At 38.8% G+C, this 51,184-nt stretch overlaps 2 protein-coding genes across 8 annotated transcripts; both read left to right on the forward strand.

Moving 5' to 3' along the window:
* The first annotated feature begins 683 nt into the window (after positions 1-683).
* LOC131243326 (HMG1/2-like protein) lies at positions 684-2,249 on the forward strand. 4 transcript variants are annotated; one of them, XM_058242587.1, is made up of 8 exons: positions 684-787; positions 884-941; positions 1,075-1,191; positions 1,272-1,329; positions 1,510-1,554; positions 1,655-1,735; positions 1,819-1,923; positions 1,990-2,249. In XM_058242587.1, exons 2-8 carry the CDS (start codon positions 892-894, stop codon positions 2,005-2,007), a joined length of 474 nt encoding a protein of 157 aa, XP_058098570.1. In that variant the 5' UTR covers positions 684-787; positions 884-891; the 3' UTR covers positions 2,008-2,249. The 4 variants fall into 4 exon arrangements, with proteins under 4 accessions (XP_058098570.1, XP_058098571.1, XP_058098569.1 ...); XM_058242588.1 differs by having other exon boundaries at positions 692-787; positions 881-941; XM_058242586.1 differs by lacking the exon at positions 684-787 and having other exon boundaries at positions 794-941.
* A 6,318-nt stretch (positions 2,250-8,567) lies between these two features.
* LOC131243329 (uncharacterized) lies at positions 8,568-44,304 on the forward strand. 4 transcript variants are annotated; one of them, XM_058242600.1, is made up of 6 exons: positions 8,568-8,713; positions 8,833-8,920; positions 10,472-10,565; positions 18,456-18,540; positions 19,229-19,385; positions 43,945-44,304. In XM_058242600.1, the coding sequence occupies exons 1-6, from the start codon at positions 8,672-8,674 to the stop codon at positions 44,058-44,060; spliced, it is 582 nt and encodes a 193-aa protein (XP_058098583.1). In that variant the 5' UTR covers positions 8,568-8,671; the 3' UTR covers positions 44,061-44,304. The 4 variants fall into 4 exon arrangements, with proteins under 4 accessions (XP_058098583.1, XP_058098584.1, XP_058098585.1 ...); XM_058242601.1 differs by lacking the exon at positions 8,568-8,713 and having other exon boundaries at positions 18,461-18,540; XM_058242602.1 differs by lacking the exons at positions 8,568-8,713; positions 8,833-8,920 and adding an exon at positions 17,018-17,142 and having other exon boundaries at positions 10,475-10,565.
* Positions 44,305-51,184: the final 6,880 nt, after the last annotated feature.

Raw genomic sequence — 51,184 nt, forward strand, 5'->3', positions numbered from 1 at the left:
GTAACAGGATGAGAGGGTGTTACCTTTACTGTGGGGCCCACCTTGACGATGTTTTGTATATCTATACCGTCCATGCATTTCTTAAGCGCATTTTAGAGCGTGGGTAAAAAACTTTAGAAGATTGAAATCTCATGTAGACCACACCAGAGGAAACAGTGGTGTTTTAATGCCTTACCATTAAAGTTTCGGAAGGGCTCATAGTAAGGTTTTCAAAATTTACTTAAGTTTTACTTGCCATCCAACCTGTTAATAGTGTTAAGAAAACTTGGACGAAGGATAAATAAAAAGACGAGCTTCATCCAAAACTTCTGTAGCCCACCAAAAGTTTTCAACGGTGGTGCCTTCCACATGAGAATTGGATCTTGTGTACTAAAAGGATATAAAAAAATTGATGGACGGCACCCACGAGCTCCAATTGCGTACTAACTCTGTGGGGCCCACCATCATGTACTTGTCTTTTCCAGCCGTCCATCCGTTTGAACTGCTCGAAAAACGGACGGACGGCGTGGACAAAACACATACATTAGGGTGGGCCCCGCAGTTTGGAAATCAAACAGCCCCTAAGCAATCGGCGTCCGATAAAAGTGGGAGGAGGGAGATCTGATTACACGGATCACAGACGTGGCGACAGGATATCGAATCCCGCCCAAACGCTTTCTTCCGTCGCGATTGAAATTTTAATTCTCACTCACTCACTCGCCACCGCTTATCTCTCTCGCTCTTTTCCCCACACGACAGCACAACAGCTCTGTCTCTCTCTCTCTCGAAACCCTAACCCCACCCCAAGGTAACCTTCCATCGACATTTCCAATCGTTTCCTTTCGATTTCCTTCGTTTCCAACCGATTTTTACCGATTCTCACCGATTAGGTCGTTTCCAGCAGGTACTGCGATGAAAGGAGCGAAATCGAAGGCCGACACGTCGAAGAAAGCAGACAGCAAGTGAGTTTTCAGCATTTCTCCCCGATCTGTTCATTTTTTCAGCTATTTTTCCTCAATCCCGAATGATTTCGTTTGGATCTCCATATTCTTCTGTGAAATGATGGAAAAAATCGTTTTTTCCGCCTACCCATAGGCTTTCTGTGAAGAGGAAAGGAAGCGATCGAGCCAGCAAAAAGCCGTTGAAGAAGGAGAAGACTGGGAAGGACCCGAACAAGCCGAAAAGGCCAGCGAGCGCCTTTTTCATCTTCATGTATGCTTTTTATTTTATTTTATTTTATTTTTATTCATTTTTTCGGATTTTATCTGATTTTTCTTTGATTTTCTTTGAAGGGAGGAGTTTCGGAAGCAGTTCAAGGAGAAAAACCCTAACAACAAATCCGTATCTGCTGTAAGCTTGATTCTATTTCCGTCATCAGATCTACCTAAGGCGGCGTTTGGTTTCACCAAATATCATGAAATTCATGATTAATCAGTCTAGTTAGGTGCAGAATATCATGATATTTGGTGCAGCCAAACACAGCGTAATTTTTTTTTTCGATTTTCATCCTTTTTATTTTTCTGAAATCAGGTCGGCAAAGCAGCTGGGGATAAATGGAAATCAATGTCGCAAGATGTGAGTTTTTTTGTTCCTCCCCTCTTATAAAAGCACAAAAAAAGTGAGAGTTGTTTTTTCTATTATCTATTTTTGAGAGTATATTTACTTAAATTTACAGGAAAAAGCTCCTTATATCGCCAAGCAAGAGAAGAGGAAGACCGAGTACAAGAAGGTCATGGCTTCCTATAACAAGAAGCAGGTATGTCCCCTCATTTTTTTATTTCATTTTATTTGTGTTTTAATATATTTTTATTAATATTTGTTATTAATATTTATTATCAGGCAGAGGCGCAAAACGAACCTGAAGACGAAGAGGAAGAAGAGGAGTCTGACAAGTCGAAATCTGAGGTGAATGATGAGGACGATGAGGAGGAGGAGAGTGGAGAGGTAAAAATATATAATTATTTTTAGAAATTACAAACCCAAGAATTAATTTAATTTTATTTTTTGTAGGAAGAGGATGATGAGTAGGAAGGCAGGCGATGGAAGAAACCTTGGAAAATGTAAGTTTTTTTTAGCCTTTTGGAAGATTCAGACATGGAGGTTTCTGAGGTCTACCGGTTCATGTGATCATGCAAAAAAAGATGAAGGATGATTTGAATAGTTCTTTTTTGCACAGTCTAGTGAAGAATTTCACGGTTATATCTTGGCTGCACATCGCCTTTACCTGTACTTAACTTTTGCTTCAAAGTTTAACTTCTCAGTTGTAGTTATTTTTGCTTGTTACCAGTTTCTCTCTTTTGTGTATGGCTTCACGTGATTTTTTTTTCCTGCCACCCTTCATCTGCCCACAGTAAAAGCAACCATGTCTGAGGCATGTATACCAGTTCAGGTGGAAAAAAAAAAAAAAAAAAAAGAAAAGAAAAAAAAAGAAAAAGAAAAAAGAGAAGAAGAAGAAGATCCACGGTCCATATTCAGTAAAGACTTCTAGCCCATATTACTAAAACTCTCACCGATTCAATTCGAAACTTGGCTGAGTCTACTCAGTAGGATTTCGAGTTGAGACAATAAGAACTTACTAACGTGGTTGATTTGATGAACGGTGACTTGTGCTGAGGCAGTCGCCTTGTCAAGATTGTTTTTAGTAAAATATAAAAGGAGAAGAGTAGGAGCTGAACTTGCAACCAGCATGCTCTGCTATTGCTGCTTGTTTTCTTATTTTATAATGCTCATAAGAGACCAAATTATGTTAATTTTTTACTATTCGTATACCTTTTTAATTTATAATTAACAATTGGTCGAGCCTTCCTACTCGATGAACATCGAGTTGAGTTTTTAAACAATGTTCTAACCTATGTTGTGATTGGGGTGACTTAATTCTTGGGTCTGGCATGAGTGGCACTGTGGAATTGCTTCTATTTCCTCTTATCCAGCCAATTGATTTGAGAAATGGTCAGCTACAGCGGTTATATCATCATTTATGCTGGGCAGCATTTCCCATATATAGCTATTTGTATGAAAGATGGGCCACATGGAGATGATTGCCTGATATGAAAACCAGTTGAAACTGCTCATTGTGATTTTTAATTATTTATTTAAATGTTGGCTGTTTAAAGTCCATCTGTTTGATGGTTAAGATGTCTTTGATTATTTTAGGTCCTGTTTGGATGCACCATTCTAAGGGGCATTTGATGCCTAAATGCTGTCTTGATCTAAATGGCAGTTGATGTTGTGTTTGGACGCACTTTGCAAACCCCTGTCTGATCTGGCGCTTGCCAAAATAGGTGCTAAAACACCAGCCAGTCATTAATGATCACCTGGTATGAAAAGTGGGCTTCTTCAAACGTCCCTTGACAAAAATTACATGTCACATGTGGAATATCCTATCCATACAAAAATTGCTTCTTCAAACGGCCCCCTTAAAATGTGGCCATGATGGCTATTAAAAATCATTGAACTTGTTACTTGCACCATAATCTTGATGTGACCATGCTACAATTGTTTATTTATTTATTATTGGTAACCATGCTACAATGTTTATCCCCTTAGTTTTATTCTGTACAAGTGTGGCCAATGTTGTGGTTTGTTGGGGCTGTTGATCTGCTAGGCCACACAGTGGGTGGAACATCTCTAAAATCTCCTAGATTCTTGCCTTTTAGTTTTTCCTTTTTCCTTTTGTTGAATATGGATGTTAATATTGTTTTGTGGTGTGCTTACCAAATATCATGAAATTTCATGATTAGTCAGTCTAATTTTTAGGTGATTGGTTGCACCTAATTTCATGAAATTTGGTGCAACAAAAAGCATCCTTATTGTGCTCTTGCTTATATGCACCGATACATTAGTGCCCTCCTAAAATGTCCGCTAGCTGTTTCAAAAACCTGAATGGCTAAAGCGATACCTGCAAACTCTGTTTCTAATATTATGCACGGGCGTATGTAAGAACATAAGAACATAACCATTTGTTCTTCCACAGTGGCCGTATGCATAACTGAAAGAAGGTATTTTTGTTCATCATCAATTAATTTAAGCAACTGATTTTTCTTGTGTGGATGATGCCATCAATGTGATTTGGTCTATATAAATATATCTGTATTGTCTCTCAACATGTCATATTAGCATGTGGCAATAATGGATGTAACAGTTGCTATGTAGCCAAAATCATAGTAAGAATCTATCTTTGCGTGAATGCCAGTCTGCCATTTGCCTTGAACTAATTCGGACTAATAACTCTTGCCTAAAGAACAAAAGTACAAAAAAGTTTCATCTGGTTTATCTTCTACTAGTCAAGATAACCAGGCTGGTGAGCCCTACTTTGGATGGGCAGATTGACACATGGTTTCCAAAAACGGCTATTGTGTGATAGTAATGGTGGGTAAGTTTGCTTAATGGGGCTGTAATGGCCGCTTTGAAATTAAAAAGAGGCCGTAAAAGCCATTACAATCCTGTAGCGGGGCATAATTGCCAAATGTGTCAAGTCTATATGACATCCAACCCATCCAAAAGGTATTTCACATGATGAAGATCACTGACTATGAAAACCAGTTTGATCCACTCAATAGGTGGGTCAGAATTTAACTTTTCATCAGATCCCCCGACCCTCTTGGTTTCCTATCGTGTGGCCCACCTAATGCGTGGATCAGCCTATATATTTGCTTCTGATGTTCTTCACGTGTGCCCTTTTGACACGTGCTGTGCAAACTGGTTTTTTTACACGTGCGTAGACATTTTTACCCTCACAATTAATCTCAAAACGGTAGTTAAGAGAATAAATTTGATACCACGAGAGGAATATTTTGATAGAATATGCTTCTTTTTACTTCTCTTTATGCATGCAGTTGGCATTGACTTTTCTTATTCTCTGTGTGTAGCATGTACAAGAGCTTTTGTGGGTTCACTACCTTTTATATCTAAAATTTACTCCATCTATCAGATGAGAACCATTACTTGAACCATAGAAAAGATAAGCCTATTTAAAACTCACATGAGTCATACCATTGAGAGCAATTTTACCATTTAGTCCATGTGGTATAGCCCACCTAAGTTTTGTGGGTTTTTTTTTTTTTATTTATATAATCAAGATGAACTTTTGTATATTTTCTTCACCTCGGTGAAGAAAATCTAATCAATGGATGTGCTGAGCGATGGCCCAAATACCGCCCGACACACAAACCTATGGTTGGCTTCCCATACCTATAGTTCCACGTGGTGTGCACCATGAATCATACTATCCAAGTCATGCTATAATATCAAGAATCGAACCCAGTGTATGGAGTAAATTTTAACGTTGTAACATGGTGGCCCCACAAAGTTGGGTGTTTTATTCAGTGCCTAAAATGAATGGTGTAGAGAATTTTGGTCACTTTGCCTCTCCCTCTTTCTTTCATTCTACCTTCCAATTTCTCCTCCTGTTCTCTCCACATATGTGCATGTTGCCGTGCACCTTAGTATATTTAAGGGCTTTGGTACCCCATACATGTGTACAAGTTAGTTAATGCATACACCACCACATATGCCGGCATGGCATAGAGATGAAATATCAAAGCCATCCACTATGTGGACCTAATTGTGTAGGCGCTACAAATGAAAAATAAAGGTGGTCCACTTAGTAGCAGTGTTGTGATATTAGAAATAAGGGGGTGGGCTAGAAAAGTTTTTCATAATGGTACATTTGTGTAGATATCCATGGGCAATCTAATCATCAAATAGAGTGGTATACAAAATCTACATGGTGTTGAAACTAAAGCAATGAAAATAGGAAAATGCGAGTATAACGAAACAAATTTAATGGAACTCCACAACTGTTGGGAGATTTGGGAGGCGATAATTGTTCAACCGATGATAATTTTGAGTCGCCACTAGTTCAAGGCATGCACTTAGTTGTTGTCTTTGAGATAGTTCATGTCCCTCGGTATGTTGAACTGGTGCAGAAGGATGTTGACGTGCTATTTTCAAAGATACGGCACCTTGACAGATGGATACATGAAGCGTGCGTATCCTTTTTTAATGCCTTAAAAGGAAAAACAACAAGGTAGGAAATATAAAAAATTGGAGGAGATTTAGAATTTTTAGAAATTGAAAAGGCCCCGACCATTAGTCCATTTAAAAAAAAATAAAACTTCGTATTCCCTTTTTCCGAAAAAAAACACCAATGCAACATTAGACAGGCGCTATGAGTTAAGGATCACATTTCATACATTTCAACTCAGAGAGATCCATAAAAATGGTTGTAATGGTCTCCAACAGCCTTGTAATTGCTTGTAAGAGTCTCATAATAGTGTCATAGCCGTTTGTGTTTCTTTTTTTTTTTTTTTTCCTGAAAGGAGCCGTAACAGCTATTACAATCAGTATTATTACGGTGATGGCTGTTATGTTCGCTGTTACCATTGTGGGAAACCTTGTTGCCATACCCTAGGCTATGCATAATATTCTTGATAAAATTAGATAGACTCGCTGCAAGCCAAACCAAAGCTCCTAGATCTAAATTTTAACCAGGTTCAAAATGAGCGACTGAAGCCAACTTAGCTTCTAGATGGGCCACAAAATTTAGATTGGGGCGAGTCCGATAACCCATGATAGACCTATTTACCCATTCGGGACCCAAGCCTCTCACCCAATGTGCCGTTCTAATTACCTAACGGTGTGCCTTCCCACTAATGCTATCTCGAAAAAGAAAGGGAAGTTAACAATAAACAACCTAATTAATATGAAATTTACATTCTAGAACTTTTTTCAATAAGTTTATCAAAAAGGTTTTCAAAAAGCTCTACCATTAATCCATATAATTATTATTCTGCTGCCTTTCATTACATTTCTTTAACGGTTGATTGGGTATGCGTCAAACAGGTTGGCTGTTTGGATGGGCCACACTATGCTGTTTAAGTAAAAATCCACCACAACCACCAAGTGTGCCATATCATGTTAAGCTCAAGGCCCAAAATTCACCGCATCCATAATTCAAGTGGACCACGAGATTAAAAATAGTCTACAGGGTGACAATTGCCAAACTGTTTTCCTTGTTATGGTCCACCTAAATCACAGATAGGCCTGAATTTTAGGCCATAGACATACATTTTGGCATAGCACTAATGGTTGGAACCGATTTCTTATAATCATTACAATGGGCTTAGTAAAAATCAAAGGTGAATGTCTCTCTCAACTTATCATTTGGTGTGGCCCACTTGAATCATAAGTCAGCTTTATTTTTTGCTTGAACCAACTTGAATTATATATCTAATGGTCAGAGTAGATTTTGGCGTATACATCAGAATGGCCCCTCAAAAATTGTCTTCTCTTTATAAAGAGGCATTATTTATATATAAAAAAAGGAATTATATGGAGGCGGGTCTTGATTTTGATGGGCTCACCGTTATGTTTATATAAGATCCACTCAAACCATTAGATATTGAGTTTCATATCAGGCCGAAAGAGAAGAAAATCAGGTTGACTTGTGATTCCGGTAGGTCAGACCAAAACAAACGGTTAGAAGACAGAAGTTCCTTTATAAAGCCCACTGTGATAATTGTATAAAATCCACTCCAGTTATTGTATTACAAGAAAAATCATTTAGGCTAGTGTCCAAAAAATTATATATCCATCCTTGATTTACATGGGCCACACTAATGAAAATGGTTTAGAGGGTAGGCGTTGCCTTGTACTTTGTTTCCAATCACTTGGTCTGTTCCAATCACAGTCACAGATAGAGCTGATGTTGGGGCTCTTGGCTTATCTGACACACGTTATGGTCAGAGTGGATTTTAGGCCTACCTGAGTGACCACACATTTGGGCAGTCAGAATGAGAAATATATGTAATAATGAGGCGGCTTTTTGGAAAACCTGTTTCTAAAAAAGGCACGGTAACGTATATTAGATATGGTTCTTTAACAGAGAGCGGATTAGATAAGACCCCGATCCACGAGGCGAGTGGGACCCCTGACTGTGGGGGCCACTGATGTATATGACTAAATCCAGGCCGTCCATCCGTATTGAAAATCTCATTCTACGAAATGATTCAAAAAATAAAGCAGATCAAAATCTCAGGTGGACCCTAATCTCAGGTGACCGTTGGACGCGGTTTGCCTACTGACGCTAGCAGCCATTCGTTACTGGACGGTGCTCTGTGGGCCCACTATGATATATACGTTTTATCCACTCCGTAAATCCATTTTTACACATCATTTTAGGATATAGTACCAGAAATGAGGGAGATCAAAATCTTAAGTGGACCACACTAATGGAAACAGTGTTGATTGAACGCTCACCATTACAAACTTCTTGGGGCCACAAGTTTTAGATCAAGCTGATATTTGTTTTTTTCCTTTCATTCAGGTATTTTTGACCTAATCAACAGGTTGGATGTCAAATAAATATTGCAGTGGGACAGGAAATTTTCAATGGTAAGCATTCATTCACCGCTGTTTTCCCATAGTTTCGTCCACCTGAGATCTGGATCTGCCTCATTTTTGGTCTGATGACCTAAAATAATGACCCAAAATGGATGGACGGCGTGGATAAAATAATACATCATTTTGGGGCCCACATAGAACAGTCCAGTACCCACGTCGATACTGACAGTGTCAGTACGCAATCCCCGTCCATGCCCGTTAGACTGCTTGTATACACCGCACCTCTGTGTATAAGAGAGCAAAACCAAGGCCAGCAGGCGAAAAAAACAGAAGAAAGAAAGGAAAGAAAATGGCCACTCCAGGGAAGTGCTTCCTCGTCACTGGTCCTCCTGTATATATATCCCCATCTCTCTCTGTCTATCTGTCTGTCTGTCTGTCTCTCTGTTCTAATATTAAAAATAAATAAATAAATGAAAATAATTTTTTATTTTGTTTTATTTAAAATAAAAGGGGATAGGAAAGACGACGTTGGTGATGAAGGTGTTGGAGAGTCTGAAAATCTCAAATCCTACTCTCAACGTTCAAGGCTTTTACACGCGTAAGGATGCCTCTCCCTTTCCCCCCCTTTCTTTTTTGTCACAGTTTAGCTGCGTTTGGATGACACTATTGAATTGGATTGCAATCACTATTTCAGTTAAGTAGAAATGACCAAATTGTTGTTACTGAAAAGTACTTTGTACTTGCGTGGAGGGATTTGGCTTCGGATAGCGATTGAATTGCTTTCGAGTTGGGATTGAGAGGAATGCAATTGCAATTTTGGGGCTGCTTCTTCTTTGTGAGCAATGCCATAGGAGTTGGTTGATTGCTTACCGAATGCGGAATCAAGCAGGTTGAATTGGGTGCTTCCAACCTGGAACTAGGGGATTCCTAGTTCACTTGGGAGTGGCTGCTCGTGTCTGAGTGTTGTGTATGCATGCACGCGCATGCTTAGATTATGTATCATGCACTACTAGTTGTGTGTGGAGCCCACCATGGTGTTTTGTAACTTTCTATAGCATTCAACCCATCCAGCAGGGTCACCACACCATGAAAGTGGGACGCCCCAAAAATTAGGCCAATCCAACCATTAAGTTGGGCCCCACGTGAATGTGGAGGTTTCTGGTGTTGTCCAATGTTTTCCGTGGTGTGCCCCGCCTAATAGTTGGATTGGACTGATTTTATGCGTGACCCATTTCTACTATGGAGCAGAGCGACCCTATTGGGGTGGGTTGGATGCCATAGACACGCCATCCCCCTCACCACACACGCACACACGCAACTAGTTGCATGAAAAAACTCATCTACAACTATTTGTGCATGAGATGTTGTCATTTTGATAACTAAAACTTATTTAAGGCTTCATTTGGCTCGGGTTTGGGGTAAAGTAATTCTCTATTTTTGGGATTTTTTTCTCTTAATTGAATTTCCAGAAGTCATGAAATGATGCTTGTCTGGATTCCTTTCCGATACAGGACAAAAGAACCCCACTTCGGGAATTTTTTTTTTTCCTGGAAGTTCTAAGAGTAGAAATTCCAAAATTCCAAAATATTTTTCTATGCTTCTTTAATTGCCACATGCCAAACATGGCCTAAAATATGTTTCAAGTTCCAGAATAAGAAGAAAAACTACAAAATGAGAATATATAATAAGCTTTGACCTACAATGAGTTGATCCACGAGTTGTTGGCTGGTCTGCTTCAATTAAAGTGTAAAGTGCTTTGGAAATGATGCCATCTGTTAGGATGTTGGGCCTCTGGAAAGAAAGAGGTTGTAGAATCTTTGAGAAAAAGTTGCTGTGGTAGGCTTGATTAAGAGAATGGCACAAGTCAGTCAAATTCACCGAATAGGACTGATTCACTAATTCACAACGTGAATAAGCTGATTACAACCGATTCATGGGTAAACAGATTTAGTCCAAAGTTCGGTTCAACCCGTGGCTGTTCTGCATTGAATTGGCTGATTTCAGTGCAGACATGAATGAATTTGCAAACTATGTTTAGCTGTAATTTGGTCATTTCCAATTAATTGAACTTATTTTGTCAATTCAATAGTGACCATTCATAGCCTTAAGTCTCCTTCATGGGTGCTGATGATATATGTAACTATACTAGGTGAGATTAGAGAGGGAAACAATGAAAGGGTGGGATTTGAGGTGGTGACGTTAGATGGTAGAAGGGGACCCCTTGCTTCCACGACTATTTCCAGGTATCTTCTATACTCCATTCATGTCTGTAACTTTTATAGTTGCTTTCTGAGAGCAGTGATTTTTGCCTCCCTTTTTTAATGCACATGCCCCCTTTACCATTGATGACCTATGGTTTAACTGAGGATATGGTCCTTGATAGAGTTGAATGGCGGAAACGTACTTGCGTAGCCGACTCAATTAGTTGGCATAAGCTTAGGTGTTGACGATGATGATTTTGGAAAACACAAGGACTTGTCTAATATCCTTTCTCTTCATCGAAGGGAAGCTCAACAAACTGCATGTTCTTCGATGAGCTTGTGTGAATCCTTTGATGATCTTTAGCGGGCCACAATTATCCCCTGAAAGGTCCTAATTTGGTTTAAATATAGTGCTATAGGTGTTGTGGAAGGATTTCATCAATCTTGTGGCTGCTTTTGGACCTCTTTAGGGCCAGTGGAGTTTGGCCCATTTGGGTGTTGATATCGAAAGTCTCATTGTTTGGAGTATGAAGGCTTACAATGCATCCAACCGAAGAGTTTGGATTTGCTATTTGGAGAAGAGAGAATTGCATCCCCAGGATCCACATGAAGTTGAAGATGAGAATAGCAAAATGAAGAATGTAAACTGAGAGGTGAAGCCCTTATGACGTGTTCTTGGTAGGTTTTGGCCTTGCATGGGGTGCAATGATTTAACACTAGCATTTGAAGAGTTTGGTAAACTTACTAAGATTGTGGTATTCACCATCAATGGAGAGTAGGAGATTAAATTCCCCTTCCCCAGACAAGAAACTTTATGGAAGCATGTGTCGGATCATTGGCCCATTCTCTTTAGAACCAAAGTGGTTAGAGATGGTCTGGTTCCATTCAAATTCAAGAATGAATGGTTGAGATACAAGAATTTTAGATTTATGGTGAAAGAGTGATGGACGAATTGCCAAGTTCAACGATGGGCATGCTTTAAGCTTTCAAAGAAACTCTAATTTATTAAAGTTAAATTAAAAGAATGGAGGGCGGTAATGGAAGTAGTAGGAATGAGGAGAAGTGGGGCAAAATGAAGTAAAAGTGATGCAGGACAGTTAACCACTTGCTTTAGAACAAGGGCTAACATGATAATTAAAGAAAGATTTTCGCTAACATCATTCATCAAACTTAAGGTGCTTTGAAAAGAGGAACTTGAGTTTGGAGAGACTCATAAAACATTTATTTAAAAGCAGAAAAAAGTAACATAGCCGTGGAGATGAATAACATTGGTTGTGACAAGAGGTGAGTGAGCGAATGAAATATAGGTGATGAGACGACCAATAACTTTATGCAAATAGGCATTTCTGCAACTTCATTGACATGAGCCACTAGAACAGCTATCATACAACTAGATGGGTGAGATTTTGGGTATTGCTTGGGGTGGATGCATTCTGTGCGATATTTAACATCTCAAATACAATTTTTTCTTGGGAAAAATGACAATGAGGTATCTATTCGATTGGAATAGGATTGGAAGTAGTTAGGATACGATTGGAATAGGCAAGATGGGGTAAAAAGATTGGCGCCTTTCTCTAGTAGCGGGAATCTGGTTCCTTTGGCTGGAAAGGAATAATCGATGCTTCAGGAATTGGGAGGGGTGATTTTTGGAGATCTTTAGTAGGGCTAAAGTACATATATTGGATTGGGCGATTTAAGGCTATTGCTCAGTTCCTGATAGCTGGCTAGAGTTGTAGTTTTCCTTTTCCTTTTTACCTTTTTTTCTTTCTTTATATTTTTTAGGCTTTGGTCTCTTTTAATAAAATTATCAATGTTAAAAAAAGAAGAAGAATTCCGCGATAGCTCGATTTGGAACAAAAGCATGAATTCCACTTTCATTACATTATATCCCCATGGTTGGAATGCCAATGGTTTTTAGGGATTTCCAACCAATTAGCTTAGATGGAAGTGTATACAAAATCCTTGCCAAATGTTTGCCTATTTGTCGGACTTGGAGAAGCTAGGAGCTCTGTTATCTCATAGTCCTTAGGGGTGTTTATGAAGGATATTCAGGTTTTATACAGCATCCTTAATCTAATGAGCGCATTGACTTGAGGAAGAAATAAGTAAAGCTGGCAGCCTATGTAAGATTGATATGGAAAAGGCTTAAGAACACGTGAATTGGGATTTTATGGAAAAGGCTTATGAACATGTGAATTGGGATTTCTTGTTGTATTCTTTTCAGAGAATGGGATTTGACTTCATATGGATCAAATGGATCACTGACAGTAAATTTTTTTTAATCTATGGATTAATGGATGTATTTCGTAAGCTTTGTTCTCAATCCTGAGTAATGGTTCATTGATTGGCTTCTTTCCTAGTTGAAAGGCCTTTCAACAAGAGACCCACTTTCTCCCTTACTTTTCTCTATACTTATAGAGAGTTCGGGCCTTCTTTTGGTGAGTGCCTCTAATTTTGTTCTCATGAAAGGTTTCCACGTGGGTTTGCTTGAATTATCTATTGCCATTTCCAATTTGCGGATGACACTCTTATGATATGCAATGCCTCTTGGGATCAAACAAAAACTCTTAAAGATGTCCTCCTTTGCCTCGAAGTAGTGTCGGGTCTGAAAGGAAAATTGTGCTGGTTGGAGTAATTGTAAATGAGGAAGCTTTGGTGGATTAGATGGTGCATAGCAAATTGAGCCTCTTGATCAAAGACCTAGGTCTCCTGCTTTGTGGAAATCTTAGAGCGTCCTCCTTTTGGTTTCCCATTATTGAGAAAATTGAGAAATCATTGGTAGGTTGGAAAAGATTCTACTTGCCCGTGTAAGAAGAATCACACACTTATCAAAGTCCATTCTCCCTTATCATTAAGATTTTGGCTGGATTGGCCAAAATAATTGAAAATTTATTAAGAGGTTTTCTTTTGGAAGGGACATTTGAGAGTCACAAATGTGCAGTAGGAGAAAATGTGAGAATTGAGAGAGAAGGTGACATCGGTCTAGGGAGGATTAGGAAAAGGAAACCCGAGCCTTTCTTGGAAGATGGCGGTGGAGGTTTGGTGAAGAGTGAATGTGATGTGGCGAGACAATCGTTGTAGGAAATAAGGCGACTTGAAGGAGGATGTTCCTAAAGATGAGGATATTCCCAAACATCCCTACTAGGAAGGGGGGCTCGGAGGTTTGTAAAGTGATTATTGCAGTGGGTAGAGTCTCTAATGAAGGCAATAGGATCTTCCAATTGCTCAAATTTGGGATTCATGTCATCATTGGCCTAGGCAGTAAGGTGAGCTTTGGTGGGATGTTTGGCTTCATTTCGTTCCTCTGGTGGAAAATTTTCCTTCTTGCTTTGAGCTCTTTGTTGATAGAGATGGTGAAGGTTTCAGAAAGCTACCATTGGATTGGAGAATCGGTTATTTGGAATGTTGCTTCACAAAGATCTGTGCAATGATGAGATGAACTCCTTTGGTAGGCTTATGAGAAAGTTGTGCGAGGTGCAATGTGATGCCTTGATTGAAGATGGGAAGTCTGGAAAGGGTCGAAGACTAGTTTCTTCTCTTCTAAGTCCTTTTCTTCCAACTCTTTTTGATAGTGATGGCACCTCCCCCCCAACTCTAGGGTGATGGAAGATTTGGGCTCCACCTAGAGTCAAAGTGTTTGCATGGATTTCCTTGGTCCATAAAATCCTCACCATTGATAATATCAAAAAGAGGGACTTTGCGATGTGCAATATGTGTATCATGTGCAGAGAGAATAATGAAGCAGGGGAACCGTTTTTCTTCACAGCAAATTTGTTGGTGTGTCGAATTTCTCTGTCATTTTTTTGAGTTCTCGGACCCTCAATGGCTCTCTTCTAGATCTTATAGGCGATGGGTGACAGGACCATTTCCCACTTATGGGAACATTTTTTGGAAGATGGTGCCTCTCAGTATAATTTGGGGGATTTGGAAAAGGATAATTCCAGAATTTTTTAGGATAGAATGTCTTCAATGGATTCACTTAAGTTGAAAATCAGCTTATGGTTGCTAGCTGGGCTACATGGGCTTCTCGATCAGATCTTGTTATGGATTTATGCTTGTCTAATAGGCCCTTATTAGGAATGGCTATTTTGGATTCCTTGAGTTGAAAGGGCCTAGATGGGTGGGGTCACAAGATCCAATTTATGCATTGTTAGGGACCTTCATAAAGCCAAAGATGCATGGTCCTCATTCAGCAATCTACCTAACTACTATGGGATTGGAAAGGATATAATCACCAATGTTTTAAATATCGACGATATCAGCCGATATATCCCACAATATATCTTGTATGTTGTATCCCAACTATGCGATACGAAATGCACAGACAGGTAATGCCTACATATCCCACCTATTCGATCCAGTGTGCATTTTCAATTTCCGATTTATGTTTTTGTTTTAAATCACGGTAAACTAGTGTCAAATGGTTACAAATATATGATTCTTTATGTTTTCCATGAAAAATTATGGATTTGGAACTTTAATTTCGAGATTTGGGGTAGATGGGTCAAGTTGCTGAAAATTGAGAAAAATAAAAATTTCTCAATTTCTCATAAATCAGTTGCAATCTTTGTATCCAAAAACAAAATTAAACGTATATGTAATTTGATCTGGTTATTCTTCTCTTGCTTTTGAATGTATTGCTTGTGTTTCCATACACGTCTTCTTATGTTTATAAGTTATATGAATATACTTTGAATATACTTGCATCAGTTCAGTTGGAAAGCACATATATTAGGACCCCATACAAAGGAAACCCCTATTATGTGCACTTTTTTTTTTTTTTTGTAATGTTTTGATTTCGAAGTGTGTATTGATGTCTTTTTCAACAATCCCTGAAGTTTCATTGACAAATTCGACCAATTTCCCAATGTTCCCATGTTTCCAATGATACATTATGCAATACAACCGATATATCCCATGTTGTAACTGATATTTATCCGTATTTCAAGGGTGCGATACATTACGCGATAACGATATTTAAAACATTGACAATGTTTTAAATATCGATGATATCGGCTGATATATCCCACGATATATCTGGTACCCACCTATGCGATACGAAATGTGTAGGTAGTGCCGATATGTCCCACCTATTCGATCCGGTGAGTATTTTTTATTTTCGATCCTTTCTTTCTTTCTTTCTTCTTCTTCTTCTTCTTCTTCCTTTTTTTTTGTGTGTGCGCACGCGCGCGCACTGTAAATCACGTTAAATCAGTGTCAAATGGTTACAAATCTATGATTCTTTATGTCTTCCATGGAAAATCAGGGATTTGGAGCTTTGATTTTGAGATTTGAGGGAGATGGGGCAAGTTGCGGAAATTTGGGAAAAATCAAAATTTCTAAATTTCTCGCAAATCAGTTGCAATCTTTGTATCCAAACACAAAATCAAACATGTAATCTTTTGCTTTTAAATGTATTGCTTGTGTTTCCATACATGTATTCTTACATTTATAAATTAAATGAATAGACTTTAAATATACTTGCATCAATTCAGTTGGACAATGCATGCATTAGGACCCCATACAAAGGAAACCCCAATCATGTGCACTTTTTTTCTTTTTTTTTTTGGTAATGTTTAGATTTTTAATTGTGTATTGATGTCTTTTTCAACAATCCTTGAAGTTTCCTTAAAAAATCTGACCAATTTCCCAATGTTCCCATGTTTCCTAACAACAAGGATACATTATGCGATGTGACCAATATATCCCATGCGATAACCGATATGTATCCGTATCCCAAGGGTGCAATACATTACGCAATAACGATATTTAAAACATTGACTCTAATAATGTTTTTATTCTTGAAAAACATGAACTTGGTCTTACTTGAAAGTCGACTAAAAATGGGGTTCGTGTCATCATACACACGGACTTACTGATACTAAACAGAGACTTGTTCAACAAGTCATGACTAACTATAAGTAATTAAATAGTAGATACTTTGGACTTTGATGACTCCACAGTGCAATTGTACCATTGATCTGATCTGGACTATTTGACTGTTAATACTTAATATTGTCCTAACCATCAGACAATCTGGGCCTTCAGTGTGGTCCAGATCATCAGTCTGAACAGTTTGATGTTTAATCAGGATTCTTGGATGGGCCTGACAATTCTTGGGAACCATTTGATCATATGTGGCCGGTATTCATCATATGTCAGTCTAGTTCAAGAGTTTCTTGTTAGAGTGCGTCTTGTTCAACTTTGTACTCTTTTATTGATGAAGATGATGTTAGCACCAGCTCCTTGAACCTCAATCTTAAGGCACATGAACCAGCTAAGAGGAGCCATATGGTGTACCCTTTAAGGGTCTGTAGAATGAATCACGACTTAGTTCTGCAACGGTTGCGATCGTAACTTACAAATTGAATTCTAGGCAATAATGCTTTTATGTTACAGTCTTGTTCCAGCTTTATCTAAATGTTTCATTTTGCCAATTGAAAAAAAAAAAAGAATCTGCTTATTCCCTTCGATAAAATGCATGTCTGTTTCAGGCAAGCTGCGCTCTACTGTTTCTTTGACATCGCATATTGCTGACATCGAAAGCAATCGAGTATTCTGAATATAAAACCTTGCATGCGGTTTGCTATTCTCCTTTCATGAAACATGATGTGCATAGGTAGGCGATTGTTCTCCATCATTTGAGTATTGGAATATTGAGAGGTTGGATTTTCAGTCAGACTGGACTTGCACACTTAGGGCCTGTTTGGACAGGTGCAGATCCTATTGAATTGGGTAGGATAGCTCCCATTCAGTTGTTGTGACTCCTGTATGAATTTGAAAAGGGTGCTTTCAACGTCACCCCCAGCTAACGGTGAGATTTTGAATAAATCGAACACTTGAAAACTTGAATTCCTATCCTCTTGAATGAAAAATCCCAAAAGATGGGATTTTACTCATTCTATAGACAGGTCCTTATCCATTTGGTTTGGCTCATGAATCAATTTAAAGGCTCTTGCTACTTTCAGTAATTTCAAGTTGTTGCCCTAATCGTGAGAAACTGTAGCAGCGTGAGGCTGTTTCTTGCTCTCAATATATCTTTTTCATCATTTAAGGCTTGGTTGGCTGTATCAACCTGGGGTTGATTCCTCTTTCCCAGAGGAATCAATCTGTTGTGTGTTCGGGGAGTGGTTGAGGAAACAGGAACTTATCTGCCGGGTTCCCTCTTTCCTGCCTTTTCACCCCAAATCATAGTTCTAAAACTTGGTGGGTCTAAACACAGCTGAGTCATTTTTTATTTTATTTTTTTTAATTTTTTATTTTTGAATTTATAGCTGAGTCAACTTGACTTGGCAAGATTTTGAGCGGAGTTTGTAAGAAACTCAGTCACAAGCATGATGCAGTTGAGGCACGACTCGACTCGACTCGACTTGTTGATAGACTTGGCATGATTCAAAGCAAGTTGATCACCGGGTCAACTGCTGTTGGCCAGCAAAGGCAAATTGATGCCAATGAAATTCGAACTCACAACTTCAACTCTCCAAACACAAACCAGCAACTGGACTCCAACAAATTTTATGTTGACTTTTACTATATTTTGTATTTGAACACTGCCAATTATTTTAAGTATTTTTTGCACTCCAAATGTTTTTAATTTATGTTAAATATGGAGTCCAGTCATCTTAAGACTCATTTGAGTCTTTGAGTCGACCTGATCCGATTGGACATCAAGTCAACTTTCTGGGTTTTTAAGCTATGGCCCAGATAGCAATTGAGCTCATTCATACCTCAATTGTGGACTGCATCCAATCTGGCCCCCAAAAGGCGGTTCTCCAAATGAACTCTTAGAACATTTAATGTTTCTTGATATCTTTTTCCTTTTCTCTTTCTTTGTTTCTTTCTTTTTTAGTTTTTATTTTGAGTTGTCGCTGTTCTGGTTGAAATCTGTCAGCTCGCTTTTATCTTCAGCTAATGCATATTTCACAATGACAGTGCAGAGTCTCTCAGATGGCCAACTGTTGGGAAGTATAAAGTAGATGTTGCATCATTTGAATCACTGGCACAGCCCGAGTTGCAGGTAGGCTGGTGGTTTGTAAAACTTTGAATGGCCAAAAATATTTGGTAATTAAAATCGTAGGGTCCTGAGCCTTGACATATGTATGGTTTTCTGAGGTTCCCAGTTCTAGACATGCAATGCTATTTGTTTGCTGATCCAGATTGCCGATCTGATTGACCCCGCCATAAATTGGGGTGCCACGGAAGTATCCCAGATTTGAAGATCCTAACTATTTCACCATTTCACTGCTTTCTTACAAATATGTGGTTAAGATAGTTCCATCAATGGTGCACATTTAGTGGAGAAAATTCCAAATCTTGATGGGTTGGATCTAACAATCTGGTAAGTTTTTGGGGTATCGCCCATCCAGGATGGGGTCTACTTAGATCAACTGTCCGGATCACCGAGCATGGGCCTCATATGAATAGAGTTGAACAGCTAAGTATATATTTACGATAGTCTGTTGTATCGCCCAAAACTGGTACGTATTGCTCGGTATGTACTGGTGTTGCCCATGAATGATACAGCTACCTTGTCCAAGGGGTGAGATGAGACCCCAAATCGGTGGTGAGCAATATGCTAACCGGGACCAATTTGAAAGCATGATATTTACTGAGGCTAAGAACCCTAGAATTTTTTTTAAAAAATATTTAATTGTAGTGGTGGTAGGTTCTGCACCTTACATCCATGAATCATGTTCTTATGTCAGATTAAAGAAGACACTGATCTCTTCATCATTGATGAAGTGGGGAAAATGGAGTTGTACAGTTCATCGTTTTTCCCTGCTGTTTTGAAAGTTCTAGAATCCAACATCCCACTCTTGGCATCGATACCTATTCCAAAATTCGGCCGTGACATACCTGGAGGTACAATGCTTTTTGTGTATTCACTCAAGTGTTGTGTTTTGACATTGCTTTTCTTGCATGCATTTCATGATTTCTCTTGAAATGCTTTGATCCAAATGTGGGTCATCTTTCAATGATCCAAACCGTTACATGAGTGTCCTCACCTTGAATGGGGGATTGGCAAGAATAGGAACTCTTAGATTGAAATATTTGAACCCTTTGATCATATGAATATTTTCTATTGAAATTGCACAGTCAACTTAACCTTTGAATAATGAAAAGGATAAAATATTTATATATAGGAGATTTTCTGGACAACCCAAATCAATGGTGAGGCGTATCATATTTGACAGTTTGGATCATGGAAAAAGACCCCAGATCAACAGCTAAAGTTGACATGTATCTTACAGCAATACCTTAGAATTTATCTAACCGAACCTCCAAGAATGAGACTCTTTGCAATGGTCCTGTATGGTTACCATAAAAACTGCCAATGGGTTTGATCCTACAGCCGGAGGAATAGGAATATTGTAAAGGCATCCTTTGGTTGGTGGTGACCATGGCATGTCTATGTACCAATCGGTCCATTCATATGTTGGGCCCTAGCATGGATGGCATGCATAGAAAAACATTGCACCTATTTGACATTCTATCCATTGCTGGTCACTAAAATGGTGGTAGAAAACAAAAGCCGTTGATCGTCAAGGAAAAGTAATGGATAGCAGGATAGGTTTGCCTCATAGGTTTTGTTTTTGAAACATAAGCAGTCCTTATTAGGACCCAATAGATGGATGGACCGAATTGATAATTCAACCTGCCATGTGCACTGTGCATCATGCGGTTTCCTACTAGTGCATCATAATTATAATACTCCTTGAAGTGTAAGAAGGTAAAGGTAATAACTGATGAGCGATGACTAAACTATAACTAAATTTGCCTTACCCATAAGACCAATAACAGTATCATTTTGAGGAAGGGAATCTGTGTTATAGGGTGCTATGAGACACTAGGGGGGTGTTTGGATCGTAAGTTGCTTAAGATAAGTTACTTATGCCACAAGTAGCTTATCTTAGTTTCTACTTATTAAGAAAAGTATGTTTGGTAAACAACATACTTATCAGCTTCTCTTCTTTCATCTCCCTTATGCCTCTCTTTAGAAACTTATGAAAAGTAGAAAAGCTAAAAGAAATAACTGAAGTGATATAGTACTTTTAAGTAAAAAAGTTACTTACAACTAATCATAAACCAAACTTATCTGAATTAAGTTTCTTATCTACTGCTGTAAGTAGAAAAAGTAACTTATTTGGGGGTATTCAAACGGGCCCTAGGTGACATGCTTGTTTGAAATGTTTCAAAACAAACTTGTTGGATTAAAAAAAGAAGAAGAAGAAGAAGAATAAAGGGATTCTGAAATCTTTCTTTTTGAAACATAGCCGTATTTATTGAAGTAGGTAATCCACCCGGTGTGCAATTTCCCTTGCCGGTTAACATCCAAGGTTGAGGAGGGTTGATATCAGGTGGGCATCCATCTTGAATTATTACCAAGCTACCATGAGATATAAGACTACTCCAATTGGATTTTCTGGTTAACATCCAAGGTTGAGGAGGGTTGATATCAAGTGGGCATCCATCATTCCATCTTGAATTATTACCAAGCTACCATGAGATATAAGCCTACTCCAAATAGCAGTGCAAGTCTATGATGGTGAAGATATATGTTAGTTTTGAAGCTACCTGGTAATCCTAATAAGAGAATGGCGGAGAGCAAATCAAGATGGTCGGGTCATATGTGCAATGAAGATCAGTGGGGGCTTGGGAAGGAGAGAACATTGATTAGATTTGAAGGGCCAGGAAAGCAAGGTTGGCTAAGTCATTGAGTTCACCCATGACTGACCCGAGTGAGCCATTAAGTATAAAAAAGGTGATGATGATGCCGGCCCCAATTAGTTGTGATAAGGCTGAGATGATGATGATGATGATTGAGTCGAAAAAGGTTTTGACCCAGCAAAGTTACAAAAATGTTATGACTTTGATGATTTCTTCGTACTTTTTCGTGACTCGACCAAGTCAAGTGAAACTTGGTTGACATGTTACATTGTCTTGCTTTGCTCTTAGGGCGTGTTTGGGTAGGCGACTTAGGTGGGAGTAGGAGGGATGGAATTGTCAAATCCCATCCTGATATACTCGAGTGTCATTTGGACCGCAAGGGATGGGAGCAGTCTTGTCCATCGTACGACAGGAGGCGGGATATGGAGGGATTTCGCAATCCCGTGTTGGAAACGCCGTTGGAACTTCTCTCTCTCGCCCATCCCACCTGATTTCCTCAGTCCTTCGTACGAACTGAGTGATGGGAAAACTCTGTCCATCAGTTGAGAGGGGCAAAAATGGCGGGAGTGAATTCTTTCACGCCAAAAATGGTGGATTTAAGGAAGGGGATGCAAGATGCAGGCGTGATTGGGTGTAAGGACCTTCAGCTGCGGACGTTGCTGGAATTTTTCTGCAAAGGTAACGGATCTTTCTCGCCCCTGTCCACGGTCGTCCATGGTTTGAGAATGGTTATTTTCTTTCCTGTTTTCTACAAAATCACGGTCGGAAATAGTTTGAGAGAGTGGCAGTTTTGTTGCACGTAGGCCTGATCATCTATTGCAGGGTTTATGATTATTTTTTTCTCTCTGGAGAAATTTGGGGCTTTTGAAATTTTCAGCATGGGGCGGACGGGTAGTTAATTGCCTGATCTCGTTTACGGCTGTTGGCTGGAATGTTAAAATGCCCAGTACAGGTTGGCTCGTAGCAGATTGTAGGTGATCAGGCCGACATGCACTGATGTATATGGTCGCCCATCTCCTTCTGAGGTTTTGTACTAATGGCAGGCTCCTATTGTCTTTGAGTTGTGCATGACAGAAATTTTCGAGTAGGGACCTCCAAGCCGTATATCTGATTTGATATAGGAGACTAGGTACTGCCTTACCAGTTATTAGAGTAGGATCTGTGGCATTTTAAAACCTACACTGGGAGCAAGTCCTATTTTTGGGAGCATACATGCACAGGCCTGCACATCTGTATAATGTTCATGCTCTGCCCATGTCGACTGTTATTACAGATTCCCATGACCACTGGCAATTAACTATCATAGCTGTTTGAAGTATATATGTTTAGTCTAAGATTCCTCTGGCATATAACTTTCTATAATTTTCCCATTTTCCACTAGCGTGTATCTTTCTATACCAGTTTGAAGTACATATCTCAAGTCTCTTTCTTTATTTTTTTTTGGGATGGATGTTTACTTTCAGAATCGGTTTGAATAAACTGATGAGATATGCAAGTGATTCTAAGTCTATATTCAGTTTCTGATTTCATATTCAGTTTCAGATTTCAAATTCAGATATAGATTTCAATATCAGTTGCAGATTTCAATTTCATTTTCATATCTCAATATCAGTGAACAAGGGATGGATTTGTCATTTTCAACTGAATAGTAGGAGTAGCGGTTTTAGTTTTCAATATTAGTTTCAGTTTTTAATTTCAGTTTGAGAATGGTATAGACGTATACTCTCACTTTCAATTGCAAACATGTTATTCTATATCCAAGAGATTGTAGATTCACTTTGAAGTAGATGTTCCGGAACAGGCAATCTAAATCAAATTTTGCTGTACTTAGTGTCAGGTATTTATGCTTGAATTCATTTTCGGATTTCTGTTTCAATTCCAGCTTTCAAATTCAGTTTCAAATTTGAAAATATGGTTGTAAATGGATATGAAAGGGTGGGCCTCATATTATCTGTTTCAAACAAGTGATTCTATATTCAAGTGATTACTGATTGAAGTGTATTTTCAGTTTTGGAACTGGCACTTTCAATCATTCTGATGCAATATTTAGTCCATTATATATATGTACACACTTCCTGTTTCAGATTCCAAGTTTCAGGTTCAGTTTTCAAATTTCTGTCGTCGATTTCAAATTCAAATTCAAATCCACTTTTCAAAATTAGTTTTAGGGCTTAAAATTAGTTTCAGTGATGCAGGACATGAAATTCAAGTATGATGTGCAAGAATTCAGGCTTAGATCATACTAATTCAGAAACAATTACACAAATTCTACATCCCACATGATAGTCCAAACATTCAATGAAAGGGGAATCTATGCGGGTCTAGGCCGACACAGGCTAGGGATGGTTAGGTGATAGGCTGGACAATGTATCAGTGGTCCCCTGAAATGCAACTAGATCTTCCACATTAAATGTGGAACTAATTCCCATGGAAGGTGGAAGATCTACCTCATACGCATTGAGACCGTTTTGTTTTATAATTTTGAATGGTTCAGCGCTACGCACGTGTAATTTATGAACACTTCCCTGAGGGTACCGCTTTGGCCTGATGCGGACCATCACAGAGTCCCTTACATTGAATTTCTTGAAATGTTTATGTTGGTATGCAGAAAGTGAGTAATGTTCATTACTAGTCATGATCTTCTGCCAGATTTCTTGATGCCATGAATGAATTGATGCGCAAAAGACTCTGACAGCCTATGGGACAGTGACATAGGGACAAGATCAATAAGTTTCCCAGGTTTATAACCAGTAATGACTTCATAAGGACTGAGACCTGTGGACCTATCGACAGAACTATTAAACGCAAACTCTGCTATAGGTATTACGGTATCCTATGTTCTGTTGTGCTCTATATCCCTCCTAGGAGGAGACTCATTCAGTAGATCATTGGGAACGACATCACGAAACTCATCCACTACCGGAATGGCCTCAATGGGTAACTCTACACTAGCCTCTGGTGCACTCTCTCTAGCCACGAGGCCGCACATGCTGTACCCCTCAAAATAATGATGTTGATGTCCCTCATGGGATGGAGGTACGGGTGCACGCCTATGACTGATTCCTTGGCCACCTCCATTCATTGGTCTATCCTTTGGCCACCTGCTTGAGATTGGCCATCTTCCCTAATAGTGGGGTTTGTCCTGAGGGAGGCCTCTATTTGGTTAAGGCGTTGATCTATGCTTCGTTCCAAGCACTTATCCCAAGACTCGATCTGCTGTGACAGCTTGTTTAGTGACTCTAGCGGTTGTTTCATGTTTAGTGTAGGGTGCTAGCCAAAACCATGACCTGTACATGTGGGCGTACAACTTGCTAACTCTACTTAAGGACTTTCTACGACGACTATATGAGACTAAATGATCCTATGAGACTCTATATGAGGGGACTATGCAATGTTACTCTAGCAATATAGTTAATAAAATAAGGGACTATGGACTCCTAAAAGCTACATGTGATGGACTAGATGCATGACAGACTCAAACAAACTAACCCTAAACAAATAATGTATTCCCCTATAAGAACCCTAAGCTCTGATACCAAATTTGATACAGGACATGAAATTCAAGTATGATGTGCAAGAATTCAGGCTTAGATCATACCAATTCAGAAACAATTACACAAATTCCACATCCCACATGATAGTCCAAACATTCAATAAAAGGGGAATCTATGCGGGTCCAGGCCGACACAGGCTAGGGCTAGACCAATAAAAATTATAAGCCAAACGATGTCAAAGGGAAATAGAAATCAACCACACATGCATAAGAATTAGTCCCTAATCCAAGGGATTCACCAATTTCAATTCAAGGAACCCTAGGGTGAAAAAAGGGGCAAATAAATTAAGGATAATGTAGTCTAGAGTTAGCATTTATGAAAAACTGGTATGAGAGGGTAAAATAAGAAGAAAACCTAAACTGGAAAATAGTTCCCGCGCGCGGATAGCAACAATGGCCTAGACGCACGTGCATGTGATCACGGCCGCACGTGTGGGGCCCACTATTCAAAAAAAGACATCTTTGGCCCTGGTTGGCCAAGGATGGACTCCAAAACTCCCAAATCTCAGCTCGAGCCGATGCACGGTTTGTTTGTGGTGCTCCGCTGAAGTTTCAGCCCTCCTGTAGGGCCAGATTCTGAAATTCTGTTGTGGGGAGGAGAATTACTGCAATAGATGATTGATTCGAAGTGTAGCTAATAAGGTGAGATGAGAAGAAGGGATGATAGAAGATTGGTAGTAGAGATGACGATGGATGGGGGTGAATCGGGATAGATGTGGCTTCGTACCACGGTACTTAACCCTTCGATGAAGGGAGGGCTTTGCACCTAATTAGGCTTCACAACTCAGAGAGTAGGAAAACACAGAATTTTTATTAATCTTCAATGGAATCAAAAGAGCTACAAGGGGTGCCTATTTATAGGAAAACCCTATACCCCAAAACTTGCACTATATGCGCAACCTATTACTTGGCGATGAAGTAAACTAAAATAAAAATCAAACAAAGAAATCTAAAGCGTTCATGATGTTTTAAATAATATCAATAAGTAAGACCTAAAGTATGAGATCAATCCGACTAGTGGGCCACGATCATGAGATCCCACGATGGGCTTTACTTGACTATCGGGCCCACTCTTTTGAACCAAACTTTGTCTTCTAACTAGGAAGCCCTCCTTGGATGTCGTCGTCGAGCCAGATCGACAATGGGGCCCTCCTTCTTCGTATGTACGTGCGTAGGGGGGGGGGGGGGTGCGTGTGTGTGCGCGCATGATGTCCCCATCATTCAGTTTTCAAAATCAGATTGAAATTTCGATTTCACTTTCAGATTTCGCATGGATGTCAACTTTCAGTTTTAGTTTGAATTAAGTGATTCCACCTCTAGATTGAAGTATATTTTCAGTTCTGGAACTGGCACTTTCAATCATTCTGATGCAATATTTAGTCCATTGTATATATGTATAGTTCCTGTTTCAGATTCCAAGTTTCTGATTCAGTTTTCAAATTTATGCGTCGATTTTAAATTCAAATCCACTTTTCAAATTCAACTTCAGTTTTTAAAATTAGTTTCAGTTTGGAAAATCAGTTTCGGATTTCGATTTCACTTTCAGATTTCGCTTGGATGTCAATTTTCAGTTTTAGTTTGAATCAAGTGATTATTCAAGTGATTCTACCTCCAGATTGAAGTCTATTTTCAGTTCTGGACCAATCACTGTCAATCATTCAAATGTCTACATTCAGGTTGATGTATATATGTTTACTTTCTGTTACAGATTCCAAAATTAGTTTTGGTTATCAAAATCAGCTTCAGATTTCAAATCTTCCTTGTCTTAGATTTAAAATTCAGTTTCAGATTCCAAAATCAGTTTTAATTGGTATGGATGTTAACTGTCAATTTATATGTTTACTTTCTGTTACAGATTCCAAAATTAGTTTCAGTTTTCAAAATCAGCTTCAGATTTATATCTTCCTTGTTTCAAATTTGAAATTCAGTTTCAGATTCCAAAATCAGTTTTAATTGGTATGGATGTTAACTGCCAGTTTCTCTTTTTTAGAGCAAATGATGAGTATTGAAAGTGTTTCCAGATCTAATTGGAGGTATCTGTTCATTTCTGGAACTGGCATTTTCAGATTCCTCTGAGTCTATATTCAGTTGATCCACTTTGAAGTGGATGTTCAGTTCCGGCCCGCAACAGATTTAATTCAAGTTTTGCTGTATTCAGTTTGTAGATTCAGTTTCAAATTCCTATCTGTTCAGTTCTGTAACTGGTACATTCAATCAATCTGATGCAATATATAGTCCATTGTATATATATATATATATATATATATATATATTTCCTGTTTAAGATTCCATATTCGGTTTCAGTTTCAGATTGTCAAATTCAGTTTCACCTTTCAAGTCTATATTCAGTTTTCAAGTTTCGGTTTCGGATTTTCAAATTCAGATACACTTTTCAAATTCAGTTTCAGTTTTCAAATTCAGTTTCATATTTCAAATTCTGTTTTATATTTGGTATGGATGTTAACTTTCAGTTTTAGTTTGGATCAAGATATTCTATATTCAAGTGATTCTAGCTCCAGATAGATGTATATTTTCATTCAAGAACCGGCACTTTCAATCATTCTAAGACTGCATTCAGGTTGAAGTATATATGTTTACTATCAGGTTCACTTTCCAAATTCAGTTTAATTTTTCAAATTAAGCTTCAGTTTTCAGTCTTCCTTGACGGTAGATTTCAACTTCGGTTTCAGATTCCAAATTCAATTTTAAATGGTGGGGATGTTAACTGTCAGTTTCTGTTTGAATCAAGGGATGCATATTTCAAGTGATTCTAGATCCAGTTGGAGGTATATGCTCAGTTCTGGAAGTGGCATTTTCAGTCATTCTGAGCCTATATTCATTTGAAGTATATATGTTTCGTATCAGTTTCCGATGTCCATAAGAATTTCAGATTTCATTTTCATTTTGAAATGGTTTAGATGTTTGATATCAGTTTCAGTTGCAATCAAGATGTACATGATCTAGGTGATTCTAGATCCAGTTTGAAGTAGACCTTTATACCCGGAACTGGCAATTTAGATCAAGTGTTGATGTATTCAGTTTGATGTATACATGTTTAGTTTCTGTTTCAATCACGTGTATCTATATTCAGATGATACCCGTGTACAGTTCCTGTTTCGACTGTTAGTTGAAACAGATATCTACAATCATAATCAGTTTCATTTTATGAAAGAATGGATTGGAACATTCTTTTAGATTTGAATACTGAAATCTGTTTGAATCTAGGGTCACAAATCTCGAATTCAATCTCCAAAACCGTCTATATTTAGTGACATAGGAAATGAATGGAATGTGAATATGGAGTAGACTAGTGATTTAAGATTTATTTTAAAAACACGTACATACCTATTAGTGTAGGTTATCAAATGACGATGGATAATGAAGAGGATGAAGAGATGGAGAGGGCTATTGTTGTTCAAGTGATGGCAGCTTGTGTAGCAGCTATTGGGGAATACTATCGCCATTACTTGTTTAAGCAACTGGCACGACGCAGTGATGATGAGCAAGCAAGGTTTATCAACTCTATCATTCGGGCCAGTGACAGGGATTGTGTCACTCAACTCTGGATGAATCGAGAAGCATTCTTTGAACTATGTACTAAACTACGTGAGAAGACACAGTTGAGTGATACTCGTAATGTCAGTCTTGAAGAACAACTAGTAATCTTCCTACACACCGTGGACATAACGTTCGCAATCGGGTAATAAGCCACAAATTCATTCGATCGGGTGAAACCGTTAGTCGCCACTTTCATCGTGTGCTGGATGCACTTGTCTCATTGTACCCCGAGTACGTAAAACAGGTCAGACCAGAAATAGAAACTCCTGTGGAGATCCAAACAAATTTACATTGGGCTGCGTACTTTCAAGTATCATTTCAATTGACAGTAGATTTATATATATAGAGAATTTCACATACCTCCATTGACAAGTCTGTCCCTAAATGAAATTTGATGAAATGCAATTAGGATTGTGTCGGTCCAATTGACGGGACACACATTCTTGCTCATGTACAAGCAGCCGACCATACGAGTTTTTGCAATCGGAAAGGGGTCCTATCTCAAAACGTATTGGCGGCATGTTCATTTGATATGAATTTTTTAGTATGTTTTGGCCGGTTGGGAGGGTTCAGCTTCAGATGCTAGGGTGCTACATAACTCTCTGACTCGAACAGATGATCCGTTATTTGTCCCAAATGGTACTCGTTATTGGTTTCAACTGTTATCCATCTGAGTAATAGTAATGAATGTTTCGAATATTCGCTTAATACAACATTCATTCAAATGTGTAGGGAAATATTATGTTGTCGACGCTGGATATGCTCATTCACCTGGTTTTATGGCTCCATACCGTGGTGTTCGATATCACTTGCAAGAATATCGAACCCGGAGAGCCTCCTGCAAACATAAAGGAGCTATATAACTATCGACATGCACAACTATGCAATGCCATTGAGCGTTGTTTTGGCGTCATGAAAGGCATATTTTCCATTCTAAAGACAGTGATGCAGTATAAATTCCAAACGCAAGTCAAGGTAGTAATAGCCTGCTGTGTCTTACACAATTTCATACGATCGGGAAGTGAGTCTTTTCAAGATGTACATGACATTGGTATAGCAAAGGTTGAGGCGGAGAGTAACGCAACACTGCACGAGGTCTCTACAAGTGATCCTATGGGATTGGGAGGGATGGGATGGGTTTTAAGGTAATGATGGCGGTGTCAGTGGACGGTCGGATGTCCCATGGGATTCTTATATCTCAGGACCTAAAACGTTGGGCTGTTTGGATACTCAGAATATCCTGGGAGTAGTAAAGTGAATCTGTTTGGATACACACGGGATTGGAAAGATCCCATTGGGCCAAAACCGCCTGCACGTTTGGACATGTGAGACGTCCCATGCGGAACCACCGTTGAAGCTGGTTTCAAACTACACTGTACGGATGGATTGGGATCGGAAACGGATTGGCTACCCCTCTGCCACCAGCTCCATAGCTGGGCGTCGGTGCTCTGTGGGACCCACAATGATGTATGTTTTTCATCCATTCCGTCCATATGTTTTTATAGATCACTTTATGCCATTACACTAAAAATTAGCCTAATCCAAATCTCAAGTGGACCACGTTACAGGAAACAATTTTTAATGAGTTTTGAGCATTAAAAACTTTTTGAGCCCATAAAAGTTTTGGATGTAGCTGGTCTTTGTTTTTTCCCTTCATCTGGGTCTGTATGACCTCATCAACATATTGGATGTCAAAAGAACAGTATAGTGGGCCTTCGGATGATTTAAATGGTGGATATCCATTTTTGGCCGTTTTTCTGTGGTGTGGTCCACCTGAGATATATATCCTTCTCATTTTTTCGTATAAAGCCCTAAAACTGAATTTGAAAATGGATGAACGGAATGGATTAAACACATACATCATGGCGGGGCCCAGAGAGCACAGACCACCATAACTGGGGCTGGTGGCAGGGGTAGTAGCCAATCCACGGCGGGTCCACTATAGCTGTGGTCGTGCCACCAATCGCTCCATTACACCTTCAACCCAATTGATGAAGTGGCCACTACTGGCCAGGATAAAACATTTTGAAAAACTATAATATGTAGCAGACAAGTGGCAAGTCTCTATGTCCGCATTAAATATTGCCAGTTCATATAAACTATAACATGTAGGTAGAATCCATAGAATAACAGAAGAAAATCTCAAACATTATCCGAATTATACAGTCCAGCATAATTACCTAAAATTTAATAATAATAAACAACGCAAAGAAAAACCAAGACGGCAACCAGAATTGCACAGATTCTCTCTCCAAAAGACGGGGTGGGATCATCAATCGACGTGGCCTTGGAAACCATGGTCCGAGTCGTCTGTTGGAATGACGAAGTTGACGAATGATGGACGTCAACCTCATCAGAAACTATGATAACAGATCCCGCCTAAGATCCTCAGCCGGGTCCCGACGGTGCACTTGTAGTACCGAAGAAATTATCCCAACATGCGGTAGCTTCCTTCCAATTCTTGAAAGCTCTCTGTCTGCCATCGCTAAATCCCTCCACCTCCAATCTTGCATCATCCCAAGTACCAGTACCACAGAGTACTTTTCTTTGGCCATCTGCATTCACATGTCCATTATTGAAATGTATACACACGTATTTGAATAGAAATGCGTTTAGAAGTTATTAGGCATTTGCAATGACAAAAAAGTGGATAAATATGTAATCATAGGTATTAAAAAAAATAGTGAATGCGTACCATTTATCCAGTCAAACTGTGTGGTCCTATATGTCAAATATGTGCATATAGAAAGCATTTGAGAATAAACTAATTAACATATCACATAATCGAATGATAATTTACCACACCACGTCCTTGTGTGGTATACACTGTATACTAAACATACCAATCCAAAATCCAAAAAGATAAAAAACCAAACGTATGTATAAAAGTTATTACAAGCCCACAAAAAAAAAAAAAGAAAGAAAGAAAGATGAAATCTGATACAAGTAAGATTGCCTGTCAAACGAATCCAACTCTTACATCCCCAAATTTGTTGCGGAGTGTTTGCTTCAACCACTTGACGCAACGCTCAAGTCGAAGACTAACAAAGAAAGATGACAGCTTATCGTCCCTGCTCAACAGCTGACCAACTTCGATGAACTCTGCGTTGGTCAACCCCTGCACCTCTTCGAAGACTTCAAGAACTTTATTAGTACGATTTACCTCTCCCGAGGCCAAAATTTTTCATTGCCTCTGCAACACCATTCAGAGAGGTGCCAAGTACATCACAGGGACGAGGAGGCCGCATACATTTCGTGGACGTGCTCCCAGCACGGTTACTGTCATTATCCGATGTACGAGTTGGAGTGCTACGGGACATTTGATTTAACATCGAAGGACTATCTAATGCAAATTGATTGTTCCCTGTCGAGTCCGCTAAGCTTCCGATAGGTCAATAGTATCATCAGCATCATCTTCGAGATCGGTCCAGGTCTCGTTGAGATCTCATTGAATTCGAGAGGAGGATGCAGCCATACTACTACTTCCTTGCACTTGACCTCCTGTAGCTTGATCAGATCCAACGATAATTGCCAAGTCATCCATTCGCTCTATTCTTTTGCCTCGGAGTCTTTCAGTGCGGGGTTGAGACTACAAGAAATGACCACTTGTAAGTATGTAAAGAATAGTATTGCACAAATGGGCTGTTAACACATGCAAACTTTTTTATATGGATTGTAATCAACAAAGTTGTAAGAGCTTACCCTTAGATACTGCTCCCAAACTTCATCTGGTGCCTTAACCACCATTCGCTCATTATTCCAGCCAAAGCCGTTGGCGGTGAGCATGTCCCTAACAAAATTGTATTCTCTCTTGTAATACCTCAGCCGGTTCTGCACGTTCTGCCAATTCACAACTATTTCAGTATGCTTTGTCACCTCTTCAGCAGCGGCTTGGTATGCCTCTCTCTTAAAACCATTGTCGGCTTTACGTCTCCACGTAATTTGTTTAAGCAATGCGTCAAATAATACTTGATCCATTGCTCGAATCCATTTGATTTTTGCAGATCGGGATAGAGGCTCGGCAAGGGATTTCACTGTCTTTTGCCGTGGAGAACATTGAGTTAGGAGTACTGGTGTTTTCGCTGGCGACTGTGTTGGCGTTGATATCGCATCTGACTCGAATTCCGACATTTCACCTACGCATACAACGGACAAGTACATATAAAATCATTATCATACAAGTATGAATGACGCTTACCAAATGTCTACCCACTAGGTTAGAATATAAACGACGATATTTTAAGAATGAGATCAGTTATACTGGTTTAGAAATATATTCGTAGACATTCAACCAAGTGATACGTCATAGACCAACACTTAACATTCAATGCAACAAAACATATAAAATTTTTGTTTCTAACATCCAAACACGAACTATAGCAAGAGTTATGATCTACTCCTACTATTTGTTGTGCATCAGCCCACAATCGAGTCGCAATATCATCGCGCACTTTAATCCACGCATCCTTCTCTCGTTGAGTAACTCGTAGCAACCATTGCCTCTCATCACTTGTAAAGACCTTGTGCGGTGTTGCGTTACTCTTCGCCTTAGCCATTGCTATATCAATGTCATGTATATCTTGAAAAGACTCATTTCCCGATCGTATGAAATTGTGTAAGACACAGCAGGCTATTACTACCTTGACTTGCGTTTGGAATTCATACTGCATCATTGTCTTCAGAATGAGAAATCTGCCTTTCATGACGCCAAAACAACACTCAATGGCATTGCGTAGTTGTACATGTCGATAGTTCTATAACTCACTCATGTTTGCGGGGGCTCTCCCGGTTCGATATTCTTGCAAGTGATATCGAACACCACGGTATAGAGCCATAAAACCAGGTGAATGAGCATATCCAGCGTCGACAACATATATATACCATCAATTGAAATGATACCTGAAAATACGCAGCCCAATGTAAATTTGTTTGGATCTCCACAGGAGTTTCTGTTTCTGGTTTGACCTGTTTTACGTACTCAGGGTACAATGAGACAAGTGCACCCAGCACACGATGAAAGTGGCGACTAATGGTTTCACCCGATCGAATGAATCTGTGGCTTATTACCCGATTGCGAATGTTATGTCCCATAGTGTGTAGGAAGATTACTAGTTGTTCTTCAAGACTGACATTATGAGTATCACACAACTGTGTCTTCTCACGTAGTTTAGTACATAGTTCAAAGAATGCTTCTCGATTCATCCTGAGTTGAGTGACACAATCCCTGTCACTGACCTGAATGATAGAGTTGATAAACCTTGCTCGCTCATCATCACTGCGTCGTGCCGGTTGCTTAAACATGTAATGGCGACAATATTCCCCAACAGTTGCTACACAAGCTGCCATCACTTGAACAACAATAGCCCTCTCCATCTCTTCATCCTCTTCATTATCCATCGCCATTTGATAACCTACACTAATAGGTATGTACGTGTTTTAAAAATAAATCTTAAATCACTTGTCTACTCCATATTCACATTCCATTCATTTCCTATGTCACTAAATATAGATGGTTTCGGAGATTGAATCCGAGATTTGTGACCCTAGATTCAAACAGATTTCAGTATTCAAATCTAAAAGAATGTTCCAATCCACTCTTTCATAAAATGGAACTGATTATGATTGTAGATATCTGTTTGATCTAACAGTTGAAACAGGAACTGTACACAGGTATCATCTGAATATAGATTCACGTGATTGAAATAGAAACTGAATTCCAGATATTAAACAGAAACTAAACATGTATACATCAAACTGAATATATCAACACTTGATCTAAATTGCCAGTTCCGGGTATGAAGGTCTACTTCAAACTGGATCTCGAATCACCCGGATCATGTACATCTTGATTGCAATTGAAACTGATATCAAACATCTAAACCATTTCAAAATGAAAATGAAATTTGAAACTCTTATGGAAATCGGAAACTGATACGAAACATATATACTTCAAATGAATATAGGCTCGGAATGACTGAAAATGCCACTTCCAGAACTGAGCATATACCTCCAACTGGATCTGGAATCACTCGAAATATGCATCACTTGATTCAAACAGAAACTGACAGTTAACATCCACACCATTTAAAATTGAATTTGGAATCTGAAACTGAAGTTGAAATCTACCGTCATGGAAGACTGAAAACAGAAGCTTAATTTGAAAATTCAAACTGAATTTGGAAAGTGAACCTGATAGTAAACATATATACTTCAACCTGAATGCAGTCTTAGAATGATTGAAAGTGCCAGTTCTTGAATGAAAATGTACTTCTATCTGGAGCTAGAATCACTTGAATATAGAATATCTTGATCCAAACTAAAACTGAAAGTTAACATCCATACCAAATATGAAACTGAATTTGAAAACTGAAACTGAATTTGAAAATCCGAAACCGAAACTTGAAAACTGAATATAGTCTTGAAAGGTGTAACTGAATTTGACAATCTGAAACAGAAACTTGAAAACTGAAACCGAATATGGAATCTTAAATAGGAACTGTATATATATACAATGGACTATATATTGCATCAGAATGATTGAATGTGCCAGTTACAGAACTAAACAGATAGGAATTTGAAACTGAATACAACAAAACTTGAATTAAATCTGCTGCAGGCCGGAACTGAACATCCACTTCAAAGTGGATCAACTGAATATAGACTCAGAGGAATTTGAAAATGCCAGTTCCAAAAATGAACAGATACCTCCAATTGGATCTGGAAACACTTTCAATACTCATCATTTGCTCTAAAAAACAGAAACCGAGAGTTAACATCCATACCAATTAAAACTGATTTTGGAATCTAAAACTGAATTTCAAATCTGAAACAAGGAAGATTTAAATCTGAAGCTGATTTTGAAAACTGAAACTAATTTTGGAATTTGTAACAGAAAGTAAACATATAAACTGACAGTTAACATCCATACCAATTAAAACTGATTTTGGAATCTGAAACTGAATTTCAAATCTGAGACAAGGAAGATTTGAAATCTGAAGCTAATTTTGATGACCGAAACTAATTTTGGAATCTGTAACGGAAAGTAAACATATATACGTCAACCTGAATGTAGACATTTGAATGATTGAAAGTGATCAGTCCAGAACTGAAAATAGACTTCGATCTGGAGGTAGAATCACTTGAATATAGAATCACTTGATTCAAACTAAAACTGAAAATTGACATCCATGCGAAATCTGAAAGTGAAATCGAAATCTAAAACTGATTTTCCAAACTGAAACTAATTTTAAAAACTGAAGCTGAATTTGAAAAGTGGATTTGAATTTGAAATCGACGACATAAATTTGAAAACTGAATCAGAAACTTGGAATCTGAAACAGGAACTGTACATATATACAATGGACTAAATATTGCATCAGAATGATTGAAAGTGCTAGTTCCAGAACTGAAAATATACTTCAATATGGAGGTGGAATCACTTGAATATAGAATCACTTGATTCAAACTAAAACTGAAAGTTGACATCCATGCGAAATCTGAAAGTGAAATCGAAATTTCAATCTGATTTTGAAAACTGAAACTAATTTTAAACCCTAAAACTGATTTTGGAAAGTGGATTTGAATTTGAAATCGACGACAGAAATTTGAAAACTGAACCTGTAACTTGGAATCTGAAACAGGAAGTGTACATATATACGATGGACTAAATATTGCATCAGAATGATTGAAAGTGCCAGTTCCAGAACTGAAAATACACTTCAATCTGTAATCACTTGAATATAGAATCACTTGTTTGAAACAGATAATATGAGGCCCACCCCTTCATATCCATCAACAACCGTATTTCCAAATCTAAAACTGAATTTGAAAGCTGGAATTGAAACAGAAATCCGAAAATGAATTCAAGCATAAATACCTGACACCGAGTACAGCAAAACTTGATTTAGATTGCCTGTTCCGGAACATCTACTTCAAAGTGAATCTACAATCTCTTGGATATAGAATAACATGTTTGCAATTGAAAGTGAGAGTATACGTCTATGCCATTCTCAAACTGAAATTAAAAACTGAAACTGCTACTCCTATTCAGTTGAAAATGACAAATCCATCCCTTGTTCACTGATATTGAGATATGAAAATGAAAATGAAATCTGCAACTGATATTGAAATCTGTATCTGAATTTGAAATCTGAAACTGAATATGAAATCAGAAATTGAATATAGACTCAGAATCACTTGCATATCTCATCAGTTTATTCAAACCGATTCTGAAAGTAAACATCCATCCCAAAAAATAATAAAGAGAAAGACTTGAGATATGTACTTCAAACTGGCATAGAAAGATATATGCCAGTGGAAAATGGGGAAAATTATGGAAAGTTATATGCCAGAGGAATCTTATACTAAACATATATACTTCAAACAGCTATGACAGTTAATTGCCAGTGGCCATGGGAATCTGTAATAACAGTCGACATGGGTAGAGCATGAACATTATACAAATGTGCAGGCCTGTGCATGTATGCTTCCAAAAATAGGACTTGCTCCTAGTGCATGCTAAAAAATGCCATAGGTCCTACTCTAATAACTGGTAAGGTAGTACCTGGTCTCCTATATCAGATTAGATATACGGCTTGGAGGTCCCTACTCAAAAATTTCTGCCATGCACAATTCAAAGATAGTAGGAGCCTGCTGTTAGTACAAAACCTCAAAAGGAGATGGGCGACCATATGCATCAGTGCTTGTCGGCTTGATCACCTACAATCTGCTACGGGCTAACCTACACTGGGCATTTTAACATGCCAGCCAACAGCCGTAAACGAGATCAGGCGATCATCTACCTGTCCGCCCCATGTTAAAAATTTCAAAAGCCCCAAATTTTTCCAGAGAGGGAAAAAAAATAAAATCATAAACCCTGCAATAGATGATCGGGCTGACATGCAACAAAACTGTTACTCTCTCAAACCATTTCCGACCGTGATTTTGTAGAAAACAGGAAAGAAAATAACCATTCTCAAACCATGGACGACCGTGGATGGGGGTGAGAAAGATCCGTTACCTTTGCAGAAAAATTCCAGTTCTGCAAAGATGTCCGCAGTTGAAGGTCCTTACACCCAAGCACGCCTACATCTTGCATCCCCTCCTTAAATCCACCATTTTTGGAGCGAAGGAATTCACTCCCGCCATTTTTGCCCTTCTCAACTAATGGATGCAGTTTTCCCATCACTCAGTCCGTACGAAGGACTGAGGAAATCAGGCGGGATGGGCTCGAGAGAGAGAAGTTCCGGCGGTGTTTCCAACACGGGATTGCAAAATCCCTCCATATCCTGCCTCCTGTCGTACGATGGACGAGACCGCTCCCATCCCTTGCGGTCCAAATGACACTCGAGTATATCAGGATGGGATTTGACAATTCCATCCTTCCTACTCCCGCCTAAGTCGCCCGCCCAAACACGCCGTTATGGTATTTACCTTTTAAAAAAACTATTTATGGTCTTATATCATACTCAAGGTATCCCGTATCGGTATCGGTTGGCGTAACGGTGTCCTCCAAAACCGATACGGATACGGGGGCGTAACGGTGATACGGGGGCGTAACGGCCCGTAACGGCGCAAATTTTTTTTTTTTGCCAAAAAAATATGAAAAAATATGGATTAAATCCAGAATATTCTAAGCATTCCAAATATGCATTCATTTATAAATTGGAACATGTTTATGGTGGTGTAACGGTCCACTCTTTGGTGAGAAGTTGTATCGGACTGTCTGATGAATTTATGAACCAGATAACCTGAATTTGATCATATATTTAATTTTCTAACTATCTACTATCAATGATAGATATATTAGAATGAATGTAAAATGAAAATATCTTACATCAGGTGTTTGCAATTATTTTTGAGGAATTTCTCGAACATACCTGTGGTCCTGTGCAGTGTGGTGCACCATGCACGTGACTGTGATACTGTGATTCTTGTCTATGACCTGTCATCCTCAAGTCAAGAATATGAAAAAATAAAAAATAAAAAATTAGTAGTGTCTGATATACTCCCTGTAACTTGATTAAGGATTACTTGATTGGTTGTCGGGGGAGCTATTTTAAATACAAGTTCGGCAGTGTCAAGTGTGTACTCGCGATGCCAATAACACTGCTGCAAATACTAACCTTAATACAAGTATATACTTACAATTACCGCAATAAAATTCGCAAGTCACCACCAAAATGAAAATCTTCTTTTTTGTGGTTGCTCGACCTCTACATCATCGTCATTATCATCATCAGGCTGAGGATGTACAATAGGTGGAGGTGCTGTATATCCATAATATCCAGTGCCAGAAGGAAATACTAAATCAACAAAACCAGAGGATGACTGATCCTGACTAGGCAATGACTCTAACCCCGAGTAAGGATATCCATCAATGCCCGTCGAATAGCCATACTGGCGCCCGTACTCAGGCTATTGAAAATCTTGCGATTGAGAGTGTGTCTGTGATGAGTAACTTGGATTTGGATGCGGATATCTATAATCATATGGATATTGATCGGAGGGCTACTCCAACATGAATGTGATGGAGCAGGCTCGGTATAACCATCATAATTCAATTCACCATAAGAATATACATCATAATAACAAAGACCATGATCCTGATGATGATCAGAAACTCCCGGACCCGGTGCACCACTAGATGTACCCACCTCCTGTTGGCTGTATCGTGACTCGGTACACTCATAAGTCCGACCTCGTGTACCACCTCGTCGCTGTTCATCGACATCATGATCTGTAGACGGCTGTATAGGGCACTGAGCAACACCAGAAGTGCCAGCACCAGGGGCAGGGGGGTCATCGTCTTCATCCGACACGGTCACGCTACCACTGCTCGTACTCTTTTGTTGATCTTGAGCCGTATCTGTACGTGGCATAAACGCTGCCCCTCTTACTGGGTCCAACACATCTGCACGACTCTCTTGTTGCGCTCTGCGTATTTCTGGGTCATCAATTTCCAATTCTTCACTATCCTCTTCAATTTGTTTTTCCCTTGTTTCCAACCAAGGTAGAAGTGGGTCATCCTCATCATAAATATTATCCAAGTTTATTGGACAGTAGTCTCCGTCATCAGCAGCTGTAATGCTCCTATGATGTCGTCGCATTCTTAGTTTTATATTGTAGTGCATGAAGACAAGTCTATCTAATGTTCTAGTCTGCAATCTATTTCTATTCTTTGAATGAATGAGCGCAAAACAACTCCAATTCCTTTCGCAGCTAGAGGAAGATGTTGTCTGGCTCAAAACTTTTACTGCAATTTTTTGGAGAGCCTTCGTACTCTCTCCGAAATTAATCCACCATTCGGCCGGTTGCAATCTAGATGCATGTTGTGCAAGAGCATCTCCAAAGCTACCAAGGCGATTTCCAAATGTATCTAATTCATTTAATGCCTTTATTTGCAGATCTAAGTCGCTCTAATCTCTTTATCACATTTTTAGCCCGACACGAACTTCATCATCCGCAACAAATGATTGGGCATATCTATACCTAGGATTTAGGTAGTAACTTTGTTGCATGAAGATCGTGATGGAGTTGGTTTGTCCATCTCTTGTCGATCATCTTCCAATAAGTCTGCCAACTTCTACAATCACGTTGAATTGCAAGCTTTACCTTATCCATGGCATCATATATGAAGCCCATGGTAGGTGCTTCATCGGATTCAACAAGACGGAGTACCCTCATTAGTGGCTCCATCACCTTTAGGATCGCCTTGACCTTCTTCCAATATTTGTTGTCCCGTATGGTGTTCACAACTTCGACCGGTATTTCTGATGTCTTCTTCCCATGTTTTGTGTTGAGCCATTCTCGGGAAGCGAACATCTCACTCAACTCTTCTCTATGCTGGAATAAACTCTCTAATGCTATAAAGTTTGTTGCGAATCTAGTCGCCGCAGGCCTCAACAACTCTCGTCCTTTCGTAAACTTTCTCATTATTGCAACTATTTGATTATGGTTGTAAATAAACGTCGTCACTTCCCTTGCCCTTTCGACCATTTCCTTAACATTCTTCTTCCCAATATCTTCCAATACAAGATCAATACAATGGGCAGCACATGGTGACCAAAAAAGATGTTTTCTCTTATCCATCAACATATGTCCTGCAAGCTTATATGTTGCTTCATTATCTGTCACAATCTGCACTATATTCTCCTCTCCAATCTCGTCCACAACTTTATCCATTAGTCCATTAATATAAGTAGAATTTTTTGTTGCCTCTGAGGCATCAATTGACTTGTGGTATATAGTTCCTAAGTGGCAGTATACCATGAAGTTGATCATGCTGCGTCTGGTTGGGCCAGTCCAACCATCACACATGATTGTGCATCCTCTGGCTTGCCATACAGGTTTAAAGGTAGCCACGTATGCTTTCACATCCGCATACTCTGCATCTGTCCATTTTCCCCTAATCTCCTTAGCCGTGGGAGCTTTTATTCCTTCACCTGCTTCTGCTGCTGCATCAATTACCACCTGCCAATATGGAGAATTGGCTGCGTTAGGAGGTATGTTGGCATGTATAAATAACTTTGCTGCTGCTCTACCTAATTTCTCAACGGAAGTTCTACTCCCATTTGTTTTATCTTCTTTTGTTTAGTTGATTCTTTCCTAAATAGGATTGGATCAATAGAGGGTCTCCTAGGCTCATTTACTTCTTCATCCAAACGTATAGGGGCATCATGTGAAGATGTCTGTCGTCGGCTCCCAAACATACGTCGTAACCCACCAAACCTACCCCCCCCACTCCCACCCCCACCCCCACCTGCAGAAGCAGTTGCACTTCCAGTCGCACTCCCACTCCCACTCCCCCCCCCTGTATCACGCACTGACCCTTGCGTGCCAAACATGCGGCGATGTTCTTCCTCTTCACGAGCTAGACGCAAGCTCTCTCTCCTAGCTATAGTAAGTTCTCGATCTGAATCTTCGTCAGAATCAATAATATCTTCATCACGAATGCCCATATATTCAGGACCAAACATTTCCTATCGAGTTGCATCTAAAATATCATCTTTCTTTTTTTGTACAACAGCACGTTTACCCTTCGACTCATCCAGACTAGCTTGCATTAAAAGCATTATCTCTTTCGGTACTCTACTACATGGCGCAACTTGACCCTTTCGATGTGCCAAATGTTGTTTGAGACGGGTAATTCCACCAGTCACTAGTCTATCACAATACTTGCACTTAATTTGGTGCCTAGTACCACCAACCCTCTCACAATGTTGCCATCCAATATCATCACTAACTTGTTGTTGGCCAGATCCAGACATTTCTTTAGGCTTAGGTAGACACTAGATAATTAGATTTGAGTATGAGTGTATGACCTATGTTAATAAAGATGGTTTTATATTCTAACTAAACCCTAAGAAGCTCCAAGGCAAAACCTGTCCAATATAAGCAAATAAAAACATAAAGTCACTAATTCGAAAATAGAAAAAAATTATAAAATGACACCCCAAATCTGTAAAATACACATTAACATGTTCTACTATGATTAACATATCACATGGCATGATTAAAATAGTAAAACAATCATTAAAAAATTATTTTTTAAATTTAAAAAAGAAGGGCCATAATTAATGCGTAAATAGAAAAAAATATTAAAAAATTATAAAATGGCACCCCAAATCTGTAAAATGCACATTAACATATTCTACTATGATTAACACATCATATGGCATGATTAAAACAGTAATACAACCATTAAAAATTGATTTTTCGAATTTTTAAAAAAAGGGACAAAATTCATGCGTAAATAGAAAAAAATATTTAAAAAATATAAAATGGGACCCCAAATCTGTAAAATGCACATTAACATGTTCTACTATGATTAACACATCATATGGAGTGATTAAAACAGCAAAACAATCATTAAAAATTGATTTTTCGAATTTTAAAAAAAAGGAGCAAAATTCATGCGTAAATAGAAAAAAATATTTAAAAAATATAAAATGGGACCCCAAATCTGTAAAATGCACATTAACATGTTCTACTATGATTAACACATCATATGGAGTGATTAAAACAGCAAAAAAATCATTAAAAATTGATTTTTGAATTTTAAAAAAAAGGGGCAAAATTCATGCGTAAATAGAAAAAAATATTTAAAAAATATAAAATGGGACCCCAAATCTGTAAAATGCACATTAACATGTTCTACTATGATTAACACATCATATGGAGTGATTAAAACAGCAAAACAATCATTAAAAATTGATTTTTTGAATTTTAAAAAAAAGGTGCAAAATTCATGCGTAAATAGAAAAAAATATTTAAAAAATATAAAATGGGTCCCCAAATCTGTAAAATGCACATTAACATGTTCTACTATGATTAACACATCATATGGAGTGATTAAAACAGCAAAACAATCATTAAAAATTGATTTTTTGAATTTTAAAAAAAGGGGCAAAATTCATGCGTAAATAGAAAAAAATATTTAAAAATATAAAATGGGTCCCCAAATCTGTAAAATGCACATTAACATGTTCTACTATGATTAACACATTATATGGAGTGATTAAAACAGCACAACAATCATTATAAATTGATTTTTTGAATTTTAAAATAAGGGGCAAAATTCAGGCGTAAATAGAAAAAAATATTTTAAAAATATTAAATGGCACCCCAAATCTGTAAAATGCATATTAACATGTTCTACTATGATTAACACATCATATGAGATAATTAAAACAGCAAAACATATTAAAAAAAGTATAAATACCTATTTTTGACAAATTTATGAAAAATGGCCCACCAAGCTTTGATTCAACAAAATCCGCCAATATAATGTGTTTTTTCCTCAAATATTCACCCAAGGTTGGTCGAAATTAGCAGTAGAAGGAGTGAGGAGGAGTTTGGAAGCAAGAAATTTCGAAAAAACATCAAAAACGGACCTTAAAATGCAAAAAAAAATGGCCGTTTTTCGACCGTTACGGCGCTGACCGTTACGGGTGACCGTTACGCCCGTAACGGCCGTTACGCCCGTATCGGGCCCGTATCGGCCGATACGGGTACAAAAACGGGAATCGGCCGTTTTGGCCCCGAATCGGGTAACGGTGTGTACCGTTACCGTTACGTATCGGCCGTAACGGCCGATACGCAACCGTTTTGGCATTCCCTGATCATACTATTAAAATATATTATTTGAAGATGACATTCTTCTTTTTGGAATAGGACACCCAGATATGTTATGCTCTCACTGTTCACATACATGCAGTGGTCTACTATTTGTGATTTAAGCTTTACTTCCACAAATCTTTTGTCATAGATGTAACTCGTAAACATGAACAATTCGTTAGCAAGTCCTGAGTTTGCCAACCTTGCTGAAAAGAAGATGAGAGGAAGACCTAAAAAGTACTGGGATTGAGGTGTCGAGAAGGGATATGAAGGCTGGTTCACTTACGTAGTACTGGGCCTTAGGAATGATTGGTGAATCAGGGTCCTTAAACCTGACCCCAAATAGCTGGTGTAAGGCTATGATGATGATGATGAAATTTAGCTATAGTAAAGTCATTTGGAGAAACTGCAATTATCTTGTACATGGAGAGTTCATTTTGCCCGACTCATATAACCCAAATGCTTTTTCTCACTTTTGTTTGGATCACTTCATATAATCGAAATGGTCATTTGATCTTTTTGCAGTCGCAAGGTTGAGGAATCATCCAGGAGCAACTGTATTCACACTCAATACAGGGAATAGAGATTCAATCAAAGAAGAGATTTACACCCAACTGGTTAACTTACTGCAAAAGCACTAAGGTGTTTGGGTGCGCTATTCAATTGAATTCCAATCCAAGTTCAGCAAAGTGGAAGCAACCAAAATGTAAGTACCTTAGTAATATTGAGGTTTTAAGATCTGAACTACAATTTATTTTCAAATTGGAACTCGATATTTTCATGAATACTAAGGAAGGCAATTGTAATTTGGCCATTCCACTTTATCGAACTTGCTTATTGCATTTCATCTTAGTAGTACATGCAAATGTTATGTTTTCAATTCAATATTACACCCACATCCAGCTTAGATGTTTGTGCTTGCAGCATCAAGCATGAGGCATGACATATACCTGAATTTTAGGTTCTAGACTGTAAGATCAGCTATAAGAGGAATTCCCAAGCGGGTCCTTGGTTCTGTGATCCAGATCATTGGCCTGTTATGTCCCTCTGAAAGGTTACCTCCCAAGAAATTTAAAAAAAAAATAAAAAATCAATAAAGATAGTCCTAACCTTTCGAATAGGGCTGTAAATGGGTTAGATACAGGTTGGATATGGTATTATCTGAATCTGACCTGCTTAGAAGTTGGGTAATCGGTTAAAAAATTCGAATTGAATGAAAAATTCCATATACGGATCCCATTTTCTCGGGTCATAGATGGGAACTAGGCACCTATATACAACCTTTTGGCCTGAGGTTTGTATTATTCCTCTGTTTGATTTACACTGGTGGAATTTAGACCCTAGCTGCCCTTTTGGCGTCTAATAGTTGGATGATTGAATCATCCTATTAGTGTGATTTTAGGACCGTGTGGATTGGCATTAACAATTGCCACATAGGCCGTTTCCCTTTTGATGGCTTATAAGATCCCGATGCACCATGTCTAATGCACCTGTGTTATACAAGTGTGACCTAGGATTCCAAGACCCATGGTATGATGATAATAGAGTGGGCCTCGCTGTCCATGTAGTATGAGCTAGGCACTTTCTAGGTTTGTTGATTGTCACAATTACTATTGTTGTTGTTTGTAATGGCTCTTATATATATATATATATATAGAGAGAGAGAGAGAGAGAGAGAGAGAGAGAGAGAGAGAGAGTAATGCTCTAATGCGCAGTACTGCACTGCAGGAGACCTTTTCCCGCGGATCTCACAACTTGTCTAAGTATGTTTGAGGTGAGCCTTACCGTGACACGTCTTAAAATCCACATCGTTCATTAAGTTTGCGATAGAAATTAAGCCACAAGTCACAAAATTTTGGTAGATTTGTAAGTTGGGTGGGCCACAAAAAGGGAAACAGTGGGAGAGGAGGGCACCTACCTTTGAATTTTTACTGGGCCCACCATGATGTTTATGTAAAATCAACTCCAACCATTGGCTGCCTTGTGGAAATTAATTTACAAAGAACAATCATTAGGGTTATATGTGTTGTAAGTCGGCCACACCAAGTGAAAAAGTTTGGATGGTGGGCATCCCGACACTATTTCTGCTCATGTGGCCCACCAAAATTATGGATGTGGCTATGTTGGATTCATATGTCTAACAATCGGAATAGATTTTACATGCATTTCAAGGTGGGCCCACCATGTATTGGTTGGGATGTTCTTGAGACTGTTGGTGGCCACTTGGTTGTTGGTCAGTGCTCGTGGCCCAACAATGATGTATTTATTTAGTCTAAGCTGTCCGTTCCATTTCACAAGCTCATTTATAGCATGATCCCAGGAATGAGCCAGATTCAAATCTCAGGTGGACCATGGCACACGAAACAATACAGGGATGCCCCACCATTAAAACTTTCTTTGGGGCCACCAAAGTTTTAGAAGAAGTTGATATGGTTGTTTTCTCATACTCCAGCCCTGTATGACCTAACCAATAGGTAGGATGGCAAATAAATATTACAGTGGACCTTAGGAAGTTTTTAATGGTGGGAGTTCAATCCACTATTTTCTTACGGTGTGGTCCACTTGCGATTTGGATTTGGCTTATTTTTTAGCTCATGCCATAAATAGAGTTAGAAAAATGGATGAACAAGTTAGATTAAATAAATACTTAATTATTGGGTCCTTGAGCACTAGAAGCAAGGTGGCTACTGACCGTTTCAGCATGCAATCAGCTGGCGACTGCACCAATATAGGGACGACGGGAGGTGGTTTATTTTTAGATTGAGAGGACAGATTCCTTCTGTCAGGGCTCTCATGTCCATTCAAATGCTGACCTACTCCGTGGCCCCTGATCGTGGTATGCTGATTTCACCAAGTTCTATGGGCCCCACCATGATGTGTGTTATATCCCCACTGTCCATCTATTGTTTTAGATCATTTAGGCAGATGCAGAGCTCTAAGTGGACCACACCACAGAAACCATTTTTGACAAAGACGGTCATTATGTTTATTAGCCATCCGACCTGTTCATAAGGTCACACAGACCTGGATGATCCAAAACTTCTGTGGCCCACAAGAAGTTTTCAATGGTAGACCTTCAATCTCTACTGCTTTCTATGGTGTGGTTCACTCGAGATATGGATCTACCTCATTTTTGGGGCCATGCCCTAAGATAATCTAAAAATTGGATGGACGGTGCAGATATAACACATACATCATGGTGGGGCCCACACAACTTGGTGATGTCTGCCAAGTAGGATAGCAATGGGCTGGGCGGGCCCAGGCCCTTAGGGCCATAAACTGGCCTGAAGGCCGGGCCTGAACTTGAAATCTAGGCCCGTGTCCATGCCAGGTCGAGGCTAACAATGAACGGCCTGAAACATCCTGACGAATTCCCATCCACCCTTGGATCTGGGGTCAAATGTCAACGATCAAAACCATTCATTCCATTTTTATTTTATTTTTAGATTGGACTGTTTCAAACCATTGATCATTTCACTCTTTTCAATCCACGAGGATCTTACACGTGTGCAGTGTGCTGACATGGACGGCCCTCACCCCTTCTTGCAGGGCTGTTAGTGAAAACATGGGAGATGTTATTGTTGTGTGTGGATCTGGACCACCAAAGGTGTTGTTTACCGGTTTCTCCCAACGTCAAAAGATAAAAGTGGACCCCACCACCCATTTCTCAGTTTTGAAGCTAGAAAGCACGTAACGACATGTTATTGATATATGATCATTAGCGTGGACCGTTTAATATCCAATAAATTTAAGGCTTCCTTTTTCCTACCCCACTACATTAATGAAACCTTTCCTTCCTATGGGTTTCCTTTTTTGAGAATATGGAGTGCTGACTCAGCTCTAGGTCCTGCTGAGTGTTCTTCTTCGTGTACTGGATTCTTGGCTTACAGAGCTGTACAAGAGTTGAGCTGACTCGACTCATAAAAGTTCGACTTGCCTCAACCAGAAATTTGATTCGGATCAAGCCGAGCTGATCTTTGGAGCTAAAAAAAATTTCGGGCCAAGTTTGAGCTTGCCCAAGCTCGAACCTCAACTCGAATCGACTCAGATCGAATTAACTTGGTGACTCAATTATTTTTTTCTTAATTCTGCTCATCAAGTATTTGATGAAATGACTCAACAGTGTTGTTTTGGGTGTGTACATTCTCCGTAGAATCGATTGGTGGCGAGGAAGGAGTGGATATGAAACAAATCATTATTTTAAAAAAATAAAAACTTTATACTATAGGATTGACATATATATATATATATATATATTGTGCTGCTTGCTGAGTGTTTGATGAAATACCTGTAAAGTGTTATTACTGTTTTGCATTATGTGAGAGATTGAAAATGCATTGTGTGTGTTTGAGAAAATGTCGCACAGGCTCAAACTCGGCTAGAATTGGCCCGAGTTGTTGACCAAACTGAGCCGAGTTGGCCAGTTGAGCTCAAGCCAAGTTTGACCTGGGGTTAGCTGCTAGCTGAGCTAAGCCTAGCCGAGCTCAACTCGGTTCAACCAGCCTACAACTCTATATGTGGAAAGCACAATTTTTTTTCTCAAATAAGATAAAAATAGAATTTCTATAAGGAAATGAAAAAGGAGAGATCTAATACGTGTTACAATCACGGTATTATAAATAGATTTGCTCCCACAAGGATGTGAACTTTGATGTATTGGGCCGTAACTCTTCTATCCTCGTGATATAATGGCCATCCATGTTAATGAATAACTTGGATCAGGTGTGCACTTAGATCAAAGCTTCTGAACTTAAATATACTTCTACTGATTTGCTACAAAGAAAAGGATGACAAAAAAAAAAAAAAGGAGCGTATAAATTGAAAGGTTATGTACAACACCAAATATATAAGGTAAAGAAAGATCCGAAGAAGCTGACCCACGACATTCGCTAGTTGGCCGCCGGTGAGGAATATTAGAAACTAAGGAGCAGTGGATCACATCCATGTTCCACAAAAGAAAAAAAAGAAAAAGAAAGGAGAAAAAATAATAATAATAATAATAATTTCATATAAGGAGCTACGTGACACACCACGCCATACCACGACCATGGTCAGAACCCGTGCACACATTTGCCAGTCGCACAAATCTCTCACTCTAGTTTGCACTACAAACCTATAGTGAAACATCTAAATAAAAATGGCTTTTTGGGGTTTTTCTTCATCCTAGGTGGGCCCAGGAAAAAAGATAGATATAGCAGCCTTTCTTATGTTCTTAATCAACCAATCCGACAAGTTGTTTAGAGCCAAAGCCCTTGTCTTTAGCCCATGCGCGGGTTTATGTTTAGATAAACCCTTGCCTAGTTGCACATGCATTTTTGAACGTTATTCTTTTTGGCCATGAGGGGGTGTTTCAATACAAGGAAAGCTTGAATTCAGGGAAAAAATAATTATTAACTAGTGATCGCTTCCATAGTTAGCAATGAAAAATGAATTTCATTTTCTGGTTTTCTATTTGAGCAGCGAGCAAAAATTGCAAATACATTAAGGGCCCATTTGGATAACACATAAGGCATGTTTAGATAGGAAGTTACTTAAGATAAGTTACTTATGCCTCAAGTAGCTTATCTTAGTTTCTACTTATAAAACTAAACTGATTAAGTAATTTTAAGTAGAAAAGTTACTTATAATTGATCACAAACCAAACTTATCTCAAAAAAGTTACTTATTTGTTGGTGTATGTAGAAAAAATAACACCTCTGGTGGTATCCAAACAAGCCCTTAATCACTTCGGTTTAATAAGTAAAAATTAAGATAAGCTACTTAAGGCATAAGTAGCATGTCTCAAGTAACTTATAATCCAAATGTCCTTTAAATAACGATTATCTTAGGCGGTGTTCGGCACAATGGATTTGGGGAGATTTGTGGGGATTTCAAATTCCCTTATATGTTTGTAACCATAAAATAATTGGGAGTTTCAAATCAAGGGATATCAAACTCCTTGAAGCTTAGATAACATCTAAAATCCTTTCAAGAGTTGCATGTGTAACATGTGTGTTATAAGGCTACTAATCTATTGGGTACATGGCTCATTAATGATATCCCAAAACAATTAGATTATCAACCGCATCACTATAATTACTTTCATAAGATAATATACGCCTTCCAAACATTGTTCATGTAAATCAACAATTAAAAATCATTGGTTAGTCACCTAGATGTGATCATGTGCTTGTGGCCCATTCAAGACTTGGAGTTTCATCATTTTCAAGCAAAGTATATATTTCAACAAGCTTATTAAAACCATTGTGCCAAATATTACATACATGCATTAATTAGAGATATTAAAGTTAATTTATTAATTAAATTCAAACCAATAAATATATTATGGATGGCTACTTTTGGATTACAAGGAATTCTGAATCCAGAGCGCCAAACACAACAGAAGGATTCCCAACCTAGGGGTTCCAAATCGACGCTCCCAAACAGGCCCTTATAGCATGTGCTAGAGATTTTTACAGTGGATGCAGGCTAACGGCTAATTTTTAGAATTTTCTTTTTGTACTTCAAATAATGTAAATGTCGAATCAAAGGAGAAGGTTTTTACAGGCTAACTGACTAAATCAGGACCCATTAGATCAACGGTCCAGATCATAAAACCATAGCCCTCACATGTTATAATTCCTACAACTTCAAATGCTGAAAATCCATACGTCCATTTGACCATTTTAAAAAAAATTCAGAGAAAAAGGCGAAAAGTTCAAAGACAGGCAAGAGGCTCCCTTTAATAATAACACCACCACGCAGCACGCTCCTGACCCCCCGCCCGAAATTCTAACGTACGCATGGTAGGTACCGACCACCCTCATTTGTGGGTTAACAACCGCAGCCATGCGCCCAGTGAACAAGCTTCTTCGGGCAATTGCGGGGCGCACGGAAAGCCAAAGCCGTGCGCATCGCGCATGCGGCTTATTTTAGAAGGATCCAAATACAAAAATCCAAAATCTCTGGCCATTTTTATATCTGGCCAAATGGAGATGTCGTGCGGAGAAACTAACTGTCCTTGCGCTGTTCCTTCAATTTAAAAAAAAAAAACACTTTTCATCAGATAGTTCACCACCATTTAAAAATTTTCTTTGATAGCATGTATGTTAGAGATTTATGGAAATCCAGACCGTCTAAACTGCCCACACAATAGTGTACAGAGAATAACCCTAAATTTACACTGACCATCTGATTTTCCCTTGTAATTTAGAACCCTTCCTATTTTTTTTTTTGACCATCCATTTGATATTCATCAATTGTGTGGTTGGGGTTGTTTGATTACTGTGATGTTAGAGATATGCCTATTCGATCAACAATTTGGATGGGCTGGATGGCCGTGATGTATGCCACATTTGTTGAAGATGAGTCACCACCATTTGGAGAATGGTTGCGAACTATCACGTGGGGATCGGATAATGTGAGACCCGGCCTAACCCAAGACGATGCAGCCCTTCCCGTGGGGCCGACTTTGATGTATATATACTGTATCCACGCCGTCCATCCGTTTTTCCATATCGTTTTAGGTCAATATCCCACAAATAAAATATATCCAATTATCAGGTGGACCATACCATAGGAAACAGTGGTGATTGATCACTTTACCATTAAAAACTTCTTAGGACATACTATAATGTTTACGTAGTGTTTATTTGCCATCCAATCTGTTGATAAGATCACATAATCCTGGATGAAGAGAAGAAACAAACATTAGATTGATTCAAAACACATTTGGCCCATTAAAGGTCAATCACCACTGTTTCCTATTGTATGGTCCACTGGATAA

The sequence above is a fragment of the Magnolia sinica genome, chromosome 4 (assembly GCF_029962835.1).
Source record: "Magnolia sinica isolate HGM2019 chromosome 4, MsV1, whole genome shotgun sequence".
Lineage (NCBI taxonomy): Eukaryota > Viridiplantae > Streptophyta > Magnoliopsida > Magnoliales > Magnoliaceae > Magnolia > Magnolia sinica.

Excerpts from the sequence above, each read along its gene's own strand:
- LOC131243326 (XM_058242587.1), top strand. The coding sequence starts at position 892 with ATGAAAGGAGCGAAATCGAAGGCCGACACGTCGAAGAAAGCAGACAGC. Across the intron at positions 1,555-1,654 it reads GGAAATCAATGTCGCAAGAT|GAAAAAGCTCCTTATATCGC; the intron begins GTGAGTTTTTTT and ends TTAAATTTACAG. Across the intron at positions 1,736-1,818 it reads CTTCCTATAACAAGAAGCAG|GCAGAGGCGCAAAACGAACC; the intron begins GTATGTCCCCTC and ends ATTTATTATCAG.
- LOC131243329 (XM_058242600.1), top strand. The coding sequence starts at position 8,672 with ATGGCCACTCCAGGGAAGTGCTTCCTCGTCACTGGTCCTCCT. Across the intron at positions 8,714-8,832 it reads TCCTCGTCACTGGTCCTCCT|GGGATAGGAAAGACGACGTT; the intron begins GTATATATATCC and ends TTAAAATAAAAG. Across the intron at positions 19,386-43,944 it reads CGGCCGTGACATACCTGGAG|TCGCAAGGTTGAGGAATCAT; the intron begins GTACAATGCTTT and ends ATCTTTTTGCAG.